The sequence below is a fragment of the Chenopodium quinoa genome, unplaced genomic scaffold, assembly GCF_001683475.1.
Source record: "Chenopodium quinoa cultivar QQ74 unplaced genomic scaffold, ASM168347v1, whole genome shotgun sequence".
NCBI lineage: Eukaryota > Viridiplantae > Streptophyta > Magnoliopsida > Caryophyllales > Amaranthaceae > Chenopodium > Chenopodium quinoa.
The window spans coordinates 2281355-2353443 of NW_018745003.1; the positions used below are offsets into that span (position 1 = coordinate 2281355).

The window sequence follows — 72089 nt, forward strand, 5'->3', positions numbered from 1 at the left end:
TCAAGTTAATTTACTTTATATATTAGTATAAGTTAAGTATTAATATCTCAAAATACAAAATCACACTTGATACTTGCAATTGATGGTGATTTACCTTCTAGAATTGATTTGAAAAGGTGTGATAATCTCTACAGATTATGATCATGATTTCGGTCCTTGATTCATTGACTCATAATATCATAGTATAAATCCCTATTAATTATGTTAAAATGATAATTTCTTTTTTGACATAATTAAATGTAATAATATAATGTAAACACGTATTACATAGCTTTTTGTCATTGGTGATTAATGTTGGAGATCTGGGAAGAGACGTAAATAAAGAACCACTGATAATAAAGTTCATTGTAACCTCATATCATTTTAAAACCAAGCCAATAAGTAATAGTAACAATATAAGAAAAGTAACCTAATTAATGTCATTGGTGATTAATGTTGAAGATATAGGGAAGAGGAGTAATACAAAAAATCATGCTTATAATAAGGTTCATTGTGAGTCTATTTGTGACGTCTTATCATTCTAAAACCAATAAGTAATAACAATATTAGAAATTAACCTAAGATTACATGCAAAGTATCATAATACTCATATATGTACATATAAATATATAATAAGCCACGTTAATGTTTAAGGTACCACACTTGTACAGATCATATCAGTCAACCAAATAATTTGACGTTGATCTACATGTAAAAAAAAAACCAAAAAAGTAAAAATAAAATAAAAATGATTGGAATCTATAGAAATTATTCTCGTATATAATATTAGTATTCTTACACAGTGTATAATATCAATTGCGTTTGTAGTCCAACGGTTAGGATAATTGCCTTCCAAGCAATAGACCCGGGTTCGACTCCCGGCAAACGCATATTTTTTCAATTTAAATTTTGTCCCACTTTTCCTTCATCCTCTCATTTTATCCTAACACTAGTGTAGGTTTTTAAGGAGGACTAGGAGGTCAATTTTTTTGGTTTTTTTTTTCCCTTACCATTTTCCTTAGTAATTTTGTAAAATAGATGCTACATTTCCATCCCTAAACCCTACTCCTAATCGCATCCATCCTGTTTCATTTCCTTTTCTCTCTAGCTTTTGATCAACTGACTAAATAACTAAATAAAATAGACCCGGGTTCGACTCCCGGCAAACGCATATTTTTTCAATTTAAATTTTGTCCCACTTTTCCTTCATCCTCTCATTTTATCCTAACACTAGTGTAGGTTTTTAAGGAGGACTAGGAGGTCAATTTTTTTGGTTTTTTTTTTTCCCTTACCATTTTCCTTAGTAATTTTGTAAAATAGATGCTACATTTCCATCCCTAAACCCTACTCCTAATCGCATCCATCCTGTTTCATTTCCTTTTCTCTCTAGCTTTTGATCAACTGACTAAATAACTAAATAAAATAAAGTTTTGAAGCAATCACTAAGACAGTGTTTTCTTCACCGTAATATCACATATCTAATACGAAGTATTATTTTAACTAGAGTCCATGTCTTACATTATCTAAACTTATCTTATACAACTATTATAATATCTTACCTTGTACATATTATCTTATCTTAATGAAATAACTAAAAAGACGAGGAGAAATAGAGCCATATGTCCCCAAAAAAAACAAAAAAAAAAAGAGAAATAGAACCTAATTCACGACCTTAATATAACAGTATTGGTTGGGCCTGCTCACTTGTGTTAAAGAAGCAGCACAAAACAATGCCAAAAAGTAGGCCTTTTACATATTGCTGGACACAGCATGTTTACACCCAAGTAGACAGCTGCAAAAGAAGATGTTGGTCATTTTGATTGGACTCTTATGTCACATAATCCAGCGCATAAGTGGGTAGCATTAAAATTGGTCATGTAATTGTGTGGGACAAGTTGACATAGCAAATTATTCGAGATTATGATGTGTATCATGCTCTTGACATTGTTACGTGTATTTAAGATAATGATTGAATATTAATTTAGGTAAAAAAAAATAAAGTAATTATGGTTAATTGGTTATACAACACTAGTTAATTTTTGTCAATTTACATATAAATTTTTGAAGAATATTCAAATATACTCTCTTCTTGTCCAGGCATCTTCAAAAATATTTAACTAACACGTTCTCATTTATTTGAAAGTATGTTAACGGTTTATTTAATGTGTGTTCGCAGACCCAGACCCGTATATAGTAATATGATGGTAGTACCCCACGTTCTCTCTTAAGTTCCCAATAAGAGCGAGAGGATTAACTAAAAAAAAAGTATTATAAAAAAAAAAACCTCCTTAATGAGAAGTAGCAAGAAACTAGACATCTCTTTAATTGGAGAGGATCTCGATCGATAAATGCATAAAGACATAGTTTGGTCATGCAATCTTTTGTCATTCTAGTCGTCTCTTGTATAGCAACTAATACAATACCCCACTTTAAAAGGCAAAGATGCCAATACTCAATTCTATGGATTTTGTGCATATGCATTATTGGATGCACGAATATAGGTATAACAAGGAAGAAGATACATCCATTATCTAAATTCTATATATATTTATTATTATTATTTTTACTTTTTTCAACATATTGGTGCTGGTGTGCTAGTGCTTTTGTCAATTTCGGTATCGAATTTAATTTCTTACAATTATTAATAATTTTTACCTTATTTTATAAATATAAAATTGTACTTCCATGCCTCTTCCTACGACAACAAATCAAAAATACTAGAATAATGTAATATACTATATGGTCAACTATATGCATTATGAATGAATTTATTTATACAATTATTTGTAACAAAATAGAGGGTTTGAAATTCCTATCTTGAATTGCAATCTAAAAATTAGCTTTAAGAAAGAATTATCTTTTGCTAAGAGGCCGACAAGAGTGATTCTGATTCTAATTCTATTCTTCTCCCCTTTTCAACTTGCTTAATTAGATGCTGTTTTTTTTTTTTGCTCTTTCTCTATTTACCTATTGTAGTTCTTTAGCAATAGTCAATCTCTAATTAGGTTATTAATTTTAAATTTATTGAGAAAATTTAATTATACTTTTTACATATACTATGTAAAGTTAATAATTTAATCAAGTTAATTTAATGGCTAATTGTTGAGATTATTCAAGTTGACAATTTTTCGAGCATATATATAAAAGATATTAAGAGGGTAAGGTTTTAAATTTGAGAGTTTATGTAATTGGAATTTAATGAAGCCCAAGAGGCAATGTGTAGAGGATCCCATAATGAGCATCAAGATAATAGGTGAAAGGTACACCAAACTAAAGATTTATTACCCTTAAATTGGTTATTATTTATGTTGGCGTATCTATACTCTATATTAGAAAGTTATTACATTTTACAAAATTCGCATCTTAAATTCTCTACCTTGATAATGTCATGTAGCCAAGTAATCCACATGCCATGACGATAAACATGGCTTGGTTATTTCTTTGTCTGGTTTACTTAACCATATAAAATAAAAAAATAAAAAAATACGGAGTAATAAATAAAAAATTGGGTAGCACTTATGTATCTCATACCCAAAAATTCTTTAAATTTCAATTTATATAAGGAATACTATCTAGTAAGCAGTCCAAGAAGACTAAGCTTTATACTTAAATTACTAAGGAAACGAGATGATAATTTTAATTTTCCTTTGATTTTTTATTTTAAGAACACAAATATGAGAACATTGATATATGATGAGTACATTCTAAAATAAATAACGTGGCCATATATTAAGGAACACATAGAGTAATTTTATACGAAGTTAGACTTCGAATATAGTAACATGTTCTAGAACAAAGTTAATTAAATTAATTTCTAAACCATCATAGTCAATCCATCAAAGAAGATCAAGTAAGACAAAAAACCTTAAAAAAAATTAATTAAAAATTAGGAAAGCATCCAATAAAAAATTCAAAACCCAACAACTAGCAATCATCAAATGAATGACCAAGTCCCTAAAAATGAACAAATTCTATCTATCTATATTGCAATATTGGGGAATTTAGTTAAACATAATTAATCAAACTTCTCATCAAATCAGTATATAATATTTTCAGTATGATTCTTGACAAAGAAGCATTATAATCCGTAAACGTAGACATCAATCCCTTTCCGCAAAATTAAAGTAAAGGCAAGAATATTTCATGTACATGCAAAAAATTAAATAAAGAACATACTTTGTATTTTCTTATTTTCAATTAAGTCACTCACTTTGAATTTAAGTTGAATGGAATTTTAAAAATATTTGATTTTCTAAGTGTTTGATATACGTACGTGATTATCCAACAAAGGGTTATGGATAAAGAGGAATAGAATCCAATACAGTAATACACTTAGGTACTTGCATTACAATTTTTTTTTGGGGGGACTTTATAGATTATTCTTAGTATCTAGGCTTTCCTTGTGTAGAATTATACGGTTGCAATGAACCATCTTTAATTTTTTTTTTTATTTTTATAAGGATTTTTTTTATAAATAGCGAAGATTGGTGAAATTCCTACATGGCACCTTGGACCTAATATAGCTAGCCAAGTTGCCTTAATAGTCACTCGATCGTTTTTATTTTTTTTCCTTGTTTCTTCTAATCACTTACTGCAGATTCGAAACTCAAGAAAAGTAAATTATGTAAGAGAAAGTGATCTAATTGGAATGAAAAGGTAGATAAATGTGAGGTAAAAAAATAAGATGATAACACGTGTTTACCGAAATAGATATGGGTAAAAAAAAAAAAAAAAAAACTACACTTAAAATAGAAAGTGGAACTAATTAATAGACAATAATAAAAATTGAAGTAGAATACAAGAAGTAATAAATAGTAATAATAATATTGAAAGTATGAAGGACAAATAACAAAGTTGGTTATAAATCTTACACCGATAATAAGATAGGTGTATTAAAAAGGGAATGTTTGGGGTATATTTTCAAAGAGAGCATGTACCTAACACGAGTTTGAAACCTATATATTTGTACTAAAATCTACAATGCTTGATTGCACTCTGTTAGAATTAGAAACCGAGAATTTGCAAGTGTAATATACATTGTACATTTAGTGTTTATGCATAACCCTATTCCTTATGACTACGTATATCAAAATCCTTAAAAAAAAAAATACTATAACAATCAAGGAAAAGGAAAGGTATAGAAGGCCGATTGAAAAAGGAAATGAATAAGAAGAAATTAATTTCTCATACAACATTTTTTTAACGAATCACACACCATCCACTAGGTAATGCTTGTATCATGGTTACATGAAAATAAATCATGTACATTGAATGAATGAAGGCATATTCTAAGTAAGAAACGACTAATAGAAGAAAATGCATTAACATTAAACTTGTAATTCATGCACCAATATTATAAGGTTAGATTCTTCTAATTTATTATTATCTAAGTACGGCCTTTTCCACTATGAACAGATTAGCATCAAATCCTTTGATAATAATGCTTATTTCTTCAAAATTTATGCATTGAAATAAAGGAAATTTTTTTTTATTTTTTTTATTTAAAGGATGGTGTTGGTGAATCCTCAAAAATAGGCTTTTCATGAAAATCATTGCGGGGTGGACTTGCAAAGAATCTATTATGCACTTCAAGTGGGGGGAAAAGACTAACAATAAAGTTAAATTCTTACTATAACTTCATTTGGACATTTTTCTTCAACATTTCCTCTTTTTGAAATTTTCATTATATCTAATCTTTAATTTCGTTCCCCTTCATACTATCTCTATTTTCTATTAAATAATACGAGTATTTGATTTTACTAGGTAAAATTAACTATCTCAACCATTAGTCAAATATTTATCAGATTATAATATGAAAATATTATTTCTAGACTTATATTTGTTTCAAAATCAAACTATTTGGCCTTTTTATAGCTTAAATAATATTTTCATAAAAAAATGAATGAAATTGATCAACATAAGGATTAACAAAATACTATAATGGCTCTCTCTCTCTCTCTCTCTCTCTCTCCAAAAAAAAGATATAATTACAATTGTATCATTTGTATGAATAAATATGTGAAGTTATAACAACTGAAATGGCCTTTTATGTATCGACCAAGTTGTATAGATGTGACAAAACTTTTATAAAACAACCAAAAGTTGGAAAATGGTAGTACTATCGTATCTGTAAATTAGTTCACTTCATAAAGTTTTTATTACAAGTACCAAGACTATAGTGATTTTTAATTTGTAATTTTAATTTTGCCCCATATCCAAAAGAAGAACTACCCCCCAGATAAAGAGCAATAGTGAATATAGAGTTAGATATGGCAAAACCATCCTATACTCGATTAATTGATTGAAATTTTACCTAAAAATTTTGAAATGTACGTAACCTAATCTAAGTAGACATGCTAATAACATTTGTTAGCTGACTAGTCACGATTGACAATAGACTAAAATATAAAACACGCAAGTATAACTCAAAATGATTCGATGTCAATAACATGTCACTTCATCCAAAATCAGCTTGAAGCGTACTCTACTTCTGCACTTGATATTTGATTCTTAGGCCACATCTATACTAATATATTAAAAGACGTTACTAAGAAAGTCTACGTGCCACGTAGACCCTTTTACTTATGCCACATCACCTATTCAACCTCTCATTATGCCACATCACCACTCAATCAACCTTAATCATTATGGCACGTCACTATTACTCGGTTTATTTTAAAACATAAGGGTAAGAAGATTCGAACACCCAACCTCTTATAGAAAAGATGGTTATTTAACCAAATAAATCAATTAGCAACCATGTTGTGAATATGAAAATAAATGCATAAATAATTGCAATTCCGGTACAAAGCTCGGACCACACACTAGTTTATTTAAAAAACATGACATAACTAGATACTACAAAACACGTTACAAGATTTAAAAATAAACTTAAGCAAGGCAAAGAGTGATAACACAAAGGGCATGTGGCTCAAGTCAAGCCATGGTCACCCTTTTGATCAATGCAGGGCAAAATTTGACTAACCCTAGACACGAGGGCTTTGCCCCGCAACCAATTATCATCTATATATAAATAGCCAGCAATCTTACTAGTCATTACCTCCAATCTTATACTTCGTAGATAGTTAAGGAAAATGACACACAAGTAACACAACGTCACAATTTCACAAGGCTTTCTTTTGAACCAACTCTTTATAAAAGTAATATATTTCGTAATATGACAATTATGGTCTAGTGAAACGAAGGGAGTACACAAAGCCGGGTAGCACTCTGTAATGGTGAAGGTGGGTAGTGTATGGACGTTTAGGAGTAAAGGACAAAGAAGAGGAGACAAAAGGGATATTCAGTGAAGGATGATATTTGGATTAAGCAGAGAATATCTCAACGCGTGTCACGAGGATAATCTTTCTTTCTTTCACTTTCTTTTTTATCATTCGTTCATTCACAACTAACCATGTAGTAGTAGTAGTACCATGCATATTATAGAAGAAAGAGGAGAGAGAAAGAATCTAGAGAATGAAAAAGGAAGATGTTGGAGGCTTGTACTAGAAGTCTGATTTTTCTGAAAGCGACAAACCTTCTCTTTCATTATTGCCACTCTTTCTCTTTCTCTTTCTCTCTTCTTCTGCTGTTAAAAGATATTCGATTCTTTCTTTCATTTTTTTTTTTCCTTTCTTTTTTCACCTCTATATGTAATCTTACCTTTTTCACTATCCCAAACCCATGCACCACCCTTCCCCTCCTTTTACTAACTTTCATGACTAACCCCACTTCTATTCTCCCTCCCCCTTATTTGCAACTAATGCCCTGTTCTTTTAGGCAGAACAGAGTAAATCAGATGTCAGCAGAGCACAACAATGCAACTTATTTATACTAAGCAAAGCAGAGCAGATTTTAGCAGACCACAACAGCTCAAAAGAACAGGACCTAATTCAATCTTCCTATCTAAAGGTGTTATGTGACATGCAACTAATTATTAACATAACACGAACTCTAATAATAGGCTCACTCGATTTACATGTGGCTCAATAACACGTCGTGTATGTGAGTTATTAATTATCTTCTAACATAAAAACGAGACATTCATAATTAGGGTATACTAGATATACTTGAACTCTTAATTAACCTCTTCATTAAATAATGAGCAGGGTACATTTATAATTTCGCATACAAATGTTGTCTAAGAAAATCCTATGCACATCACAAGTAAAAAAGAAAATGGGTTGAGATTTTATTTGAATTGATTGATTACTTTCTTATAAATATAATCATGTTTTTTTCAACCTTTGTGAAAAAAACAAAGAGAGCAATATAATGGATTAAAAAGCTAAAAAAAGGTAGAAAAGGAAGAAGGTAAAGAAACATAATAGATGACTACTTCAGGTGGCTTGTACATGAATTTTCCTAAGCATAAAACAAATTTCCAGAAAGAAGCAGAAAGGGTGCATAGTTGACTGTGTAAGTGGGCTAACTTCAAATCTTCTTGAGATTCAACACATAATATGAGCATTCCTTCATAAAATGTATGGTCCCTAAAGATGAAAGAAGAAAGATATAAATAAAATAAAATACCATACCTAGATCCAGAATGTTCATCAATTACTATACTCAAATCTTTTCCTTCAAAAAAAACAATAATAAAAAAAAATATGCTCATTAATCTTTAAACTCCATTGTCAATTAACTACTAATAACAATTATACAGTAATATCATAGCCACATCAAGGTGGAAATCGAGAGTTAGAGGCCTTCATTCAGTCCGAACCTAGGTGTGTTACAGTCCTTATAGAACCTAGGTGTGCCTTCATTCATTAATTTGTTAGGCCATGTTTTGTTTACCTTATAGCTACTTATAATAATTTTGAATAAGGCCGGGTAGACATGTTTAGGCAAGTAAGTTTAGATAAGTAAAAATCAAGAGCGTTATTATGAACAAAAATTAGCCATATGTTTAGAGAGAATCAACTTACCTTCCCACCCACTTCACTAAAGGTTTAAGTAGCAGAAGAAGATTCCCAAAACCCTCTTTTTTTCAATCTTTTGGGCTGTTTTTCCCTCCAATCTCTCTTTTTATTTAAGCTTTGTGTCCTTAATTTACAGTCGCAGAATTTTGGAACTAAGATATTCCTTCCTTACATCAAATGAAATATTTTATTCCTCTTTATATAAACAAAATAAAATAAAAATGAACGTCTCAAGTAGATTTTATATTCTCACTCTTTCTCAAATGTTGAATAATTATTTACTTTTTGAAACCAAAAAAGAAAGTTGAATGGTTGATAGATACTCGACATTAAGTATTATTTTACTTTTTTTACATGATATTAGTTAATCATTAAATTATTTAAACAGATGAAAATAGTATATGCTCTTTTAAAGCACATTTATATTTAATTTTTTTAATAAAATTTCATCTTCAAAAAATAAAAATAATAAAGATAGAATCATATAATTCATATCCATAATTCCATATAATAAGAGAGAATAATTTGTTCTGGATGTCTGACATCTGCCCTTAATTATTCTATTTTTATTTTCTTAAAAATGAAATTTAGATTTTTGGGTTTGCTGTGATTTTTTAAGCAAGTTACTTTTGGTTGGGAATTTAACATATGATCTGTAAATCATGACCATCGAATCCATCTCATCTTTAACTTTGCTTTTAAGTGAGCCCTAAACCTCTAAGTAATACGATCTTTACCTAAATGAATATATTTAAATAAAAGTTTAGAAAAAGTTTTATTCTGGATGGTTTTGATTCTCTTAAAAAATAATATAGTTTTGTTAAAAAGCTTCAAAATTTACTTGGATACCTATTTGATCCATGTTCTTGTAAAATAGGTGCAGTAAAACAAAATATAAATGTGTGGATTCTACAAAAATTTGTTTATTCAAAGTTCCAACTGTTTACAATAATTTGCATTTTCACAAACAGACATTGCACCATTTTAAATGCCCTAAGTTATAAATAAAATAGAATGAACGATACCATGTACGAAACGACAAATTATTAAGAAATATAAGAGCACATAATGTCCTAACACCGCAAAAAATGCGGGACACATGTAACGTATATGTGCCGGTGAAAGTACATATGTAATCTCTTAGTATTTTCAATTGTGCTTTATAAGCGTTATTATGTAATATTTGCTGAGGGTATTGATTTTATATTCTCGCTCTTTCTCAAATGTTAGGGCATGATCTGAAAATGAACTGGCACAAAAAGTCTTAAATTCGCACTATAGTAATATTAAACCCTAGATCTGAAAATCAAAACATCAATTTGAGAAAAGAAAATATTAGAGCATAGAAATCTTAGTTAATTGTATCATTAAAGGGCATATGAATGTACAAAGTTTAGGTTAGTAAATTTAAAATAATCTGGCCTACTGTTTAGGGATGAGGAGAAAATAGCTATGTTTTATTGTTCTTTTTTATTTCTAGAAACAACAATTTATAATACTCTTTGAAAGGCTAAGCTATATACGTAACCACAATGTCAGCCTAAAATACCAAATGAAATCGTAACCCTAGCTAAAACATAAAGCATCAATAATTATAAAAAACACGGTCATATTCTCTAAGCTCATAACAAGTTAATTTGTATCTAAAAAATATACTTGTATAAAATCAAAAGACAAAAACCATTTTCACATCTTGTCTTAAAAATATAAATAGATAATCACAAAAAAAAAAAAAAAAAAAAGGAGAATATATAAAGAGAGTTCATAGCATGGTCCTGAGCATCTGGCAAAATAAACCATGAATATACAAATGGAGCAGATTCAAGCTTATCTAGCATTTTTCTCATTCCCAAAGAAATATACTGTACAATAATAAAAGAGATATTTTTCTCATGAAAAGGGTTTTTTGATTTTAATTCTTTGATTTTAAAATAGGAGCGTAGAGATAAAAGCTGAGCAAAGAAATATACATTTTGCAAAAATCAGTATATTCAGCTCATAATAACAAATATAAAAACTATGTCAAATAACCAATAAAATAAAAGGTAAAAATGATGGTAACAAAAAGGAAAAGATAAATTGAAAAATGAGAGAAAAAGGCAACAGAGGCAGAGGAAGGAGAATCATCTTTTGAATTAGTGATTTTTTAAAATTCGGACAGTTAAAGAGGAGTGGAAGAACGTCCAAAGGTTCTAAAAATCCCTACAAAGGCTTCAGCAACCACATGACCCCCCTTTGATTCTCTTCACTCCTTACACACTTGTACGTACGTTGTATAGAAACACAAACATACGTGTAAAATAGTTATTCACTATCTCCAAAATTAACAGTTCCGTAGAAATTTAAACTCACCAGAACGTGACAACTACATCTGGACAGAGGATAGTACGAAATCTATGTTTAGACTTTAGAGCGTGTATCACAAATTCGAGCCTTTTGCCTTTGCTCTCTTTACAAGAAGTTACCATGCTGCTCCTCCTCCTCCTCCTCCACTTTAAATTTTTATCTCTCTTCTACTTTTCCTTTTCCTCTCTTTCTCTCACTCTCACCCCAAAATTCCACTTTATTCTCCCTCGAACACAACTCTAAAAGCAGTTGATCCTCCTTGTGTTCATAAACAACATCCTATCCCTTTTTCCCTCTCTCATAACCTAAAAAGGAGAAGGCCACCTTGCTTCCCTCTTTTGCTATTCACCCTCAATTCTATAAGAGCACCAACATTTGAGACCAAAAAAGTTTATTGCACAAAAATATATACATATATATCACCAAGCAACAAATAAAACCATCTTATCATATAAACTAAACATTTTGTTATAATCATAAGTGAAATGATGGCATCTCCATCAGAACTAAGCCTTGACTGTAAACCTCAAAGCTACTCTATGCTACTCAAATCATTCGGCGCTGGTGGTGATCACAATAACCCAACAGACCAAGCCACCAACAAGCTAGAAGAATACCTTAATCGCCTCGAGGAAGAGCGCCACAAGATTGATGCTTTCAAGCGTGAGCTTCCCCTCTGCATGCAGCTTCTCACCAATGGTACTATATTAGCCTTACTTTGCATATTCATGTCCCTAGTGTTCTTCCTTTTTTCTCATTCTTTTGCATGTTTTTCAACACTGCATTTTATGTACCCACCAATGAATTATTCAATGAACATAATTGAAAGTCTAACTGGCTAATACAAGAGGGGGGGTGAATTGTATTTGAGGTGAAATCTAAAAACTTTTTGCGGAATTTAACTAAATGAAATAGTGACGAGAGAAGATATAGGCTTTTCTAAATTTCCACTAAGTAATCAAACTCTTTACAAGTGAAGATTCAAACCCGTTAACAAGTTCCACAAATTAGGAACTTGTTCCCAACTCTCACAGAAGACTTCAGCAACGAAGCTTCCTTGACCTCACTTTACAAACTCACAATCCCAACCCCTAAGTACTTGAATACAATCTGTGATTACAAATACCTATTGCACTCAAGAATATATGAAGGAAAATAACTCTCTTTATGTTATTAGATGGCTACTGGAATTTTTATGCTCAAGAGTTGTGTTTTACTGAGATAGTTTGCATGAGTATTTATAGAGAAGGCTTAGTCATTAACCTCCACCATAATCACGTCCACATGTCAACAACCCACTAACAACTTGTGGAGTTATCTTGACAGATTGTGATCATGAAGAGGTTTCCTAGCCTTATCTAATTAAACCACTATCCTAACAACTTGATAACCATTAGCCGTATAAAAGATTTTCTCACAGAAAAACCACTTGCTAACTTTATCAAATATTTATTTAAAAGATTATCAAAAGTTTGTTTAAAAAGATTTTATTTGAAAAGATAAATTTATTATTTATTAAAACAACTAGATAATTATCTTCGATAAATTTATTATTTATTAAAACTTTTACAAATTATCTTTTCTTTAAGAAATTATCTTTTAAAACTAACTTTTATTCCAGTAGTCTTTAACATAAGTCATTGAGTTCCTTTCCGACTTTATATTATTGAGTGCTCACAATTAAAACTAGAACGTGAGATTTGCACGAGGCTTTTTAAAGAATGCTACTCCGCATCCAAGTTCCTACTCCGGAACGAACTTTGCTTGAATCCTTTATTCACCAAAGACTCAAAACATTCATTAGTCGAGTTTGTCAATTTGTCCATCAAAACCAAAAGGCTCAACAAATTCCCCCTTTTTGATGATGACAAACATTGACAAACTTAGGTAAATAAAATCATCCAGGCATGCAACAGAAATTTAAAGTAAGACATGAAAACAAAAAAAAATTAAAGAACTTAGAAAAATATTAAAAAGTATTTTTTTTTTTTTTTTTTTTTTTTTTATTATTATTATTTTTTTTTAAAAAAACTGAGCAAAAGAAAAATTAACAAAGACTTTAAAAACTGAACTTAGCAAAAGTTTGTACCTTCGATGTGTATTTTTGAAGTTGATATACATGCACTCATCTAATTCAATGTTGATAAAATAAAATCGTAAGTTAAGAAGTTGATATACATGCTTCTTATCTTACGTAGCAAATAAGATCTTTTTGTATTTTTGAATTCTATGAGGAATAGAAAAATTCATCATGAAAAAATAAGGAAGGAAAAAGATAAGAATAAAAAATAAGATAGAAATAAAAGATAAGAAAGAAAATAACAAGAAGAAAAATAAAAAAAAACGAAAAAGATAAATGAGAGCAGATTGATTGTAAATTATGATGATAATTTACGTGATCATGATACAGAGAGTAAAGAATGATGAAAAAGGAACTTGAAACAACATGGCTCAATACTTTTAACATATTAAAAGTATGTATAAGTGACTTTTCAATACTTCACAAATCTTTCCCCTGGGTAATTTCAGCTGTGTTATTCACACAAGATTGAGCGTAGCATTGTTAGTTACATCCGATTTTACCTTAGGGGTTCCAAACAAAAATCACTTGAGCCGTAGCATCCCCAATTCCACACGCATCTTTTCAAACTTGTCTCTGCTTAAAGGCTTAGTTAAAATGTCAGCAATTTGAAATTCAGTAGAAATAAAATCTAGCTTAATTAAGCCCTTTTCAACATTATCTTTCAAAAAGTGATGCCTTATATGTATATGCTTAACTTTAGAGTGTTGTACTGGATCTTTAGAAATGCAAATGGCACTTGTGTTATCACAATGAATAGGAACGCACTCTAAAATAATGCCATAGTCACGCAACTGTTGTTTTATCCATAGCAATTGAGAGCAACATGCAGCAGCAGCCACATATTCTGCTTCGGCAGTGGATAGAGCAACAGTGTTTTGTTTCTTGGAACTCCAAGAAACCATGCAAGAGCCTAAGAATTGGACTATACCTGATGTGCTTTTACGATTGACCAAATCTCCTGCATAGTCAGCATCAGCATATCCTTTTAGGTCAAACGAGTCACTTTTTGGATAAAACAGACACAAGTCTTCCGTCCCTTTCAAGTATCGTAGAATTCTTTTGACGGCTGTTAGATGCGATTCCTTTGGATCCGATTGAAATCTAGCACAAAGACCTACACTAAACGAAATGTCAGGTCTGCTGGCAGTTAAATATAACAAGGAACCAATCATACCTCTGTATTTTGTTTGATCCACACGAGTTCCCTTGGGGTCTTGGTCCAACCTTGTGGTTGTTCCCATGGGAGTGTGGTTTATCTTTGTGCTTTCCATACCGTATTTTTTTAATAACTCCTTCACATATTTCTGCTGATGGATCATTATTCCTTCGTTAGTTTGCTTAATTTGGAGCCCAAGGAAGAAGTTGAGTTCCCCCATCATGCTCATCTCAAACTCACTTCCTGCTGATTGTAGCCTTTAACAACTAATCTTGCCTTGTTCCTTACAATTGTGCCATGTTCATCTAGCTTATTCCTGTATACCCATTTGAGACCAATAACCTTTTGATTTGTTGGTTTGGGTTCAAGGTGCCACACTTTGTTTCTTTCGAATTCATTTAATTCCTCTTGCATGGCAACAATCCAATCAACATCTTCCAAGGCTTCTTTGTGATTTCGAGGTTCCAGTGTTGATAAGAAGGCGTTGAATGCACAGAAGTTTCTCAGTTGGGATCTCGTCTGAGTTCCCTTGCTTAGGTCACTTATAATTTTATCCAGGGGGTGTGACCTTTGATGTTTCCATGGCTTTGGTTGGAATGATTGAGCTGGTATAAAAGTGTTATTTTGAGTTGCTCTTTCTTCCATTTCTTCATGGTGTTCTGCTTCTGCATTTGCTTCGCCTTCTGTATTTTCTGTTTCTTCTGTATTTTGATCAGAGGCTTCAGTATTATTTGGAACTTCAGTAGGTTCCTTATTAGTATTTTCAGTAATTCGAACATGCTGCTTTCTGGGAATTAATTCTTCATCTTGGTCTGTTGAACGAGTGAGACCAATTTCAAAATCTCCATCTTCATATTCCTGTATACAACCATAATTATTAGTTTCATCAAAAATCACATGTATACTTTCTTCTACACACATAGTCCTCTTATTGTAAACTCTATAAGCTTTACTATTAGATGCATATCCTAAAAAGACTGCTTCATCACTCCTTTCATCAAATTTTCCAAGATTTCTTTTATCATTATTGTGAACAAAACATTTGCATCCAAAAGCTCTTAAATGAGCAATATTAGGTTTTCTCCCTTTTAACAGTTCATAAGGTGTCTTGTCCAACATTGGTCTGAGCATGGCTCGGTTGACGATATAGCATGCTGTGTTGACGGCTTCTGCCCAAAAATTTCTTGGAAGCCCACTTGCTATTAGCATTGTTCTTGCCATGTCTTCCAATGTTCGGTTCTTCCTCTCAACCACACCATTTTGTTGTGGTGTTCTTGGCGCTGAGAAATTGTGACTTATTCCCTGTTCTCTGCAAAATTCATCAAACTTGGAATTTTCGAATTCCGTACCATGGTCAGTTCTCATATGAATAAGTTGATTACCTATTGATTTTTGTGTCTTTTTCAAGAAAGTCATAAACATATCAAAAGTTTCATCTTTACTATGTAAGAATATGACCCATGTAAATCTAGAATAATCATCCACAAGAACTAAGACATATCTTTTTCCACTTCTACTTTGAATTCTAACGGGGCCACACAAATCCATATGAATGAGTTCCAATGGTTTTGTGGTGCTTACCATTTTCTTTGATTTAAATGATGATCGAACATGCTTTCCTTTGATGCAGGCTTCACAAATTTTGTCATTTAGGAATTTGATAGAAGGTAATCCGATTACCAAGTCCTTTGACCTTAATTTGTCAAGCAATGAAAGACTAGCATGTCCAAAACGTTTATGCCATAGAAGTGGATCATCCTCAATAACACTTAAACAAGATAGATTGTATTTTGGAACTTTGTTAAGGTCCACGGTATATGTGTTCCCTTTACGAGTTCCTTCCAAAACGATTTTACCAGTGTTATTGTTGATGATTTTGCATTTTTCAGAAGAAAAGCTTACAAAGTTTCCTTTATCACAAAACTGAGAAATACTGAGTAGATTATGCTTCAAACCCTCGACTAAAAATACATTGTCAATTGCATGGGAACTTGACCTTCCTACTTTGCCAACAGCAACAATGTTGCCTTTCTTATTGTCTCCAAAGGTCACTGTTCCCCCTGTATAGGCCGTCAGTGAGAGAAATCTGGATTCATCTCCTGTCATGTGCTTAGAACAACCGCTATCGAGGTACCACTGGTTGTTCCCCCTCACTTCGACCTGCAAAAGAAATTAAGAGTTAGTAGTAGGAACCCTTTCATTCATGGGTTCCTGTGTTGACACATTTAAATCAGATTTCTTCTGCCAAACATAATTCACATTCTTATTGTACAGATTTGCTTTCTTAGTACATTCTTCACTGCGATGTTCCTTTTTACCACAGAAAGAACAAACGGTCTCACTAGGTAAGTTCACATATTTCTTTTTCTTTCCAGTGGACTTCTTCTTATGAACATAGCCTAGACCTTCTGTTCTTTTTGTCTGAGCTTCCTTTACCCACTTGGGAACACCCGTGCTTGCTGTATTTTTACTTTTTCTTGCAATTTCTAGGTCCTTTTCTAGTTTCTCATTTTTATCATTGGTTTCCTTTATCTCTTTCTTAACATGCTCTAGTTCATTATTAAACATGATTAAAGGAACTTCAGTAGACCTGCAAGAATCAATGTTAGTACACAACATTTTATATTGAGTCAATTCAATATTCAGCATGATATTCTCACTCTTGACTCTTTCAAGGGATTCTTTTAGCATAATATTTTTATCTAACAATTCAAAGAATCTGCCTTGAACATCATTTCTTAAGCTATTCAGATACTTAACATGATCTCTACAAATTCCAGTTGCCTTTTCGGCTTGCCTTAGTTTTGCACATAATTCTTTATATTCATCTAAGGTTTCTAACAATAAAGAGATTAATTTATCCTTTGAGAGAGATTTCAAATAATTAGGTTGAATGACTACCTCATCATCATGCTTTGCCATTAGACAGAGATTGGCTACTTCATCGTCTGTGTGTTCCTGTTCCTCTTCTTCGGAACTTGATTCTCCCCACGTGGAAATCATTGCTTTCCTGAAATTTGTTTTAGAAAAGTTAGGCTTGGAATTTCTGCTTTGATCAGCTTCTTTTCCCTTGCCTTTCTCAGATTCCCATAATGGACACTCTTTGATGAAGTGGTTGGTGCTTCCACATTTGTGACAAGAAGACTTGGCTTTGGGTTCCTGATTTCTTTTACTGTATCCTTTCTTCTTGTCTAAAAACTTGTTGTTACGGTAGAATTTTTTCAGCCTTCTCACCAACATTGCAGCTTCTTCTTCATCGATGTCAGACTTCTCTTCGGATTCTTCATTAGCTCTTAATGCTAGCCCTTGACTTTTGACAGTCTCCTGAGTCCGATTGTTCGACTGGATCTCGTGAGTAATGAGGGAACCCGCAAGATGTTCCAGATTGAACTTGGTGAAGTCTTTTGATTCCTGCACCGCTGCAACCTTTGCTCTCCATCTGTCATTGTCTGGAAGACTTCTTAAGACTTTTCTGACCTGCTCATCTATAGGAATTATCTTGCCAAGACACGTTAGTTCGTTAGTAATACCTTTAAATCGAGTAAACATGTCTTTAATGGATTCTTTGTTTCCCATTTCAAAGCGCTCATACTGAGACAAAAGAATGTCTATTTTGGAACGTTTAACATCTGACGTTCCTTCATGTGTAACTTCCAGAAGATCCCAAATTTCCTTTGCGGACTTGCACCCTTTGACACGAGTATGTTCATCGGGTCCAAGTCCCCAAATTAAAAACTTTTTGGCAGTAGCATTCATTTCAAGTTTTTCAAGATCAGTTTTTTCATACTCATCCATAGGTTTAGGGATTACCTCATTATTAGCATTCGTTTTCGTAATTTCGTAATCTCCTACTTGTATAATTCGCCATACCTGATAATTCTCTGCTTGGATAAAGATTTCCATCTTATCCTTCCAATAAGGATAAAATTTGCCGTTGAAGTATGGAGGCCTTTGAATGGATGTACTCCCGAATTCCTTTTCCTCTGTGTAAGCCATTTTCCAGGAACTTACTCAACAGGGTTGCCTGCGTGTTCTGAGTTCCTGCTCTGATACCAACTGAAAGTCTAACTGGCTAATACAAGAGGGGGGGTGAATTGTATTTGAGGTGAAATCTAAAAACTTTTTGCGGAATTTAACTAAATGAAATAGTGACGAGAGAAGATATAGGCTTTTCTAAATTTCCACTAAGTAATCAAACTCTTTACAAGTGAAGATTCAAACCCGTTAACAAGTTCCACAAATTAGGAACTTGTTCCCAACTCTCACAGAAGACTTCAGCAACGAAGCTTCCTTGACCTCACTTTACAAACTCACAATCCCAACCCCTAAGTACTTGAATACAATCTGTGATTACAAATACCTATTGCACTCAAGAATATATGAAGGAAAATAACTCTCTTTATGTTATTAGATGGCTACTGGAATTTTTATGCTCAAGAGTTGTGTTTTACTGAGATAGTTTGCATGAGTATTTATAGAGAAGGCTTAGTCATTAACCTCCACCATAATCACGTCCACATGTCAACAACCCACTAACAACTTGTGGAGTTATCTTGACAGATTGTGATCATGAAGAGGTTTCCTAGCCTTATCTAATTAAACCACTATCCTAACAACTTGATAACCATTAGCCGTATAAAAGATTTTCTCACAGAAAAACCACTTGCTAACTTTATCAAATATTTATTTAAAAGATTATCAAAAGTTTGTTTAAAAAGATTTTATTTGAAAAGATAAATTTATTATTTATTAAAACAACTAGATAATTATCTTCGATAATTATCTTTATTAAAACTTTTACAAATTATCTTTTCTTTAAGAAATTATCTTTTAAAACTAACTTTTATTCCAGTAGTCTTTAACATAAGTCATTGAGTTCCTTTCCGACTTTATATTATTGAGTGCTCACAATTAAAACTAGAACGTGAGATTTGCACGAGGCTTTTTAAAGAATGCTACTCCGCATCTAAGTTCCTACTCCGGAACGAACTTTGCTTGAATCCTTTATTCACCAAAGACTCAAAACATTCATTAGTCGAGTTTGTCAATTTGTCCATCAAAACCAAAAGGCTCAACAATAATCAAATCAGTATGTTATTTAAACCAAGCAATATAATACTTTTGATGAATACAGTTTTACTCTTTGTGGATTTATTGTGAAATACTTTTGATCTTTTTTTCCTCTAATTCACAAATAAAGATGAGGATAATAAGGCTTTTTTTTTGCATGCAACTTTTATTTTAGGCTTTTAGTTTTCACTCAAAATCTACAAACAAATTCCAAACAAAGATAACACTAGAAAGTAACATAATCAGACAAAGTAATAAATTGAATCAGACAGTAAAATAAAAATAAAAACCAAGATTTGCTTCTTTCTAGGGTTGATTTTTTATTTATTTTTTTCGTACAAAAAAGTCTCATAATTTATAACTTTATTTTACTCATCAGCCATGGAAGCATCAAGGCAGCAGTTACAATCTTTCAGAGTAAATAATCAAGGTGCAAGGCCGGTTCTTGAAGAATTTATGCCACTCAAACATTCCAACTTAGAAGGGTCTGACCAAAAGACAGCAAACATTTCTGACAAGGCCAATTGGATGGTATCTGCACAGCTATGGAGCCCTGCAGGTGACGCGAACAAGCAACAGTCCTCGACGACATTGCCTAAATCTGAAGCTGATACTGGCTTCAGTGTCAGCAGTCCTAAACTAGCATTAGACACCAAACAGAGAAATGGAGGAGCTTTTCTTCCATTCGCAAAAGAACGAAACTCGGTTCCTAACAATTCAAACATAAGGCCACTACCAGATTTGGCCCTAGCATCAAGTGACAGAGAGGTAGATGACAAGAGTGAAAATGGATTGAGTGGATCAAGGAGTGATAATTCTAGCAAAGGAGGAAATGCAATAGTTGGCATGGCCTCCACAGATAGTCAAGCACCTATCGCGACAACCACCACCACTACCACAACCCAGACAAACAGGAAAGCAAGGCGGTGTTGGTCACCAGACTTGCACCGACGATTTGTCAATGCCCTTCAGATGCTTGGTGGTTCACAAGGTAATTATTATTATCTTTTCAACATTATTATGACATAATTATATGGTATTTCATTCATTCCTTTTTATGATAATTTGATCATCATCACATACAAACAACCTAGAATGCAGGTTGTGTAGAAGTGCTTTTAAATATGTCTAAAACTGATCATGTCACTATCATTAGCTTTTAAAAACAAGGATAATTAACTGACTATTGGTTGCTTATCTTTGTAAACAGTAGCTACCCCTAAACAAATTAGGGAGCTAATGAAGGTTGATGGCTTAACCAATGATGAAGTGAAAAGTCACCTCCAGGTAACAATCTTTCTCTGAACATGCAATCATGACATACACATTGATAATGTACTATATAGTGCAGAGCATATACTAATTGTCTCTACTCTTTTGGTCTTTAACTTTTCTTTATGTTTTTTACAGTTTGTGGTAACTTTTTTTGTATTTTTTTTTTTTTTTTACCAACATGCAGAAATATAGACTTCACACCAGGAGACCTAGCCCAAGTCCTCAAGCAGTAGGAGGCCAAGCACCACAGCTGGTTGTCTTAGGAGGAATATGGGTCCCACCCGAATACGCCACCGCGGCTGCTGCTGCACATGGTGGTGCACCCACCATTTACAGTGCTCACCCAAGTACTCAAGTCTCATCACACTATTGCTCACCTACAGTCCCACCAGACTATTATCCACAACCAGTAGCACCCCCACAAGCACTGCACCATCCAGCCCTACAACACCACCACCATCACCAGCTTCATGTGTACAAGACTACCTCTCACACACAGACTCATAGCTCCCCGGAATCTGATGCTCAACGAGCCGGTGACCGGTCCGAGAGCATCGAAGATGGGAAGTCAGATTGCAGTAGCTGGAAAGGCGAAAGCGGGGAGAATGGAGGAGAAGGAAGGAAGCTGGCAGCATTAAGAGATGATGGTGAGGAGAGTAATGGAAGCCAGATTACATTAAAATTCTAGTTAATTACTGTTTGTAGGGTTAGAATTAGGGTTTTCTAAGTTTTGTTCTAATTCTTGTGTGAATTAATATGTGTAGAGAGGGAGCATAAAGAGAAAGTGAGTGTTCATTTTATTAACTTACATATTGTTCTTAGATTTCCTATTCAGTAATCACTATCTTGTGATAAAATTCATGTATAGAGTTACATGAAGCCAATAACTTTTGGTTGTATTGACAGTTTTGCCCTTGAATATATGTTAACTACTGTAAAAAGGACAAGGTAAACTGACCCCAAGTTCGTAAGAACAGTAAATACTCAATCCCAGAAATTAGGAGAATGATGAATATGTAAGGGAAAAAAAAAAAGGGTTATAGGAGGAATTTCATGCTTTTAAGGCTAGAAAGTATAAACTCATATGGTAAAAAAGTTGGGTCATGCAGCATGTAGTTGTGACTTTTTCCGGATCCCATGTTGTGTCATCCTAGCCTAACCTTGTATTGTGTCGACTGTTGACAAATACATGGCTTGAGCCCGTATGGGGCCGAACCAAGACCAAGTTAGGTCATGTAATGCCTTGGACAGGGCTGGCCAATGCGAACCATAGCCCTACATCCCTGCTCCCTAATATAAAAATTTTAACTTAAAAGAACTCAGGCTCATGCAAGAACAAAGATTCAAAAATCATACAAATAAAGAAAGAACATTATCCAGGAGATAAGATGAAAAAAGAAATGCTAAAGAGGAAAAAAAGGGGGAAAAGGAAAAGTAAAAGTCTAAAGAGAAAGGAAAGAGGGAAGCATAATTTTTTTTGCCAAAGATAACAACCTAACATAATACACTAGTTAATGTATACTCATGTTAATCATACATGAGCTCTACTTTCTATGAATACAAAAACTGCACATTCCAACTAAACTCCATGTAACAATTTTGGATCATTTCCTAAAACTTAATGGCACCTGAAGAGATGTTATATACTTTCTCCGTTTCTTTTTAGTTGACACGTTTCTTTAGTCACGTTTGTCAATGCATAAATTCAATCATTAATATCTTTAATTACCGATAATCAAAAATTATAAAAAGTTGATAATTTGAAAATATACATTGTGACGAATTTAACAAGATTGCACTTGCACTATATTTTTCTTCACATATAAATCACAAAACATGATCAAAGGGAGGTGTGTAAATAGTTCTAAAGTCAAAATGTGTCAACTGATAAAAAACGGAGGTAGTATATACAACTAAAGAAATTACAATCTTATGGTTCTATGTGCTAGCCATTTTCATTAAATATACAGAGTAAGGTACTAATAAAGCTCCTGCTTCTCTATACCACAAGGATACTAGACAAACCACCCAAAAGCCATCAATAGCTTGCCAGAGAGTAGGACACGCTAGGGGTTATAACAAGCCCTCTTACTTGCAAGCTACTTGAGCTCAATTTAGAGAATCCTGAGTTGAGCATAGCTATGCTTAACTTATACAACTCATAAACAGGCTTGAAATTTATAATACTATTTTATCAATAGTTACAGAAATCAAATTGTAATTTGAGTACTAACAAATTGAACATTACTAATGAGGATCTTAACAAAATATAGCTAAACTGCCAAAGCTTAACTATAAAAACATTGCAGAATTCTTTAGAAGTATATAAATTTTGTAACAATTTTCACACTCGAACTAATTTTTTAGATAGGCCGAGCTTGAAAATAAGGGCTCAAAACAAAATTAAGACTCGGCTAATTTGAGTGAAAGTGCAATGATCCAAATCGATGAACTCCAGCTTCAGCTTGTTATCATCCCAAACATGCCCAAATTAGGCAAAGAGCATTCCTTGCTAACCATAATATTCACAGGATAGGCAGGAAAGTAAATAATACACAATGGCACCCTCCCGTTGTTTCTGAATTCTGACCATTCATATATATTGCAGCGCATAAAAATTTCTCTGTTGGTATACAAGTAATTAGATAAAATAGCACCAAAAATGGCGAAGAAGATTACAAGTTATAACAAATGGGAAACAAAGTGTGAGTAAATTACTGTCCCAAAGAAAGGTAAGCAAGAACTCTTTGCCAAATATATCTACCAAGTGAGAACATTTTAAAACATTTTGCATTATCAAATCCTGATAATTGATTATGTACAGCTTATGCTGTCTCGATTACATGAATGGATAGGAAAGCCAGGTAATTGGTGTTAGACACACATATGTGGCTATGCATCCAAAAATCACACTCAACTATTCCATGAAAATTTTAAAGTGTTTAGTCTAAAACGAAGTGTCATATGTACATACCCAATTACACATTTGACACGGCTCTGCTCACTAATACATTCTTGAAACTTGATACAGCACTGTGTACATAACCATTGACTTGCTTGGTGAAAGAACTATTTATTGAAAATGCCAGTGGGATCTGCATTCTTTAGAATCCAGGGGTGCTCCAATATCTTCTGAAGAGAGAGCCTCTTTGATGTGTCTTTTACCAGAAGCTGCAAGATGTCAAAATTACATGCTCAGAAACTCCAAAAAAGATTTAAGAGGTCCATTGATTTCCAAGGAAAATTCTGTGAAGCAAATTCTTACTCGGGTAATAAGATCCTTGGCTTCAGACGAAACTTGGGGTGTATCCGGAAAGTTCAAATCAACCTTCATAATCCTACAAAGGGAAAAGACTTGTTAAGTAGCAGGCTGCCAGGCTCTCAACCTATATACTCTTTTTTTAGAAGAAAAAAGAAAACATTTATGCATTTTTCTTACCTCCGGAAAGTATCGCGTTGGCTCTCAGCCTCAAATGGAGGTACCCCATACAAGAATTCATAACAAAGCACACCCAAAGTCCAGTTGTCAACTGCATAATCATGGGCCTTGTTTTCCACCATTTCAGGTGCCAGATAGTCAAGAGTTCCACACATGGTGTGCCTCTTGTTTCTTGATTGTACAGACCAACCAAAATCTGCAATCTTCAGACGACCCTAAAATGAAATAGAATTCAACACTATTCATCTTCATCCAAGAAACCCATCACTTAGCTAATAACCAAGCTAAATATAGCAAAAAACTATGTACAGATGTTTGTAAGTTGTAACAGATTGCAGCGATTGATTAATGAAGGCAGTCTGTACTCTCTATGCCTTTTTTTGTAACACCCTCATAGAAATGGGCTACAGATTAAAGCAATGAAAACTGATTATTGAGACTGAGAAATGTGTGTTCAGATAATTCTACCAGATCAATGACTCACAATATACACCAACCCAATCACAAGGAAAAACATACATGTATTAGTACATCAAACAATAAAGTACTCTAAATTGCATACATTAGTAAAATAGTATAGTCCACTCCCAATAAAACCAAATAGAAAGCACAGCTAGCTAGTAACTCAGAAGTCATAAAAATACCTCATGATCAAGCAACAAATTCTCGGGTTTGATGTCCCTGTGGATGACATTCTTGTCATGACAATAGGCCAATGCTTCCGTTAGACTCGCAATGTACTGTCTCAATAAAAAAAAATCACAATAAATCCCCCATAAATAAAAAAGAAGCAACCTAAGCTCAGCCAAACTGAAAATTAAAATTCTATTAATGCGAAAAATAAAAGAAATTCCAAATATCATCATCGTACTTTTTCACTCACCAAATCAGAACTAATACTGAACTTCCATGTCATTGAAGCTTAATCCAGTATCGAAAACCCTCATTCGCAATCAAACTATTTAATTTCTCTAAATTTATGATTCCATCAACATACATTAGCCAATCTCAAAATTAGAACACTAAATGAGCAACTAAATCATCATTTCGACAGCAAAAAAACTCGAAATTCCTCATAAACTCAACAGAATTAAACATCAACATTCTCACACAATTCAGAAAAAACTAAACAGAATATCGAAATTATACCGTGGCGGCTTGCTCCTCAGGAAGATGACCTGATCTCTGAAGTTCCTTATAAAGTTCACCCCTAAAAGCATACTCAAGGATCAAAAAAATCCTTTCTTCATCATGAAACCATCCATAAAGCCTTAGAACATTCGGGTGGCGTAAACTCATTTGAATCTCCATCTCTCTCCTCAATTGGTGATGTAGTCTATACTTCTCAATTTGCTCCTTAAATATCACCTTCAACGCCACTATATACTTACTCTGCTCCATCGAAATCGAAAACAAATTCAGTACAATTGAATAATTGAATTAAGAAACAATTACTACTGCAAAAATTGGGGGGAAAACCTTGACTTCGCGAGCAAGGTAGACCCTTCCGAATTTTCCCTTCCCCAAGGGTTTTCCGATCTCAAAATCGGCAATTGACCAATTTCGCTTGATGCTAGGGTTTTGCGGTTGCTGCTGCTTCGTAGAATTTGGAATTGGTTTGGGTTTATTCGGACGTTTTAGGGGTTTTTGCGGAGGTTTAGGGATTTGGGGCGCCATTGATAATGCTTCAGTAAGGAGAGAGAACGAAGGAGCAGTGAGAAGTTGGAGAAAGGGGGAAAGGAGGGAAAGTGCTGTGGATTGCAATTTGAATTCGTGAGAGTCGATGATGATTTGAATTTGTGAGGGGTACTATTGGAACTTGGAAGGCTCCAATAACTTTTTTTTGACGAGATTGAAAATTCCAACTGACATGAGACTACAGTTAACATCGAAATAGAGTTTTTTAACTCTTTTAATCATACTAACACATGATCTAAACCAGGGTTTGGGAGTACAACATTAGTTGAATGATAACTAATATAGTGATATTGTGAAATAAGCTTTATCTTAATTTAGTAAAGAGTAATCCTTTTGTTCTACTAAATACGAGTAATTTTCTTAATGTAAATAGATTTACAGAGTACTATGTGATCATATAATAAGTAAAGTAATGTAAGTTGGTACATGTAATCATATGATAAATAAAGTAATGTAAGTTGGTAAGTGTGATCATATGATAAATAAAGTAATGTAAGTTGGTACATATGATCATATGATAAATAAAGTAATGTAAGTTGGTACATATGATCATATGATAAATAAAGTAATGTAAGCTGGTATATGTGAATATTTCTAAAACAAAAGTGAAAAGGATTTCTTGTAACAAAGTGGGTACATTGAGTGAGCTTCTAGATTTTACACACAATGATACCTTAAACAATGAAAATTTACAGAAATGTTATACCAATACTTTGTATGTTTTTAATAGGTAGTATAATGAAAGATAGTCATAGTATTTGACCTTTATACCTCAAAAATGACCTCAAGCTAATGTGTCAAATTGATTTAAACACAAGGTGATATAACACTAATGGAGTAATGGTACATCTTTTTAATTTTTCAAAAAACATTTCTCAGCTTATCTCGACAAATTACGAGGCAGGACGGCTAAGATCTCAATTTGTGGTATTTTGTGGCATTACTCATGGGATAGCCCATGTCTTCTATCACAGAGTTGATGATTTCGGCACCGTATGAGAGTGTACAAATAGCATCCCAGAATTCATCACTTGTGTGCTTGTTTATGGTCTCAAATTGACAAATATCTTGACAGTAGAGGTGACTGTAGATAATTTCCCATTATAATTTAAGCGTTCAATAAAACAGCGCAACATAGAGAGCAGGAAGTTGCTATATACAGGTTTCAAAATCCAGCACAATGACAATGCCAATAATTTACAGGTTCCATTGCCTGGAGAGCTGCTCTCTACAAGGCTGCCTGAATTTCAAGATCGATAGGTACAAAAAGAAAGAAAAGTTTCTACTGTATATACATAACAAGAAACATACAGCAAAAGAGCTGTTGTTTTACAAGGTAAAAAGACATTTAGAGAGGCTTCTCAAAGTTTGCTGTTTGTGAGGTTGACATCCTTCGCTCCAAGATCACCAGCAGCACCAGCATCAATTTCCATGCTCACTGAATCTACAAGTTTCTGCACATAGCAAAGGACATATATATAGTAAGAGCATTATTGCATGGATCCTGGAAAAGTCTAGTCTATAAGAACAACTCGTCTCCTAAAAGGCTGTTCATTGCTACGTGATCAAACATTAAACCACAGTAAATTATTTTTCTTGCATCCAAACATCATACACTCCATATAGAGCTTCCCCTACGATCAGAGCAATGCTGAATCCAGGTCACAGGATGTCAGAATGTCCTCATGTCTTTTAGATTGCAGGTTCCCAAACCCCTAGTAGCTACTCCATAACAAAAACCATTATGAAACAAAAGGTCATCACTTAATTGTGATTCACACAGAAGACCAGGAAAAATTTATCCACTCACAATGTTTCAAGTTCATACAAAATCCACAAGTATCTCCATAACTCTGTTCCCTATACTGTTCCCTATACACAGAGTACTGAGATTGAGAACACGAGTGACAGAATTTGACAAATATGCTTTGATTTGTTGCATGAGGAGGGAGGTGCAGCTCATTTGGATAAAGGAGAGAACCCCAGAATGTTATGCTACATGACTCAAAACTAAATAAAAATTCAAGCAAAAACAGAAATTATTCAGAGTATACTTCCTCATGAAGTAAGCACATGCTACACAACTCTCTATTAGTCAGATTATTAGGTATGCTTTAGTACAAAAAGGTATGAAAATGTGTCTTAGTAGTAATATGGTGAAAAGACTAGGAAAATTGACCTGGAGTTTCTCTTCGGAACTTTTCAGTTTTTCTCCGCACTCCTTTACTTCCTGGAAACCTTTATGTAACTGCAAGTAATCCATGACACAATGAGTAAACCAATTGACTTCAAATGCCCAATTTAATACTCAATAATGTGCTATTTATCCAGGCAAATACCTTAGTCAACCGCATTTGACGCACTGAGGATTGTTTTTTTGCAGAGGTCAACAAATCTTCCAATTTCTGTTATCACCATCAAGTTCCAGGTTAATACATCAAATATTAACTATCTGATTATGCTAAGCAACAGAAAGAGAGAATTTTAACACCTGGGATCTTTTCTCCAAATCAGCAATGAGTTGTTTCTTCTCTTCTAAACTCTGCTCCATGTCAGATTTCTGATAAAAGTTATAGATTACTCTCTTGTTGGTTTTGACATTAGTATTCATTGAAAACATGTAAGAAACGGCATGATTCAGTCTACCAGTAATTAATTAGCAACGCAAAAGGATCCAAGATGATAGTCAGAATGCACTTCGGAATTGTGAGGCTAAATAGCAATATATAATATAGGGATAACTATATACTGCCATACTGGTAATAAGTCTAACTAAGAGTAGAAAGATGAACAAGAGCTCAAATTAAAAATAAAAAAAATAATAAAAAAAACTGCAGGAAGCAGTCCATGTGACTTTTTAGACTAAATATCAGCCCCATGCATTTTCAAAATACAAACATCAGCTGGGTACATATCAAGGGCCATGAGGGTGTCATTAGCTTTTCCCCAAGGTTTTGAACTTTTGATCATTATTAATTAGAGTTTTATTAGAATAAAAAACCAAACTGTTATTAAAGCATCAAAATTTTCTCTCTTTCTTCCTATTTTTTATTTCTTTTTTTTTTTTTTTTTTGGCTCATTGGTGGTACAGAATTACTTAGCACGGCTGTCAAGACCATAAATCATATAAACATTGGAACTCAATTGAGCAAAATATAAAGGTTGTTCATGGCCACTCTAGTACAGTGGAAAGTACTCAAATATGGAGTCTAATAAATTATATATATAGACTAGAAGATGATTTAACACACAGTGGACACTGGACAGTCACTAGCACACAATTTTGGACTCAGAAAGGTCCAAAATATGCTGACAACTAGTCCAACAAGCTCTTGATGAGTTTTGTAATGTACACAGTTATTAACCTTTATCAAAAAAAGTAAAGTAATTAGCCATTAGCAGAAATGATTATCTGAATATACAAGAAGTGTGGTCAGCAGAAGGTTAACTTAAAGCAGATCCGCAGGTTAGAGAAAAGCTGAAGCTCTTTTGATACTAATTCTCCGTCTATATGTTTAACCTTATTTGGGCGATAATGATCTTGTTTCTCAAATACCCTCCAACCCCAATTAAACGTAAATGACTTAATGACCTACAAGTATATAATGCCATATGATACTCCACACTCCACCACCCCCCCCCCCCTCCCCTCCCAGGGAGTGGAAACAAATAGGAGACATTATGGGAATTCCCACAATTTTATCACTTTGCTTTCTTCACAGGCCAAGCACTGAACAAGGAAGAATTTGAGACCTTTAGCAGTCAGCTTATACCTTCTAACACTGCTAGTGCTAAATGCCTCAAATGCAAATAAGAGTGATAAGTAGTCCTAATCCTAAGCACTAGCAACATGAAAATTTAAAGGTGTTATGTTGTATTGAAAATGTCACAAGAGTCTAGTCTGAACACAGACCTCCTTCTGAAGTTCTTCTCGTCTTTTAATCAACATATCCAGCTGCTCTTCCATCTAATAATAGAGAAGAGAGAAGCACAATGTTGATACGATGACATCTTCTAGCCAAAATTAATGAATTGTATTCATGAATAGTCTACCCTTAAGAAATAAGCTCACCTGGTACTGATAATCACTTGATTCTGATGACAAATCTCTACTATGTCGGTCATGACTACTGGAGCTGTTTAGCAGGGGAGAAAAAAAAATGTAAAGAACAGAGAGATGTTGTCAACTAAGGCTTTTTTATTCTTTCACAACATCTGGGATGCTTAAAGGACTGCAACATATAGAGCACAGCATATAAACATCACAAACAAATTTAACCACATACTAAGGCCCTGTTTGTTTGAGTATAGGTAAGTCACTATGGATTATAAAATCACCCAAACTTTACTTGATGTTAGGTCGATGAATTTCAGGAAACCCTGGGATATGAGCAATGTATAAATAAAAAGGCTAAAACGCATAAAGGTGATAAGGATCCTTAAGAGCCTTTTAGCAGTATGGTGCAATTAACGGAAAATCAAAACATGCAACTCAGTGTGCCTTAGAGCAACTCAGCATTCCTTGGATGCGACTCAATGAAATGGCCTTGCCTAGGACTCTAGAAGCACCTTTTCTATACACTAGAAATGGGTTTCTCACAACCATGAGGAAAGGAGGGTTTGCCCCAAACCCCTACTCTAGAATCAAGAGCAGTAACTACTTTTGCGGTTTTGCCGCAGTGCTGATACAACTTCTGCTCTGAGCAAGGTAAGGGAACCCAAGAATAAAGAGAGAAACAAAAAGGAGCAGCCTCTACACTAACACATGCACCAACACAACTGAAATCCCACCATTACCCTGTTCCTTCCCCTACAGTCCCTGCTCTTCCAGCCCTGATGCAATTACCACTTACTCAACAGCACAATCATTATGTTCAATCCCATAACATGATGTTCATTTGGCATTAAAGTGTTTCTTTGGACACCAATGTCCCAAATCTAGAACTTAAGTGGGAGAATCAACCATAAAACTTTCCACAGTACCAACTTATAGTAGATCGTAAACGAGAAAGAAAGGATATAGTGAAGCAAAAGGAAGAGGGGAAGAGCAACGTGTACGTTGTAGCTTTCTAAATAAACTAACATCTACAGAATGCATCCAGAAAATAAAAAAACAAAAACAAAAAAAGATAAATAAATTGTAGTACAGAGTATAGCATACAGATTACACTTAATGATGAACAACAACATATTGGTCCAAAAAGTGAGGTACAAGGTATGAAAGCATCTATCATATCAGATATAGGTGACAAGGGGCAGCAAATACTGCATATCTGTTAATGTGGAAGGAGAAAGGGAGAGAAATGAGAAACTTAAAGGTATATGAGAAATAACTATAATGTGTTCTCACTTAATATTCTTTTTATAAGATTTGCCTAATTATTTTTAAACATTTTCTCGCTCATTTAATTTGAACTACATACATGCTATTTTGTTTCTTGTATTTTATGTCATGATTATAGATAATATATGTTCTTTAATCATACGGGTTTTTTTTTTTTTTTTTTTTTTTTTATAGTATGTAATTTTCAGGAGTCAGGTGCATGATAAGAATGTTTGCGCTAGCAATCATCCATTATAAGCCAATGTTCAAAAAAGAAGGTATGGTCGTGATCACAATAGCCGTCACAATGTAGCAAAAACACCAGTCACAAACCAGGTCACCGTCATTGTGGTGTCAAATTGGTTTAAAAGTCCTTTAAGGTAATTTTGAGCTTGGACCCAAAAAAATTCATCAGTACAAGATTTTTATTAGTCTCAATATTGTACTTGTTTTCAAATGGCTTTACTTGAAATGTAAGAAAAGACCTGAAACAAACTTTTAGCACTGATAATGTAGCAGCAGCAGAGAGGTAGCAAAGTATATAATCTTTTACCTGTTCTTTCTCTTTGTATGTAGGGCTCTGCTCTTGTCAACCCTTTTATCGTGATCAGTGACTACTCGATCAAGCTCCCTATCTTGAGTAGAATTCAAATCCTTATCATTTTCCAATTTTCGATCACAATTTCTGCTATGTACCCGTCCCCGATCCCGTTCCCAATCTATCAAATCCCTGCTTTGACCTCGACCTCTTCCTTGGAAATAATCTCTAGACTGATCACGATCACGAAAATTATCATGCCTTCTTTCCCTTTCTCCATCATGCTCTAGGGAATTATCATGTTGCCTATCCTTATTAAAGTTATTCTCCCTTTCTCTACCTCTGCCCCTGTCATAATCCAAGACACTTTCCCTCTGATCACGTCGTAAGCTATCATGACCAAAGTTGGATCTTGAACCAGCACCTCTTGCCCTTACTCCATTAACCCGTACAACTCGACCACCAATAGTCTGAAGGAATGAGATTAATTAAAAGGAAATTAAAAGCAAAGAGTGAATACGGAAAACTGCTCCTTGAATTTTACTCAATTAAAATATGATTAATATAAAGAAAGGACACATACATGCCCATCCATCTCATCAATGGCCTCAATCGCCGATCGAGGATTTTTGAAAGTAACAAAGCCATAACATTTTCCTCCAACACCTCGATCATTGATTATCTATTTGTCAAAAGTCAAAACATGCAAAAAATTAATAATCATAAAAAATAAAGAGAAAAAAAAAAAAAAAAAGAGGGTATTCTAAAGATGATGCATTGATGCCCAGAAAAAAGCCAAGCATGTGGAGAGGCTATAAACCGTGAAGACTATGGTCACATAAAAACCTTAGTAAGCTTCGTTTTTAGATAATAAAAAAAAATCAAGTGACATTGACACACTTTATCCTCTCAATATTGATGATAGAGAATTTCAAGTTCCTCCTTAATCCTTCCTAGAATTCAAGGGAAGCCCATTCTTTTTCCCAGGCACTTGAAGAACTTAATCCCATGCAAAGTAAAAGAGGCAGAATTATATGGCTTATAGGGGAAGCAAAGGAACAAATACTTAATATATGTTCCCACAGGCAGTGATTAGCCAATTAGTTCCTTGAGAGTGAGTATGAAACCCAAGCATATCAGTTGATTTGGTAATATGTATGGCAATTGAAAGGTAGTAAATTGAATATATATGAAACATCCTAAATATAAAAATTTAGATTATCACTTAAACCCACACCCACATCATTCCTTGGTAATAAATCCTTTTTAATAACCCCAAAATGTTAAGCAAGGCTCCCTTCAAGGGTTACACGTAAGTTATCTTATCCATAGATGACTAACAAACTATATCAAATTTCCCAAGCAAAAAAAACTATGCTATTTCAATTATCCATTATATTTTAAGTTGGTAACTATAAGGAAAGTGTTTCGATGTCCAACTTTAAGGAAATTTGCTGATAGTGTTGTAAGACACTAAGATATTTATATCTGTCAAACACTCATACTCCATGTAATGGAAAGATGATAACATAAGCAAATGATAATTTACCAAAATCATTTGGTTGAGACCGTGGTAATCTTCATTCAAATATGGCCGTTTCCAATTACCTTAAAATGTTACTTTTAAACTGTTACGATGAGCAAAATTATACTAGCTTTGTTTAACATTTAACTTTTCAGCATTTCTCATCAATCACTATGACATAATCAAGGGTTACCACACCTAAATCAAAAAGTAGACTGCAAACTGCCTCTCTATACATCGACCAAGTACCGAGCATGGACAAAATTCTCATAACACAAACTTAAATTAACATGATTCTCTAGACAATACTGCCCATTTCCAAGCATAAACTCATACCACACTAGCTTATTCATCCCGTTTTCACCTACCATATGGCCCGCTTTCCCTTTTTTGGTTTTTTATCTTTACCTGGAACAAGAACAGCTAATTTCACAAAATGCTGATTCTTCAAACAAAATCAAATATGCTCCAATCCAAAAATTGCAACATTCTCAGACTCTCAGTCACAAAAATTTGGCAATCAAACAATATAATTTGATTCCACGATTTCACAAATAAACTTTCTCAATACCACACTAGCAATTAATCCAATTTCTCCAACCGTTCAAAATCACTGACTTCATTACACTATTTACGCACCGAATATTCATTTCATTCTAAAAACAAGATCATAAAATCTCCAAAATTACAACTCTCAACAAATTTCGCGAATTCAACAAATACAACAAATTCAAGGATTCGCATAACATTTTATACAAAAAGTTAAAAAAAAAAAATAAAATAAAAAAAAAAAAAAAAAAATTGAGGTAACAATGCTGTAAAATGAACCCTAGAAAAAAAAAATTGATTGAAAAGAGGAGAGAGAAAAACCTTAACAGCGATAATGGAGCCGTACAAATCAAATGCACGACGAAGTTGGGATTCCGAGCAATCGTACGGAAGTCCTCCGACGTAAACGGATTTGTTATCGTCTATTGTCATTTTTTGAGAACTTCTGCTAATTTGGCTCCATCAAAATCAGATTGTGTTTCATTCAAAAAAAATTAACAAATTTGGGGAGGGGGAAAATTGGGCTGAATGCTTTATTAAAGAAATTGTTGGGTTGGGCCTTATTTTGAAGGTTTGTTATGTAAAGGACTTGAGAAACTATGTTGTTCAAGTATCAAGTGTATGTCGAACGGATTCAAATCTTCTGTCTCGCAATTTGTGTAAAACTTGTGTGTTGATGTGTTGGGGTTATTCTTAAAAATTAAACTTGTGAGTGAACCAAAAAAACGTGAGTGTTATACACTAGTATAAATTAATTGATCTTGGCCCAAGGTTGAACGAAGCTGATTTGTATATAAAAGGAAGGTTATGAGATGGTTATTCAAGCTCGGTAGGTGCTCAGAATTGAACTTCTATATTGTTATGGTCAATCTATGTTAAACAGCTTGGTTACACCGATCGCACGAAATGGAACTTGAAATTTTCACATGTGGAACAAATTAATATACTCGGCGCACTATTTCAAAATCGGAGAAGTATGAGTTTTGATAACCTATTTTCATGAATAGGTTGGGTTATGTTAGGAATGATATAACTCATTTCTTGGGAGGGAGGAGATCTGAATTTATAAATTTCTTGCTTGTTATTGTGGATACAGATATAAACTCAATTTAACATGCTATGTGCCGCCAAAATTATTACCATTCTCTTATGTCCCCATTCATAGCTTGAAAGTAAAGATAGCTTAAGAAAGCCTCTTCCATAAGACTGCAATATGTCTTTCTTAGTACTGTATCTTCCAATGTCTAACCTAATTTATAAATAAGACACTCGACAATTTGCTTGGATTGGTTACTCTGATTGCTTGGATGTTTGTTTTGTTTAACCGAGTTTGTTTTTGTTTGTCATCATCAAAAAGGGGGAATATTGTTGAATTGACTACCTTAATATTTTGATGATTGACTTACGTAAAACAAACTCTGACTAATGATGTTTATGAGTCTTGGTTGAACAGAAAGATTCAGGTACACAAATACATGTTCCGGAGTAGGAACAACAGAGTTTGGAAGACTTGGTGATGAATGCAAGCTTTCAAGATGTCCTCACAACTCTATATACTTAGTTACTCAGTGTACGAGCTTAAGAAACAAAAGTGTTGGAAGGAATGGAAGGAATTAAGAAGAAACTCGAAGTTCCTGAAGGAACCTGAAGTTCCCGAAGGAACTTGACGATTGACTCATAAAGTTTTAAACGAAAGTTTTAAAACAGTTTTCATATCCCTTAATTTAAGGAAGTGATAAAAATCAGTTTTGAAAAAGATTTAAAAAGATTTTATAAATAAATAAATAATTCATTAATTTAAAAAGATAAGTTTTAAATTAATTAATTATTTATCTTTTAATTAATAAATAAATAATTATCTTTTTTATTAAATAATTATCTTTTGAATAAGTCTTTAACTGATTTTTAACTTGGTAAATATTGGCTGCTTAAATTAAGGAGCACGTTGAATTTAGGAGTCAAGCTAGGGAAATCATGTTCCTAAATTTCCTCTGCCTACATCCCAACTTCTCAGTCAAAGAGAACGTGGGATTAAGGGGGAAGTGGGAACTTGATGGAAGCTTGGTTTAACTCCTTATAAAAACAGATCAACGTTAAGTTTTGAAAGTGTGGAAAAACAATCTTAAGTATTCTGAGCATAGAGTTTCAAAGTGTTTAAAAGAGAAGTTCCTTCCATCCTTAGTCTCTTAAGTTCTTTAGGAAATACTTGTAATCATTGTGTAATTGGGTTTGGGTTGTGAGAGTTGTAAAGTGTGAGACTTGAGAGAGTTGTTTACACTGTACAAGTGATTCGGAGTAGAATCACAAAGTGTGAGAAACTGTGATTGAGGGATCACAGTTGGGTAACTTGAGTTCCTCACGGAACTTGAGTCTAGGCAACGTATTAGTGATTGTAAATCATTTTTACATAGTGAATTTATTCATTGCCTATCTCAGTGTCTTTTCTCTTAATAGTAGATTTAATTCCGCAAAATTTACCATAGTCTACATATACTACAATTCACCCCCCTCTTGTAGTATACATTGTTCTATCAATTGGTATCAGAGCAAGGAACTCGGAAAAGCAGGAAGCCCTGTCGAGTCAAGTTTCTGGAGGAACAATGTCGAAGGACGAGAGACTAGCTGAAGGTTATTCTACACAAAGACCTCCACTCTTCAATGGGAAGTACTACGCCTATTGGAAGACGAGGATGGAGATGTTCATACAGTCCGAGAATTATCAAGTCTGGCGAGCTATCGAGGTAGGAGATTACGAGGTAACAAAGGCCAATGCAGAAAACGAGGTAATTCCTAAACCTATTTCTGAATACGATAGAAGCGACTTTGAGAAGAAAGAGATTAATGCTACTGCTAAAAAACTCCTAGTTTGGGGTTTAGGGCCAGATGAACACACTCGTGTTATGGGATGTAAAACAGCAAAAGAAATATGGGATTTACTAGAAATAACCCACGAAGGAACTCATGAAGTTAAACGTTCTAAAATTGATATACTGCTTTCTAAATATGAACGTTTTGAAATGGGTTCAAAAGAAACTATTCAAGAAATGTTTACTCGTTTTAAAAATATTACTAATGAATTAGTTTCTCTTGGTAGAGTTATTCCTATGGATGAACAGGTACGCAAAATTCTAAGGAGTCTTCCTGAAGATGAACGGTGGAGATCCAAAGTGGCAGCTTTGCAGGAATCAAAGGACTTTACAATTTTCAACCTTGAACAACTTGCAGGTTCCTTAATAACTCATGAGCTTCACCTATCAAACAAAAGCCAAGAAAGTTCAAAGAGCCGAGGAATTGCTCTAAAGTTTGTCCAACCAAGTGAAGAGAATTCCGAATCTGGAAAGGAAGAAGCTGCCATGCTAGTCAGGAAGCTAAAAAAGTTGTACCGCAACAAAAGGTTTGGTGACCAAAAGAAAAGGAACTTCAAGAAAAACCAATATTCCAAGGAAACTGGAGGATGCCACAAATGTGGGAACACAGATCACTTCATCAAGGAATGTCCTCTCTGGGAATCAGAAAAAGGAAAAGGCAAAATGAAGGAACACGGAAAATCTAATACTCCAAACTTTTCAAAATCTGATTACAGGAAAGCCATGATAGCTGCGTGGGGAGACACAAGTTCCGAGGATGAAGAAGAATCCACGGAAGAAGAGACGACAAACCTGTGTTTGATGGCTAAACATAGTGAGTCTGCTTAAAAGTCAGAGGAGGTAAATCTCGAACCTAAATTTCTGAAATCCCTGTCAAAAGACAAATTAATTTCTTTGCTCATAGAAACTTTGGATGAATATAAAGAAATATGTCTTAAACTTGGACAAAATGAAAAAGCTCTAGAAATTTATAAGGATCATATGAAATATTTGAATAGTTCAAGAACAGATGTTCAGGGAAGATTCTTTGATTTGCTAGATAGAAACACTATGCTTAAAGAAACACTGGAAAGAGTCAAAAATGAAAATATCATGTTAAATGTTTAATTGACTCAGTATAAATTGTTATGCACTAACATTGATTCTAATAGTGCTCTTCAATTGCCTTTAGTAACCTTGAATGATGATTTTGAAAATTTGAAAAAAGAATTGCAGGTTACTAAAGACAAAAATGAATCCCTTGAAAAGGATTTAGAAAGAGCTAGAAACAACAAAAGTGCAATCCACATGGGAGTTCCAAGGTGGATATCCGAAGCTCAAACCAGAAGGACAGAGGGTTTGGGTTTCAACCACAAAAAGAAGAATAGTGGTAAAAAGAAAAAGTACGTGGAACTCCCTAGTGAGACTGTGTGTTCCTTCTGTGGCAAGTCAGGACACAAAGATACTGATTGCAAAAGAAAGGAACTTAAGTCCACTAAAAATATAGCTTATGTATGGCAAAAGAAAAATGAGTTTGCTGTATCAACAAAGGAACCCATGAAAGATGGGGTTCCTGAATCTAACCCTTAGTTTCTTTTGCAGGTCGTAGTGAGGGGGAACAACCAATGGTACCTCGATAGTAGTTGTTCCAAGCACATGACAGGAGTTAAATTAAGATTTCTCTCACTGACGGCCTATACAGGAGGAACAGTGACCTTTGGTGATAACAAGAAAGGCAGCATTGTTGCCGTAGGAAAAGTTGGAAGGTCAAGTTCCCAAGCTATTGATAATGTTTTTTAGTCGAGGGCCTCAAACACAGCTTATTAAGCATATCACAATTTTGTGATAAAGGAAACTCTGTAAGTTTTGATTCTGAAAAATGTAGCATCATTCAGAATAACACTGGGAAAGTTTTGCTGGAAGGAACTCGGAAAGGAAACACTTATACAGTGGATCTCAATACAGTTCCGAGGAAACTCTTAACTTGCCTCAGTGTCATTGAGGATGATCCTTTACTGTGGCATAAACGTTTTGGTCATGCAAGTTTCTCTTTGATTGATAAGTTAAAAACAAGGAACTTGGTAGAGGGACTTCCTTCAATCAAGTTCCTATGTGACAAAATTTGTGACGCTTGTGTGAAAGGAAAGCAGGTCAGGACATCCTTTAAATCCAAGAAGATGGTGAGTTCCACGAAACCCTTAGAGTTAATTCATATGGATTTATGTGGTCCTATGAGAATTCAAAGTAGAAGTGGAAAGAAGTACGCTTAGTAATTGTTGATGATTATTCTAGATTTACATGGGTTATTTTTATGTCTAGTAAGGATGAGACTTTTGACGAGTTTGTTACATTTTCCAGGAGAATTCAAAAGTCCACAGGTCATCAACTGATACACCTTAGATCCGATCATGGCACTGAATTTGAGAATTTTAAATTTGATGATTTATGCAGGGAACAAGGCTTAAGTCATAATTTCTCAGCTCCAAGAACTCCACAGAAAAATGGAGTTGTGGAAAGGAAGAACAGAACCTTAGAAGACATGGCTCGAACCATGTTAATAGCCAGCGATCTTCCAAGAAACTTCTGGGCAGAAGCCGTGAATACAGCCTGTTATATTATAAATCGTGTCATGCTAAGGCCTACATTAAATAAGACACCCTATGAACTGATGAAAGGCAGAAAACCGAACATATCTCATCTTAGAGCATTCGGTTGTAAATGCTTTGTACATAATAATGGTAAAAGAAACATAGGGAAATTCGATGAAAGGAGTGATGAAGCCGTATTTCTTGGATATGCTACTAACAGTAAAGCGTATAGAGTTTACAATAAACGTACTATGTGTGTTGAGGAAAGTGTGCATGTTATATTTGATGAAACTAATCCACTTCCATGTACACAGGAACATGAGGACTATGACTTTGAAATTGGTCTAGTAAGTTCTCAAGAACAAGAAGAAGATGCAATAATTCCAAATAAGCAGCCAACTCGAGTAAATGAAAATCATGAAAATCCGGAGAAGGAACTCGACATACTGACTGAAGTTCCTTCGACAGAACAGCCTCAGATTGAAGAACCTGCCGAGGAACCAATAACACAAGAGGAAATCACTGAAGAAGAAGCAACTGGCTCAGAAAATAAGAATAGTCGAGTTACTATCCAAACCTTCCAGCCCAAACCTTGGAAGCACCAAAAGTCACACCCACTGGACAAAATTATTAGTGACTTATGCAAAGGAACTCAGACTAGATCGCAAATGAGGAACTTCTGTGCCTTCAATGCTTTTCTATCTACTTTGGAACCTCGCAACCTTAAAGAAGCCTTAGAAGACCCTGACTGGATTATAGCCATGCAAGAGGAAGTTAATGAATTCAAAAGAAATCAGGTATGGCATCTTGAACCTAAGCCACTAGATAAAAAGGTCATAGATTTAAAATGGGTCTTTCGAAACAAACTTGATGAATATGGTACAATTGTAAAAAATAAGGCTAGGTTGGTTGTAAAGGGATATAACCAACAGGAAGGTATTGATTTTGAGGAAACATTTGCTCCTGTTGCTAGACTTGAGGCTATTAGAATTTTAATATCTTTTGCTGCTTTTATGGGTTTTAAACTGTATCAGATGGACGTAAAGTGTGCGTTTTTGAATGGTTTATTAAAAGAAACAGTTTACGTCGATCAACCCCCTGGATTCGAGAATCCAAACTTTCCAAACCATGTTTTTGAACTTGATAAGGCTCTCTACGGGCTAAAACAGGCTCCAAGAGCATGGTACGAAAGACTGTCCAAGTTCCTTTTGGAAAATGATTTTAAACGAGGAAAAATTGATAAAACTTTGTTTTTAAAATCTAAAGGAACTCATCTCTTAGTTGTGCAGATCTATGTTGATGATATTATATTTGGTGCAACTAACGAATCTTTGTGCAAGTACTTTGCTGACTTGATGTGCAGTGAGTTCCAAATGAGCATGATGGGGGAACTCAATTTCTTTTTAGGACTGCAGATCAAACAAACAGAATCAGGAATATTTATACATTAGCAAAAATATGTCAAGGAACTCCTGAAAAAGTATAACCTTGACAGCGCAAAGACTAACCACACTCTTATGGGAACTAACTCTAGGTTAGACGAAGATCCCTCAGGAACTTGTGTGGACCAGACAAAGTATAGAGGTATGATTGGTTCCTTACTATACTTAACTGCAAGTAGACCTGACATTTCTTTTAGTGTTGGTCTGTGTGCTAGGTTCCAATCAAACCCCAAAGAATCGCATCTAACAGCCTGATAGAACAATGTATACTACAAGAGGGGGGGTGAATTGTAGTGTATGTAGACTATGGTAAATTTTGCGGAATTAAATCTACTACTAAGAGAAAAGACACTGAGATAGGCAATGAATAAATTCACTATGTAAAAATGATTTACAATCACTAATACGTTGCCTAGACTCAAGTTCCGTGAGGAACTCAAGTTACCCAACTGTGATCCCTCAATCACAGTTTCTCACACTTTGTGATTCTACTCCGAATCACTTGTACAGTGTAAACAACTCTCTCAAATCTCACACTTTACAACTCTCACAACCCAAACCCAATTACACAATGATTACAAGTATTTTCTAAAGAACTTAAGAGACTAAGGATGGAAGGAACTTCTCTTTTAAACACTTTGAAACTCTATGCTCAGAATACTTAAGATTGTTTTTCCACACTTTCAAAACTTAACGTTGATCTGTTTTTATAGGGAGATTATCCAAGCTTCCATCATGTTCCTACTTCCCCCTCAATCCCACGTTCACCTATACTGGGAAGTTGGGATGTAAGTGGAGGAAGTTGAGAACCATGATTTCACTAACTTGACTCCCAAATCCAACGTGCATCCTGTTTTTAAGCAAACAGAATTTTACCAAGTCAAAAATCAGTTTAAAAGAACATTTATTAAAAAGATAAATATTTATTTATTAAAAAGATATTTAAACAATTAATTAATTTAAAATAAATTTATCTTTTAAATTAAAGAATTATTTAGATTTTATTTATTTATAAAATAAATCTTTTCAACTGATTTTATCCCAATATTTTCAAACTGATTTTATCTCTTCCTTAAATTAAGGATTTTGAAAACTGTTAAAAACTTTTCTGAGTCATCCGTTAATCGTCAAGTTCCTTCAGGAACTTCAGGTTCCTTCAGGAACTTCATGTTTCTTCTTAGTTCCTTCCAACACTTTTGTTTCTTAAGTTCATACACTGAGTAACTAAGTATATAGAGATATGAGGACATCTTGAAAGCTTGCATTCATCATCAAGTCTTCCAAACTTTGTTGTTCCTACTCCGGAACATATTACTTCAAACCTGAATCTTCTGCTTAACCAAGACTCTTTTAAACATCATTAGTCGGAGTTTGTTTTACGTAAGTCAATCATCAAAATATAAGGTAGTCAATTCAACAATATTCACCCTTTTTGATGATGACAAACAAAAACAAACTCGGTTAAAACAAAATAATCATCCAGGCAAATTTCGGAACTATTAACAGTAAACTAATTATATAAACAAAACAGAAAAAAATAAACTAAGTATTAAGAAGTCTGCATCATTCTACAAATTAATAAATTATGAGATTTATACCTTTGCTTAAACGATGAAGACTTGAAGGGAATCGGTTTGAGTCCAGCTTTCTGAGTTTGTTCTTCTCTTCCCCCTTTTGACATTATCAAAATGATAGAAAGAGCATGCTATATATAGTACTAAACTACGGAGGGAGTAGTAAATCTGAATTCATGAACGATTAAGCATGCGCACACAGCTCATATGCAACCAGAATGAGAATATCAAATTAAAAAACAAATCAAGCCAATTGATTTCAAACCGAATCAAAACAAAATCTATAAAACAAACCAAAAAAGATCCAAAATTAACAAAAGAAAAACTGAACAGAAGAACATTGTTCATAAATCACAAGAGACAGTGGGGTAGGTATGTTTGGCAGAGAGTGGAAGTGGTAGGAGCTTCATGGTAAAGGAACATCTTTGATTGCCTTGAGAATGGTCTTGTAGCACTGTTCCTTCACCGTAGCTTTGACTTCCTGGGATGAGGAGTCCATATGAGCATTGATTTTATTTTCCAGAGAAATCATCTGAGTTTGCAGCCCCTCAACTGTAGTAGCCAAGTGATCCACTTTAGAGGTAAGGGTAGTTATACTCTGTGTAAGTGTAGTGGACAAATGCTGAAGTTCCTCCTGGATTTGCAAGAGACTTGGACCAGAGCTAAAAGCGCTGAATCCGAAACCAGAAGTACAAGGCTGGGAAGCAAGGGGAGAAGGTATGGTGTGGTGAGCAGGGGATGGAATTTGAGGTGGTGATGGAGTTCCCTCTGGAACAGAAGAGGAGGGGCCCGGAGGAATTTGGGTGGAAGTTCCTTCAGAAACTTTAGTTGATTCTTCATCCAACTCAACAATGACAAGCTCAGAATGCAGGGGTTTGGGTTTGGATGAAGCAAATCTGACACTCCTCCTTCGTCTGCCTGGTATAGGGGTGTGTTTGACAGAACCCCCAACTTCCTGAAGTAACTCTTGCAGTAATGCCTCCTGAGCATCCTCTTCCTCCTTCTCATTCTCTTGATCATCCTCTTCCTCCTCCTCATTTGCACTCTCTACTACCCCATCACTCTTAACTTCTTCTACCTCTTTTTCACAATCCTTCTCTGGTTCTTTCTCTCCAATTGCATTTTTATTTTCCTCACGATTTTCCTCTTTCTTGTCTCCTTCCCCCTCACTGTGTTCCCCCTCGGAATCACTTTGCACATTAGATGCAAAACAAACATTCCCATTCACCACTTTTAATTTCAGCTTTAACAATGATTTTTCTTGAAGGATGTGTTCAGGTTTGAGAATGTATGTCTCGGTTTGTGGCAAAGGAACTTTCAAATCCTGAAACACCACTGTCAAAAGGGAACCATAGGGTATGTGTAGGTCGGGAATGCAGTGGTCTAGGTGGGCTATCATTAAGGCAGGAAAGTTAATGCTAACTTTCTTTGCTAGACAGAAGATAAGGGATGCATCTAACAGGGTTACAGTGCTGCGTTTTTGGGAACGAGGAAGAATTCCTCTCCAAATGATGTTGAACAATAGTTTATGCAAAGGAGTTAAGGCATTGTGGTTAGTTGTAGTAACTTTCGGGTTTCCACCAATAAATGTGACAATTTCGGTTTCATTGTGGCCATCTACGGTGTTTTTGGATTTGTTTTTGACATAGGTTCTATATCCAATATTTGGGGTTTTAAACAATTTGGCCAAATAACCTGCATCAAACTCAATATTCACACCACCAACCGTAGCACTACATACACCATCAACGCAAACAAAAGAGGAGCAAAATTCATCCATTAATGTAGGATAAATTGGAAACTTTGAACATACATCCAACAAATATATCCAATTTTGATAATCCAACAACTCTAAAATTTCGGAAAACTTACAATCCGTGCACCATGAGTGATCAATTGCATACCCAAGTAAGAATTTGTCGTTTCGGGTTTGCCAGGCTTTGGTGCGACGGGCCTTAGTTTTTTCTGGTTTTTCCTTGGGTTGAGTAGCCTTGCGTTTTGGTGCGTGAGAGGAGGAAGGGATTATCATAGTTGGAGGGACGGGTTTTGATGGTGAGTTCCGTCCGGATCGTCGTTCTAAGGGGTTGGAATTTATGTTGGTTTTCATGGTTGGGTGAATTTTGAGAAAGTAGGAGAAGTGTATAAATGGAGGTTGGTGGGAACGTGAAGGTGAGGAGGGGTTTGTGGGGAGTGACGGGTGATGATAGGTGATGAAGTTGAAGGGTTTGTAAAAAGTGACGGTTTAAGGGGTGTGGTGAAGTGACGGTTTAGGTGAAGTGAATGTGGGAGTGAATGTGGGAAAGCGTGTTAGTGGGGAGGTTGAAAGGTTGTGTGATTTATTTACAATAAAAAGAAAAATAAAAATAAGATAAAATCTAATTGAGAAAAAAAATCTTTTTGTTGTTTTGGAATTTATAAGATGAAAAAAAGATAAAATTAAAAATTTAAAGATAAATAAAAATGCCAGTAAGTTACTTCAGAGTAAAATACTGGTTGACCTGTACAGAGCTTTTAAAAAAAAACTTGGAAAATAATATGGCTTAATTTGTCTTCTTTATTGACATAATCACATGATCACACACTCATTAGAATTACATGCTTGTTCATTGCAAGATTCGAGATTATGTTTTTCACACCAAGGTTATATATAGCAATGCTCAGTCGTTTCACTAAGACATACCTTGGGGTTCCAAGAAGAACTGCTCAATTCAGCTTTATCATTCCGAGTTCCAATCGCATCTTTTCGAATTTTTCTCTACTCAAAGGCTTTGTTAGAATGTCAGCAATTTGATATTCAGTTTGTACAAATTCTAATTTAATAGAGCCTTTTTCCACATTGTCTTTTAGAAAGTGATGCCTAACATGAATATGCTTTACACGTGAATGATGTACTGGATCTTTTGAGATGCAAATAGCACTAGTATTATCACAGTATATAGGAACACATTCTAAAATTATGCCAAAATCACGCAACTGTTGCTTTATCCATATTAATTGGGAGCAACATGCAGCAGCAGCTACATATTCTGCTTCAGCAGTGGATAGAGCAACAGTGTTTTGTTTCTTGGAACTCCAAGAAACTGGACAAGAGCCTAAGAATTGAACCATACCTGACGTGCTCTTGCGATTTACTAAGTCTCCGGCATAATCTGCATCAGCAAATCCTTTGAGATCGAATGTATCACTTAGTGGGTAGAATAAACTCAAGTCTGCCGTTCCTTTAAGATATCTCAGTATTCTTTTTACGGCAGTTAGATGCGACTCTTTTGGATTTGATTGGAACCTAGCACAAAGACCAACACTAAAAGAAATGTCAGGTCTACTTGCAGTTAAATATAATAAGGAACCAATCATACCTCTGTACATTGTCTGGTCCACACAAGTTCCTGAGGGATCTTCGTCTAATCTAGAGTTAGTTCCCATAGGAGTGTGGTTAGTCTTTGCGTTGTCAAGGTTATACTTTTTCAGGAGTTCCTTGACATATTTTTGCTGATGTATAAATATTCCTGATTCTGTTTGTTTGATCTGCAGTCCTAAAAAGAAATTGAGTTCCCCCATCATGCTCATTTGGAACTCACTACACATCAAGTCAGCAAAGTACTTGCACAAAGATTCGTTAGTTGCACCAAATATAATATCATCAACATAGATCTGTACAACTAAAAGATGAGTTCCTTTAGATTTTAAAAACAAAGTTTTATCAATTTTTCCTCGTTTAAAATCATTTTCCAAAAGGAACTTAGACAATCTTTCATACCATGCTCTTGGAGCTTGTTTTAGTCCGTAGAGAGCCTTATCAAGTTTAAAAACATGGTTTGGAAAATTTGGATTCTCGAATCCAGGGGGTTGATCGACGTAAACTGTTTTTTTTAATAAACCATTCAAAAACGCACACTTTACGTCCATCTGATACAGTTTAAAACCCATAAAAGCAGCAAAAGATATTAAAATTCTAATAGCCTCAAGTCTAGAAACAGGAGCAAATGTTTCCTCAAAATCAATACCCTCCTGTTGGTTATATCCCTTTACAACCAACCTAGCCTTATTTCGTACAATTGTACCATATTCATCAAGTTTGTTTTGAAAGACCCATTTTAAGCCTATGACCTTTTTATCTAGTGGCTTAGGTTCAGGATGCCATACCTAATTTCTTTCGAATTCATTGAGTTCCTCTTGCATGGATATAATCCAGTCAGGGTCTTCTAAGGCTTCTTTATGGTTGCGAGGTTCCAAAGTAGATAGAAAAGCATTGAAGGCACAGAAGTTCCTCATTTGCGATCTAGTCTGAGTTCCTTTGCATAAGTCACTGATAATTTTGTCCAGTGGGTGTGACTTTTGGTGCTTCCAAGGTTTGGGCTGGAAGGTTTGGATAGGAACTCGACTATTCTGATTTCCTGAGCCTGTTGCTTCTTCTTCAGTGATTTCCTCTTGTGTTATTGGTTCCTCGGCAGGTTCTTCATTCTGAGGCTGTTCTCTCGAAGGAACTTCAGTCTGTATGTCGAGTTCCTTCTCTGGATTTTCATGATTTTCATTTAATCGAGTTGGCTGCTTATTTGGAATTACTGCATCTTCTTCTTGTTCTTGAGGACGTACTAGACCAATTTCAAAGTCATAGTCCTCATGTTCCTGTGTACATGGAAGTGGATTAGTTTCATCAAATATAACATGCACACTTTCCTCAACACACATAGTGCGTTTATTGTAAACTCTATACGCTTTACTGTTAGTAGCATATCCGAGAAATACGGCTTCATCACTTCTTTCATCGAATTTCCCTATGTTCCTTTTACCATTATTATGCACAAAACATTTACAACCAAATGCTCTCAGATGAGATATATTCGGTTTTCTGCCTTTCATAAGTTCATAGGGTGTCTTATTTAATATAGGCCTTAGCATGACACGATTTATAATATAACAGGCTGTATTCACGGCTTCTGCCCAGAAGTTCCTTGGAAGATCGCTGGCTATTAACATGGTTCGAGCCATGTCTTCTAAGGTTCTGTTCTTCCTTTCCACAACTCCATTTTGCTGTGGAGTTCTTGGAGCTGAGAAATTATGACTTAAGCCTTGTTCCCTGCATAAATCATCAAATTTAAAATTCTCAAATTCAGTGCCATGATCAGATCTAAGGTGTATCAGTTGATGTCCGGTGGACTTTTGAATTCTCCTGAAAAATGTGACAAACTCATCAAAAGTCTCATCTTTGCTAGACATAAAAATTACCCATGTGAATCTAGAATAATCATCAACAATTACTAAGACATACTTCTTTCCACTTCTACTTTGAATCCTCATAGGACCACACAAATCCATATGAATTAACTCTAAAGGTTTCGTGGAACTCACCATTTTCTTGGATTTAAAGGATGATCTGACCTGTTTTCCTTTCACACAAGCATCACAAATTTTGTCACATAGGAACTTGATTGAAGGAAGTCCCTCTACCAAGTTCCTTGTTCTTAATTTATCAATCAAAGAGAAACTTGCATGACCAAAACGTTTATGCCACAGTAAAGGATCATCCTCAATGACACTGAGGCAAGTTAAGTTGTTCCTCGGAACTGTATTGAGATCCACTGTATAAGTGTTCCCTTTCCGAGTTCCTTCCAGCAAAACTTTCCCAGTGTCATTCTGAATGATGCTACATTTTTCAGAATCAAAACTTACTGAGTTTCCTTTATCACAAAATTGTGATATGCTTAATAAGCTGTGTTTGAGGCCCTCGACTAAAAAAACGTTATCAATAGCTTGGGAACTTGACCTTCCAACTTTTCCTACGGCAACAATGCTGCCTTTCTTATTATCACCAAAGGTCACAGTTCCTCCTGTATAGGCCGTCAGTGAGAGAAATCTTGATTCATCTCCTGTCATGTGCTTGGAACAACCACTATCGAGGTACCATTGGTTGTTCCCCCTCACTACGACCTCCTTTGACCTTTCACTGTGTTTAGCCATCAAACACAGGTTTGCAGTTTCTTCTTCCGTGGATTCTTCTTCATCCTCAGAACTTGTGTCTCCCCACGCAGCTATCATGGCTTTCCTGTAATCAGATTTTGAAAAGTTAGGAGTATTAGATTTTCCGTGTTCCTTCATTTTGCCTTTTCCTTTTTCTGATTCCCAGAGAGGGCATTCCTTGATGAAGTGATCTGTGTTCCCACATTTGTGGCAACCTCCTGTTTCCTTGGAGTATTGGTTCTTCTTGAAGTTCCTTTTCTTTTGGTCACCAAACCTTTTGTTGCGGTACAGCTTTTTTAACTTCCTGACTAGCATGGCAGCTTCTTCCTCTCCAGATTCGGAATCCTCATCACTTGGTTGGGCAACTTTTAAAGCGATTCCTCGGCTTTTTGAGCTTTCTTGACTTTTGTTTGATAGGTGAAGCTCATGAGTTATCAAGGAACCTGCAAGTTGTTCAAGGTTAAAGGTTGTAAAGTCCTTTGATTCCTGCAAAGCAGCCACTTTGGCTCTCCACCGTTCATCTTCAGGAAGGCTTCTTAGAATTTTGCGTACCTGTTCATCCATAGGAACAACTCTACCAAGAGAAACTAATTCATTAGTAATATTTTTAAAACGAGTAAACATTTCTTGAATAGTTTCTTTTGAACCCATTTCAAAACGTTCATATTTAGAAAGCAGTATATCAATTTTAGAACGTTTGACTTCATGAGTTCCTTCGTGGGTTATTTCTAGTAAATCCCATATTTCTTTTGCTGTTTTACATCCCATAACACGAGTGTGTTCATCTGGCCCTAAACCCCAAACTAGGAGTTTTTTAGCAGTAGCATTAATCTCTTTCTTCTCAAAGTCATTTCTATCATATTCAGAGATAGGTTTAGGAATTACCTCATTTTCTGCATTGGTCTTGGTTACCTCGTAATCTCCTACTTCGATAGCTCGCCAGACTTGATAATTCTCGGACTGTATGAACATCTCCATCCTTGTCTTCCAATAGGCATAGTACTTCCCATTGAAGAGTGGTGGTCTTTGTGTAGAGTAACCTTCAGCTAGTCTCTCGTCCTTTGACATTGTTCCTCCAGGAACTTGACTCGACAGGGCTTCCTGCTTTTCCGAGTTCCTTACTCTGATACCAATTGATAGAACAATGTATACTACAAGAGGGGGGGTGAATTGTAGTGTATGTAGACTATGGTAAATTTTGCGGAATTAAATCTACTACTAAGAGAAAAGACACTGAGATAGGCAATGAATAAATTCACTATGTAAAAATGATTTACAATCACTAATACGTTGCCTAGACTCAAGTTCCGTGAGGAACTCAAGTTACCCAACTGTGATCCCTCAATCACAGTTTCTCACACTTTGTGATTCTACTCCGAATCACTTGTACAGTGTAAACAACTCTCTCAAATCTCACACTTTACAACTCTCACAACCCAAACCCAATTACACAATGATTACAAGTATTTTCTAAAGAACTTAAGAGACTAAGGATGGAAGGAACTTCTCTTTTAAACACTTTGAAACTCTATGCTCAGAATACTTAAGATTGTTTTTCCACACTTTCAAAACTTAACGTTGATCTGTTTTTATAGGGAGATTATCCAAGCTTCCATCATGTTCCTACTTCCCCCTCAATCCCACGTTCACCTATACTGGGAAGTTGGGATGTAAGTGGAGGAAGTTGAGAACCATGATTTCACTAACTTGACTCCCAAATCCAACGTGCATCCTGTTTTTAAGCAAACAGAATTTTACCAAGTCAAAAATCAGTTTAAAAGAACATTTATTAAAAAGATAAATATTTATTTATTAAAAAGATATTTAAACAATTAATTAATTTAAAATAAATTTATCTTTTAAATTAAAGAATTATTTAGATTTTATTTATTTATAAAATAAATCTTTTCAACTGATTTTATCCCAATATTTTCAAACTGATTTTATCTCTTCCTTAAATTAAGGATTTTGAAAACTGTTAAAAACTTTTCTGAGTCATCCGTTAATCGTCAAGTTCCTTCAGGAACTTCAGGTTCCTTCAGGAACTTCATGTTTCTTCTTAGTTCCTTCCAACACTTTTGTTTCTTAAGTTCATACACTGAGTAACTAAGTATATAGAGATATGAGGACATCTTGAAAGCTTGCATTCATCATCAAGTCTTCCAAACTTTGTTGTTCCTACTCCGGAACATATTACTTCAAACCTGAATCTTCTGCTTAACCAAGACTCTTTTAAACATCATTAGTCGGAGTTTGTTTTACGTAAGTCAATCATCAAAATATAAGGTAGTCAATTCAACACAGCCGTCAAGAGAATACTGAGATATCTCAAAGGAACTGACGACTTGAGTTTATTCTACCCAAGAAGTGACACATATGATCATACTGGATTTGCCGATGCCGACTATGCTGGGGATTTGGTGAATAGAAAAAGTACATCAAGTATGGTCCAATTCCTAGGATCTTGTTTAGTTTCTTGGAGTTCCAAGAAACAGAATACAGTTGCTCTATCCACAGCAGAAGCAGAATACGTAGCAGCTGCTGCATGTTGCTCACAACTGTTGTGGATAAAACAACAATTACGTGATTTTGGCATAGTTCTTGAATGTGTTCCAATATACTGTGATAATACAAGTGCTATTTGCATATCAAAAGATCCAGTACATCATTCATGTGTAAAGCATATTCATGTTAGGCATCATTTTCTAAAAGACAATGTGGAAAAAGGCTCTATTAAACTAGAATTTGTACAAACTGAATATCAAATTGCTGACATTCTAACAAAGCCTTTGAGTAGAGATAAATTCGAAAAGATGCGATTGGAACTCGGAATGATAAAGCTGAATTGAGCAGTTCTTCTTAGAACCCCAAGGTATGTCTTAGTGAAACGACTGAGCATTGCTATATATAACCTTGGTGTGAAAAACATAATCTTGAATCTTGCAATGAAAGAGTGTGCAATTCTATTTTGTGTGTGATCATATGATTATGTCGATGAAAAAGACAAATTGAGCCATGTTGTTTCCAAGTTCCTTTTGCTAAAGTTACAAACCTCTGTACATGTCAACTAGTAGATCACCTCACGTAATTTACTGGAAATTTTCTTTCGTTATTTTCCATTTTTATTTATCTTTTTATTTTTGTAATTTTCTTATTGTTATCTTTTTCTATTTTTTTATTATTATTCTTCCTATTCAAAAATACAAAAATATTTGTTCTTATCTTATTTTTTCTTTATCTTATTTTCATCTTCATTATCTTTATTAATCCTTTAATTTTTTTTTATCCTTGTTTAATTTTTTTATTTTTGTTAAGTTATTGTTTGATATGATTGCAAAATAAATTATCACCCACAATTTACCCAAACCCACTTCTCCATAAACCTAAACCGTCACATCACATCAATACCACTACTCCATAATTCCCTCTCTTCCCATACACTCAACCAATCCTGGGCACCGTGCCGTGCCGGGCCGCCGCGACCGTGCCTGGCGGGCCGCGGGCTGGTTCGTGCCGTGCCGGTCGTGCCGGCGGGCCCAGGATTTCGTGCCGGCCATTTTCACAGGCCAGCCCACGGCACGGCACGACCCTCGTGCCTGGCGGGCTCGTGCCGTGCCGGCCACGTGCCGGGCTGCGGGCTGGTGCAGTTTTCATTTTTTTTTTTTTTTTTTTTTAATGAAAACATTATTAATTAATAAGTTTATAATGTATATAAGTTATAAAATTATAATTATAAGTTTTATAAGGTAACTTATAAGTTTATAACTTATAAGTTATAAGTTATTAAGTTATGAATTTTATAATTATAAGTTGAATATTTATGTTTTATAATTTGTATATTCAATATTTATATTTATATATTTACTTTATACTATTACTTTAAAATTTAATGTTTATGATTTATTAGTAATTGGTATAATTTTATTTTTTTTTAATATGAATTTACAAATTGTAACAAAACGGGGAAAAAAAGGCAAATTGGACTTTGGATGTGAATAATGCGTACTTTATATTATTATTACTTGAGTTGAGAAAATTGTACAATGATAACAATGATAAAAATCATACAATGATGGTATTAAACAAAAATTGGAAAATGATAAAATTGATATTTTTAAAATCGTACAATATACAATAATTGTCTATTCTTCTTCTCCTTCTTCTTGCTCGTCTTCGTCTTCGTCTTCGTCTTCGCCTTCGCCTTCAAGGTCATCGGCTAGTTGCATAGATTGGGAACTAGCCGAACCCGAACCGGAAGCGGAGGTTCCTTCTTCGTTGTCGTTGTGGTCGTAAGAACGGTCTTGTGAGCGATTTTCCGCATCCAACCAATCTTTGAAACACACGCACATTTCTAGTGTTTCGGGTTTTAGACTTGTTCTTCTATCGTCTAAAACCCTTCCGGATGCGCTGAAAGCTCGTTCGGAGGCGACGGAGGAAACTTGGATAGCAAGAATGTCTCGTGCCATTGCCGCCAAAGTTGGATGCTTCGAGCTTTGTTGTTTCCACCATGCAAGGAGGTCGAGGCTGTTTATCTCATCGTCGTCCATGCCTTTGGTGAAGTCGTAACTCAGGTACATCTGCAACTCCGAGACGTCGCTTTGCGTTCTCCTGATTGATGAATCACCTGAAAACCTTGAAATCAAGTTAGTAGCTTGTGAAAATAAATGTTTGGCCTTCTTACTTACGTTTTTGGATGGTTGGGAAGGCCCTGAGCGAGGAACGGTGCCATATTTGGCTTCATAGACTCTATATAAAGCAAAAAACTTATCCTTCACATTAGTCTTATAGTTTTCTACATCATCGTCAAGAAACATGCATTGAAAGTAAATGTCAACTAACATAAATGTGTTTTCATACTTTTGCCTAGGATCTAATATGGAAGCAAAAATATAAATCAAAGGAATCTCACTATAATATTTACGCCACTTTTTTTCCATTGCTGGAAGATACTGATCATAATCACTTTGATCGCGATGATCAGCGAAAAGTTGGGCGAGTAAGCATGCATTAGAAAGAAAGTTTTGAGCACAAGGATTGTAAACAGTAGAAAAACAATACGTCATGTTATATAATAACTGTAAAAATTGCATATATCTTTCACAGTTATTCCAATCATCATCATACAAAGCATTTTGTGGAAATTTTTGGTTGTAAAATAATTTTAACGGGCCCTTGTACTCAATTGCCTTTGTTAACATGTCATAGGTGGAATTCCACCTAGTTGGGCAATCGGTTCTAATTTTTATTACCCTTATCTTTTGTTGTTTTAGAAAACTCTTCCATTCTTGGTATCTCATGTTAGAGCTATTAATAGACATAATAGCATCTCTGATTTTGCTGTAGTATGGGCCAATTGCCCGAACTCCATCCTGTACACATAAGTTAAGTACATGGAAAACACATCTAGTATGAAGAGCTTCACCGTCTAATAGTACATCGGTTAAGTTTTGTTTGATAAGATTAGCTGTGTATGTCATAGAGGTTGCATTATCAAAAGTCATAGACATCATTTTATCTCGAAGGTTGTATTCGTCTATTGCTTGCATTAAATGGTGAGCAATGTTAATGCCGGTGTGTGGGTATTCCAGCATTTTGAAATGTATTATTCTTTTTTGTAACATCCATTGATCATCTACCCAATGGCAAGTCACACATAAATAGTGATATTTATAACCACTATCCCAAGAATCGGCTGTTAAAGATACTCTACAGTTAAGGTTACTCAATTCGGCTTGTAACCGGACTTTGTACTCTAGGAAATTTTTCATTGCGGCGGAACGAACGGTTTTCCTAGAGATTCTTTTATGTTGGGGTTGTAGTGCTTTGTTAATGTAGGTGTTGAATGCGTCACTTTCCGAGAAAAGAAAAGGTTGTTCGGCGTGTACTATCATTTTTCCTAGTTCATCCCTATCCCTCTCATAGTTGTATGTAAAGCCGTATGGATGGAATTGGGAAATTTTGGGCTGGGTTGGATCACTAGCTGGTTTTGCACAAGCTTTCATGTGTCTAGATAAGTGTCCCGTCCCGTTTTTGGTAACTGCCGTGAATACACTATTACATGTTTTACATTTTGCCCATTGTTCACCATCTTTACTTAGGACAAAATAACGCCATACCTCACTCCTTCGGTTTTTCAAAAGTAGCATCTCAGTTTCGGTTAACCATTCATGATGTGTGTGATGGTTAGTAGGGGGACTAGTGGGAGTGGCAGTAGAAGGGGTAGAACCGGAGGGAATTCGGGTACTTTCTTGGCTACCTTGGCTAGAACAATAGTTTTGTTGATTACCGATATAATTAGGTGGAAATTGGTATGGTGGTAGTGGAAATTGGTTTAGTGGTGGTGCTGGAAATCCCGACGTATTATATGGCTCATAGCCCGGGGGGAAGTAAATGGGGTCATTGGTTTGACTCGTAATTTGGGGGTTCGTTGTATTTGGTGGTTCCCTAGAACTACTACTACGGATAAGTCGGCCTTTCCCCCTAGACCTAGATGATGGGTTGTTCGATGCCATAATTAACAATTAATTTTTTAATAAAAAGTGGTTAACTATAATAATAATAATTAATAACAACAATTTTAACAATAAAAATATCAATAATAATAATTAATAACAACAACTATAACAATAACAATAACAACAAAAATAAATAATAACAACAATTGTAACAATAATAATAATTAATAACAACAATTATAACAACAACAATAACAATTAACAACAATAATAATTAAACAAGATTATTCTAATAATAACAATAAAACAATAATAAATTTAAGATTAGTTTAGATCTTACAACCGTGCTTCAACGCTCCACTAATTACGATTACGAACTTTTTAATTTTTTCCGATATTAGGAAAATAATTAGAGAATTTAAGAGAATAATTAGAGAATTTAAGAAAATAAGGATTATTAGAGATTTAGAGAATATAAGAGATAAGAAGAAGAGATTGTGATTTTGTGATTTGGGAATGAAATGGAGGTGAGTATTTATAGATTTTTTGGCAAAAAACTAGCCGTTTATAGCCGTTTTATAGCCGTTGGCCCGCGGGCCGTGCCTGCGGGCCAGCACGGCGGGCCATGCCCGTGCTCGTGCCGGGCCGTGCCTGGGAATTCTCCACCGTGTCCGTGGCACGGCCCGTGGCACGGAAGTCGAACTTCGTGCCGTGCCGTGCTTGACTTCGGGCCGTGCCGGGCTGCTCCGAACGGCGGGCCGTGCCGGGCGGCACGCGGGCCAACCCGGCCCGTGCCCAGGTTTGCACTCAACCCACATTCACTCCACCTAAATTCAAGTCACCTAAAACCATCAGTTCACCAAAACCATCCACCTTCACCTCTTCAAATTACCACCAAACCTCCATAAAAACCCCACCGTAACAACCCAATCAAAACCCACCTTCAATTATCTTCTTCTTAGCCAATACAATGCAAATTAATTTCCCTGCATTAATGATCATCCACCTTGAGTCATAAAGTAGAAAATGGTGTAACATTTTTTGTTAAAAACCCGAGGGAACAAACTGAGGGGGAATCAAATATTGTTGAAGAAGATGAGGCCAAAAGTGGGGCTGATCTTTGTGAGGGAGAAGATGAGTTGGAAGAGGCAGTTGATGGTGTATCAAAGAAAAAAAAAAGCGAAATACAAAGGTAGTAATGAGGGAAAAAGTTTAAGGAGATTGAGGAATAAAAGGAGACAAAGGATATGATGGCGAAGAAGGGATGAAGTTCACATACACTTAATTCATCAATCTGACTCAGAGGACAAAAATCCCAATGAAATTCTTAACCACCATGTTCCTTTTTCAAAAGAAACATCCCCAAGTTCCTTATCCTGACCTACTTAGTTTCTCTCCATTTGGCTTTACTGCATTTCGTGAATATCTACCCTCGCCCAAACCTAAACAACCTCCACAACACCCTCAGCCTAACCTTACATCACTTAGCCTCTTTTGCAATTTATATTGAACAGTGATGTTTTGTTTTAATTTTTATTTTCTGTTTTATCTAGCACAATTTTTTTTCTTTCGGCTTGTACTAATGGAACTGGCTCAGTTTTCTCTTTGGAATTGACATTCTCATTTTGGTTGCATATAAACTGTGTGCGCATGCTTAATCGTTCATGAATTCAGATTTACTACTCCCTCCGTAGTTTAGTACTATATATAGCATGCTCTTTCTATCATTTTGATAATGTCAAAAGGGGGAAGAGAAGAACAAACTCAGAAAGCTGGACTCAAACTGATTCCCTTCAAGTCTTCATCATTTAAGTAAAGGTATAAATTTCACAATTTATTAATTTCATGAATGATGCAGACTTCTTTATCCTTAGTTTATTTTATTGCTTTAAATAATTTAATTGTTTTATTTAAGTATTGGTTACTCTGATTGCTTGGATGTTTGTTTTTGTTTGTCATCATCAAAAAGGGGGAATATTGTTGAATTGACTACCTTAATATTTTGATGATTGACTTACGTAAAACAAACTCTGACTAATGATGTTTATGAGTCTTGGTTGAACAGAAAGATTCAGGTACACAAATACATGTTCCGGAGTAGGAACAACAGAGTTTGGAAGACTTGGTGATGAATGCAAGCTTTCAAGATGTCCTCACAACTCTATATACTTAGTTACTCAGTGTACGAGCTTAAGAAACAAAAGTGTTGGAAGGAATGGAAGGAATTAAGAAGAAACTCGAAGTTCCTGAAGGAACCTGAAGTTCCCGAAGGAACTTGACGATTGACTCATAAAGTTTTAAACGAAAGTTTTAAAACAGTTTTCATATCCCTTAATTTAAGGAAGTGATAAAAATCAGTTTTGAAAAAGATTTAAAAAGATTTTATAAATAAATAAATAATTCATTAATTTAAAAAGATAAGTTTTAAATTAATTAATTATTTATCTTTTAATTAATAAATAAATAATTATCTTTTTTATTAAATAATTATCTTTTGAATAAGTCTTTAACTGATTTTTAACTTGGTAAATATTGGCTGCTTAAATTAAGGAGCACGTTGAATTTAGGAGTCAAGCTAGGGAAATCATGTTCCTAAATTTCCTCTGCCTACATCCCAACTTCTCAGTCAAAGAGAACGTGGGATTAAGGGGGAAGTGGGAACTTGATGGAAGCTTGGTTTAACTCCTTATAAAAACAGATCAACGTTAAGTTTTGAAAGTGTGGAAAAACAATCTTAAGTATTCTGAGCATAGAGTTTCAAAGTGTTTAAAAGAGAAGTTCCTTCCATCCTTAGTCTCTTAAGTTCTTTAGGAAATACTTGTAATCATTGTGTAATTGGGTTTGGGTTGTGAGAGTTGTAAAGTGTGAGACTTGAGAGAGTTGTTTACACTGTACAAGTGATTCGGAGTAGAATCACAAAGTGTGAGAAACTGTGATTGAGGGATCACAGTTGGGTAACTTGAGTTCCTCACGGAACTTGAGTCTAGGCAACGTATTAGTGATTGTAAATCATTTTTACATAGTGAATTTATTCATTGCCTATCTCAGTGTCTTTTCTCTTAATAGTAGATTTAATTCCGCAAAATTTACCATAGTCTACATATACTACAATTCACCCCCCTCTTATAGTATACATTGTTCTATCACCTATCATAGTTACTTCTTTATGCTCTGTGAGTACATCAAAATTTCCTTATGATCATTTTATTATTTACCCCACCTTAGCTGTCTCTAGTTTTACATCAAACTTTCACTTGAAGGCTAGTTAGTCTTAAAGTCATTTCACGTACATTTTCATCAACTTTCATCCGAGACAAAAAGACATGCTTTTCATATAATTATACTTGCTTTGAACTATAATTGAACGGGTAAACCGTTAACCTCAATCTGCTCAGGCAAAAACAAAACTTAAAAGACTAACATACAATTTAATCAACAGTTGAGTTGGTTTCATGATTAGTTCCTTATTGTTATTGATTATATAGATAGGTTAACATGTTAATTTTTATATTGTATTAGGTAATATATGTTTGTAAGGTTGTATCTCGCTTAACTTGTAATCTTGTGTAGTGTCGCCTTTTATTATATGATAAGGTCATTATTATTTATACTTTATTCATCCTCCGCTCTATAAATGAAAACAATAATTTTAATTCTGATTATTAGAGACAGCGGGAGTACTACGATAAATGCATGGTCCTTAACCTGGCATATAGTGAAAAGATCAATGCATGTATGCACAAGTCATGCATCATCATAGCTCATAATTATATCTTGAATATTCAGATATACTATATAATGATAATAGAGGCATTGTTCATGCATAAGCAATCATATATTATTATCTGGGATTTATTGTGGATGAGAGATATGATGGTGGGATCGAAAAAAATGATCGAAGAGATAGATGATGAATAAATGGATCTATCCACTAAACAATGCTTTTACCTTTACAGCAAACACTATATATGAAAAGGAGTGAGTTTGTGTCTTTGTTCTGGAACTTTTAACTTCCACTATATGTAATGTTTACCCTTAAAACTGTTTTTTCAGTTCTCTTTGCATTATAAAAGCAATCATCTGCATATATCATTTTCTTTATCTATGTGTTTGCTTTCTTATTATTTTTGTGGAATTGTATGTTTGGTACGTCGTAGTTTATCAACTTTGTGTATGTACTATCTAGCATAAAGAAAAAGATGATGAATAGATTGATCTTGACCACTTTTTGACATGAGTAAGTAGTATATATACTTAGGTTCAGGTTCGCTTACCATCATTTAATAAATGATGTAATAAGTTGTACATGATCGTGTGGCCAAGGCGAGTTGAGCAACTCGTCTAACTTATAAGGTGATGATTTTTATTTTTTTTTCTTTTCCTTTTTCTCTTTATCTAATAAAGAATTCACATGTGCATAATATAAGAGTTTCATTCTGAATTAAAGATGTTAGATTACATATTAAAACTTGAGCTGAAATTAGAGGAGACTGAATCCTTCCAATCATTGTTCTTGGTGTTTGAGATATTACCACATTTAAAAGTTGTTTTTAATTCATCATATATATGATCGTTATGTACACTATGTGTGTTGTCCAAAAAAAAAAAAAATGTACACTATGTGTTGATTGTAAGTTTTATACTTTTATGTTAGTTACAATTCATAAAATTTCAATGCAATGGATTGTTGTATAATGAGTACTATTTACTTATTGTTAATTGTAACTCTATGTTAATCATGTACTCTGTACTTTATTAATTTAAGTATGTCATCTTTTAAACTCGCTTTTCTCATTTTAATTAATTAACTTGTAGTCCCGACAAAATGGATTAGAATGATATATAGGGTCAAATCAGCTATTCTAGGCACAACTTAAACAGTGAGTACGAGTATTGGCTATTTTTATTGCACTTTGTAATGATGCAAAGGACATTGGTAGTATAGTTTTCTTCATGAATTGTCATCATTCAACTATATACCTTATTCAAATATGCTATGATCGAATTCATCTCCACCATTTATCAATCTCCTTTATGCCTTTATATTTAAATAATTAATTTGTATAATGTAATGTACTTGAAAAAAAAAATTCCTTTTGTTCATCATTTGATCTTCACACCACAACTTTTCATCTCACAAGAATGTCTTGAACTGATTTCCACCATGTGAGATCTTCGATTAAGTAGGCCAGTCCACTAGTAGCTAGTAGAAGCAAATAATAATATTGGTTATTATCTAGGGAGTAATCGTGACATAGTAGTTGTAAACACTTAACTTGTTTGACTAACTGAAAAGACAAAAGTCAAAAAACTAAAGCTCGTACAAGTATACATAGAGTATATGTATGTGTTTGGAAAAGTGCAAACAAATTACGTTCATTATATACCAGATTATAAGTGTATACTTCATCAGTCAAAATCAATCAAATGTATGTAGCTTAATTTCTTAATAGTAACTTGTTGACTGATTCACTTGACTTGGCTTGTTTGACCAGTTGATAATATTCATTATTTTTTCACTAAATAAATAAACAAAAGTTGGGCCAAAAATATATATATATGGCAAGATAAAGACAAGTCGATTACTTTCATAGTTTGTACACATTCGATCATCCATCAATAAACGATCAAATTTAGCTTTTTCAACACTAATTAAATTGTTGACTGATTCACTTAACTGGTTTAACCACACATACCAATGGATAATATCCGCTACTTCTTCACTAAGCTAGATAAATAAAAAAAGGCTAAAAGCCAAAAACTGACTTACATGATAGGTAAAATAAAGGGCAAAAGGCAAACAAATTACTTTCATTACCATAATTAATTAAGGATGTTAATCCTTAATTACTCAATAAAAGGAGAGGGAAGAGGGTAGTAGCCTCGAAGGCAACGCCAGCCTCCACGCCTTTATCAAAGAGGTCTCACGTCTACTTTCGAGCAGTTCCCCTTGTTTGGCTTTAATCTTTCACTTAGCTTATTATTAATACAACATTACAACATCAACAAACAATTTCATCATCTCTATTAAATTGTTTCTCTATATATATTCTCATCTCCCAAACATTCTCTCTCTTCTCTTGATCTTCGTGCTCTCTTCTTTTACCATCAATTAATTATATTAGCCTCACATTATTCCCATCAAAATAAATTATTAATTGTCGTACTTACTAAACAATGTTACTAGTGGTAATGTAGTTATAATTTAGTTAAGTTAATTGCCTTCAGATCACCGACCTAGCCCACGAACCTTAACCACGTTATTATACTCTACGTACTACTCGAATATATGAGTGCACTACTAGTCTACACTTTTACTAGTGAAGTAGTGAGCACTCATCAACAGCTTGGAGACGCACCCATATCCTTCTAAAAGGCAAATCTTGATTAATTGTGTATTCTACATGTATGTCACTTTGATCATTTAAAATCTCAAACTTGGTAAATTATTATCATTTATATAATCAATATTGGCACACTTTGTATTTGCGTACTTTGGCAAACCTTCCACCGGGAGCAGTGATAGACTGATAGCCTCACACAGTCACACTTAATACTTTCTCCGTTAACGGTTAGTTGCAACATATACTATAAATAGGTGCTACCTATTAGTTGCAACAATTTTTTTTCCTTTTTAAGTAACTTTTTTATTGATAAAGTTACCATCGTACCCTTATTAAAATTTGATTATATACTAACCTCTTTTGTTATTGTAATCAAAAACCCTATTATCCAAAGATCTAACCTAATGATTCCCACCAAAACCACCCTCATCTAGATCTTTCTTCCCAGTCATTCATCACACCCTCTTTTCATCTTCTCATAAACGCTCACTGTGTTCGTCCTTTCACCTACCTCCATTAATGAGGCTCTTCAAACCCTCATCAATTACAGATTTCACTTCTTTAACTTTGTTGTCTTCTTTGGTTCTGGTGCACCTCAGTCAATTGATCTCTCAACTACCTCCATTAATGAGGTTGTTCTCTGATTTAAATCTGGAAGTCATTCCAGATGGCAACACTCTCTCTCTTCTCTTGTTTAGATCTGTTTTACCACACACTCTCTATTTTCCTCTGTCTTTCTGGTTCACCTCACTCCCTCTCTTCGTTCAAACCCTAATTCATCCAGATCTGGTTTACCCAGTTTCTTCTCTGAAAAAACCATAAAAATGAGTCCCCCAAATGAGAAGAAGCCAGATGACGATGTTATTGCGACCTACAAATGCCAGCGTCGTACTGGGAAAATGAGGTTGTTTTGGAACCCGTAGGGCAACCTACCTGGATATACGCCGTATGTATGGTGTGGGGGTGAAGCTTGCTCCTTACCACTCTGATGAGGAAGGTGAGGGGTCTAAGGGTGCAGATCTGCGCAACAACGGTGAGGGTTCGAAGAAGAAGGGTCCTTCTGTTGATGTGGTGAGCAGTGAGGTTGCTGAAAGTCTTTCGTTAGCCCCTAAGCCGGAAAATGAAGTAGATCTTGCTAGATCTGGGCCTGCTGGAGTGGTCTCTGGCAAGAAAAGGGCTAGATCTGGGTCCCCTGTTGACGAGGCTGTTAATGGTGCTGTGAATGACAACCCTTCTAACTAATCACGCAGCATAACTCTTTTCTGACCCTTTATATTTTTGGATTTATTGCGTTCAATGATGTTGATTCTGTGAATTGGTTGTTGGTTGTGAAAGATAGCCCCTTTTTGCTATTTCGTGTTTATTGGAAGTAATTTGTGCATGATTTTGGTAATTTCTGGTTTATGAGTACTAAATTTTGGGTTGTTGTTGTTAATTGTGGGCGTAATTGTTAGTAATTTGTGCATGATTATGGTAATTTCTGGCTTATGATTACTAAATTTTGGGTTGTTGTTGTTAATTGTGGGCGTTGTTGTTAGTAATTTGTGCATGATTTTGGCAAATTCGGGCTTATGAGTCCTCTATTCTGACACCCCCTGTTGTTATAATAGTTGTGGTTTATTTGTTTTGCTGGTGGAGTGTCTTCTGAGGGTTAGGATTTAGTTGGATATTTGTGAAAATTTTTGTCACAATTTGATTAATTCTGATTGTTAGCAATATGTTGGCTTGTGTTTGGGAATTAGTCTGTTGTCTCAGCTCCTGTTGGGTGCTTCTGTTAGGTATCCTGTGCCTTGTTATTGGTAATCTCTGCATGATGTTGGCAATTTTAGGGCCTCAGTTGTAGCCACTTGCTTCTGTATGTGAGCTAGGTTCCTTCAGGTTGTACCTAATTGGCAGTAATGGCTTTGGGGTTTGTGATGTGATGAATGATGATGAATATGTAGCCTACTTCACAGAACATGTGTGCATGCATATAAGTCCCTTGCTGTTGAGTCCCTTCTGTTTTGTGCATTCAGAGAACATTGTAGCCTAAATGTGTGGTCGTACCTTATCTAGGAGTCCCTTGATCTAGTGTTATTAGGTGGGAAAAATCCAAGTGATAAAGGGACTCAGTTTGAAAAAAAAAAATTGCATGATTGGAATTGCTCCAACAACTTTAAGTTGAAGTTGTTGTTGAGGTAACCATTTATGCATTTTATGTGAAAAAACAACACCCATCTGATGGATTTAAACTATTGTTTCTGCCTTTGTTTCACAGTTTAATACATACTGTAATTGCTTCTTGTACATAAAAATATCACAATTCATATCATATGGTTTTTCAAAAGTTTACACATGTTGAACATAAGCTAGTCAAGACTGCCTTACCAAATTGACCTTCAATGTAAACAAAATACACATAACTAATGCAACACAAAAAGTTGTCAAAAAAAAACAATAAACACTACCTAGTGGCTTCCTTGATCTTCATTAGTTATGTGTGGCATTCTCACTGTTACCTTGCTCATTTGTCTATGCTGTGTTTAGTCTGCATCAACTTCCATTCCTTCATCATTTTCATTGCCTTCACCTATTTGTATGAACATATTGTTGAGGTGATCAACAGCCTGTTGAACCACAGTCCTGTCCACATGTAGTACTTCTGGCAGCAAGCCTAGTCTTTCCAGCCTTTTCTTCCCTTTGTGTGGTGGGGTAAAATGATTCCCCCCAAAATGATTGAGTATTTTTTCCATGCAACATTGCAATGTTATCCAACAATGCTTGTTTAAAACTGGATTAAACAAGTCATAAGCCTCTTTCACATTCTCAATGAGTTCCATTAAGTTCTTAGGAAATGATTGGTATTGTATGGATTGTATGACATTGAACAACCCCAAATCTAGCACATTTAGGTCAGGGGACTGAGCTGGCTGGTAAATGAATTGGATATTGAAACCATCTGACTGACAGGCTGCATTAAATTCCTCATCCCTGGGAATTTGATAAGGTCTTGCATTATCCCACTGAATCCATATGTCCTTGGACAGATGGGATGGCCATTTATCTTTGATGCCAGGAATCACATTTTCCAGCAACATTGCCCTGATTGCCTCTTTGTTCACATTTTGTATTGCCTTTATTTCCACAACACCAGCCTTCCTGTTTTTGCTTTTTTTTTCTTTGTTGTGCTTTCATACACAAATGGAAAAATTCCATATTTTCCATCATGTAATACTACTCCTTGGGGGTTAAAATTGGCTTCCCAATGGCAGCCATGAACATGCCTTTTACCTTAAACCTTTTGGACTGTTCGCACATGTATGGATTAGGTTCATTGGGCAGGAGGTAGAATCTCCTGGTGTCTGGGTTCAAGTAGAACCATTTTTCATCAATATGCACTACTTGCTGCATATCCACAAACCGAGGGTCCCTATTATCTTCAGCTGACAGTAGATGACTTAACACCCATTTCAGTCTTGCTATCTTGTGGTTGGATGTCAGTGCAGTGTGATTTATGCTTGTATGTGTTATGAGTCTCCCTTTTTTCTTTAACTTGTGGATGGTGACATGTGATATTTTGAGAGCTGCTCTATAGCTTCTCTCAGTTGTCCTCTTGTACAATGAGACTGATTGCAGGAAGTCATCTGTGTACTCTGTTGGTTTGGGTTCAGTTTTGCCCAGCTTCTTGCTTCTGACATCTATCACATTCCCCACTGCCATTTGTGACTTAATGTCTTTGAATAATATGTGAATAGTTGACCTATGTACATGGAACTTGAGTGCTTGCTTTGTTATAAACCCTCTTGGTAATTCCCCACCCTCTTGTTGTGATAAAAAAGCATCAACAATTTATCTTTTCTGGGAAACAGTCAGCTCTTTCTTGGCTCTGGGATTATTTGTTGTTTCTTCATGTTGTTGACTGTGTTGACTGTTGTGAGTTCCTTCATTGCTTGAATATTGGTCTTTCATGTTGCCGTCATCGTTGAGCATTTGGTCAATGCTGAAAAAAGCATCATTGAACATGTCTGTCATGCTTGATAATCTAATGACCCTGAGTTCCACAGATTTTGGAACTGGTAATGAAGTTGGTGGCTGTTTTTTTTTTTTGGGTTGTGCTGTGCTAAACCAGAACAAGTCTAAGGATGGAAGATGCTGCTTCTAACGTAGGGCTAATTAGTCGTAGGATGGTAGCCTGATTTTGTAAACAATGGTTGTAATGAGGATTTGACCTTTGGTTTGTAATTTTGTACTTGTACTTGAGATTTATGGCAGGTTGTATGTTAAATACCCTCCCTTGATTGAAAAAGTCAAGTGGGGGGAAAAATTTGGTGTTTCATAACACTTTAGTATTCTGCTGGCTGGAACTATAAATACTCTTCCATGACTGAAAATTTGAAATGGAGGGAAAAATATTGGGGTAAAAAAAAGAGTGAAATATTTGGAGGGAAAAATTTAGATGCGAAAAGAGAGTGGGAAAAGTTTGGTGGGAAAAAAAGGAGGTGAACAAAAAGTGGGAAAATTTTTACCCCAAATATTTTGACCCCACACATTTTTTCAAATTCTCTCTCCTCTTTTAAATAAATCCGGGCCCCCCACTTTCATTTTCAGATTCTCCCTCCTTTTTTATTCCACTAATCACATGACCCTCCATACAATAACAAAGTATTAAACACTCCCTAAAAGTTTTGCTTTGGTTTCCACAACAAGTACATTTGTTGCAATTAACCATTAACGGAGGAAGTAATTTTTTTGGACTAATTACTCCGTATATTTTATACTTATACTCGTTTATGATAGATTATGAAAATAATCATTTTATGAAAATAATCCTATGTACATTTTCTCTGTTTTTTAATAGTTGTAACTTGTAATACACATTTTTTTTCACGGTATTTAAGAAAACTGGGGGCTTACATGGTTTAATATTACTTTAAAATGGGGTGAGAAGTTATAAGTATAATTTAGTGGGCCAATTACTTTAAGTAGGGGAATTACTCGTAGTACAACTTTTCCTTAAAATAACTTTCCAATTATAACGTGTTGTAAATTTTGTGACATTTCCATTTTTGAGAAGTGTTGCAACTATTAAAAAGCGAAGGAAGTAGTTTGTATTTCCTTGTTTAACCTTAGTTTAACCTTAGCTTAAGCTTTTAGTTGTGATGGTCAGTTAACATGGTATCAGAGTTAACGTAACAAGAAGGTCACGGGTTCAATTCTCATCCACCTCTTCTTTCAAGTGAAATATTTCCCTCTGGGTATGAAGAGGCCCATGATGCATCGATCTACATTTCAAGCTCAAAGATCTCTCATTTTAGGAGATGTGATAGAGTATATAAATCGATTATAAGCTTCAGTTATCAGCTTAAACTTTTGGTTGATTTAGTCATTTAACAATTTATATCCCGGATAAATGATTAGAGGTTCAAATTTGACCTCCTCCCAAAAATATACTCCGTAAGTTATTTTTTTAATTGGTAAGGTGAACACTACCTTGAGAGGGGGGAATAAGGGAAATCCTCCCAAGGTGAGTTGGATGAGAATCGAACCCAGGTCTCTCACCTGGAATTCGCTCGAGAGACTTGGCCAACTGAGCCTGTAATATCCCGTATTTTTATACATATTTTAACTTAAATAAGTATTTCTTAAAGTATTTAAATAATTCGAAATGAATTGTTTATGGTGTTTCATTAATTTAAAAATAATTATTTTAATTAAAAGTTTATTTTTAATTATTTAACAATCTTGAAAATATTTTATTTCATGATTTAGAAATTTTGGGGCATATTATTTATAAAAGGAAATTTTAAAGTCAACGAGTTTTTAAAGAAAGTCAAAATACTAGTTTGAATAGAAGAAGTGATCATTAAGGGTAGAAAGGGGAATTTAAGTAGGAGGGTTTAGACAGGGGTATAAATACCCATCACATGGGCAAATTGAACCTTGCCCAAGGTGGAGAATACCCAAAACTAACTCTTTCTCTCTCCTCTTATTTTCTCTCTTTTTCTCATATTTTCCCTTCCCCTTATTTTCTTCAAATCTTCTTTTTGATTTTTAATTAAATCCACCCTTAATCTAATTATTGTTTTTGAGTTTTGTGATGATTTTTATGATATTTGATTTTAAGTATGATGTATATAAATTTTCAGATTTGATTTTGAATTAAAAAGCCCCAAATTATAAACCCTAGGTTTCTAAGTTTATGTATATTGATGGAAATTGTTTATGGGTGATTTAAATTATTGAAATAAGTGTTTTAAAATACAATTACAACAATTTTAGATGATTTAATAAAGCTGGAATTTTTATATATAAGTTATAATTATGTTTCTTGAAAGGATTTTTAATTGCCCATTAATTGGGAATAAAAGTAAGGGTTTTTAATTAAATGTTAGCTTGTTTTAAAGGATTTCTGATTGATTTATGGAGTGTATATGTTGCTGGAAATTTATATTGAATAGGTAATAATGCCTCTTTGTAATTTTGATTTGTAGAAGATTTCCAAGTGAGTGATTTTATTTAGTCGTGGCGATTTTGAGATCATATTCAAGGTACTTTCGCGTACTTGGTAATTATTTGAATATATAGAAGCATGCTAGGCTTTGATAAATTAATTCCAAGTAGTATCATGATAGGTGTTGGTTGGAATTTGTTGAATGGATTGATGTTCGTAAATGATTTGTGAGGTATGAATTATTTATGATGAATTGGTGATTGGAATTAAATATGTTGGCATGTTGGATATGAACCACACTTTTATTATTATCATGATGGAAGGCATGTTTAATTTGGTTTAGAATATGAAAAGGAAATTTTATTATGGTTCTTATAATTTTTATTGATATTATAAGCATGAGGAAGGAGCTATTTAAGTATCTACGTACACGAGGATTAAATTATATTTTGGTGCCTAAGTGCACTTAACGTGTTCTAAACATCGACGGATAGGATTTGTGGTGCTTCATGCGTTTGAGGTGTTATTTAACACCGAGGTAGTTTAAAAAGAATTCAACATTATATTTATGTGGTCACTAATTATTCAAGAATTAAATTGGTATGTTTGATTGCTTGAATGAATTATAATGTTTGATTGTGTTATGGTTTGAGAGTCATCACCAAGTATAATAATATACAAAGCAACGTAAAAAGAAAGAGATTACGCACCAAAACTCTTGGAACGTATATACCTTAAGTATGAACATATGGGGGAGTTATGCGACTTTATATTTGAGCATAATTTCTACTGGGAGTATAGGACGCTGTATATTCCTTTTTATTATGCGCAGGAATTTCGCCACTTACGAGTGGTTCTTTTATACTGTCACGGTTAGCTTCCGTGTTAGTACCCTTTTATTGGGGCAGGTTAGGGGGAAACCCATTCGATGTGTAATCAAATTAAATGGACATTGGTATTTGTCTAGTTAAGTGTTGAATGTCTTGTATGCTTGTTTACAAGTACAACAAGGTAAGTTATGTGATGATAGGATGAAAGCATGATAATGCGTTTTATTACGCTTATGTACTCAGCATTGCTGATTGTGTATTGTATGTTTGTTTGGCCTTTTCTTTACCTTGACCCTACGACGACCCAATTCTAATGGCGAGTAGTGGGGACAAGTAGAGAGAAGTTTTTCAGGTGATGAAACATTTTCATGATGGGCATGAGTGAAGAGCGAATCATGCTTAGTTTCTATAGGAATATGATGTGTTTTGTTTGCTTTGAATATTCTTTATTTTATTATGCTCATGAGACTAACGTAGGTTGACTTTGTTTGACTTTACTTTCGTTTGGTTTGACTTTTAAGTTGAGTTGTTTTGAATGGTTTTAAAGAAAGTCTTCCGCTGGGTGTCTTTGATATTTGCCTTAGCCGTTTTCACGGTGGCGGTAATGTCTTAGATTTTCATATTTCAAAAAGGGCAAAACAGGTATTTTATAGGAAAGAAATTTCTAGAGTGTTACAGAGCCAAGAATCCTTCTTGACTCATACTCCATAAGTATTAATTAATATTATGACGGTGAAATATGAAGTACGAAGTATTATATTTTTCTTTTCTAAAACTACATTCTACTATTTACCAAGCAAAGCTTGGTTTAGTTGGTAAGTTTGAGTCTCACAACCAAAAGGTTGTGGAAACCCCACTAGAGGCACTTTGGGGTGGGGATCCTCTTACCTTTCTCCCCTTCCTCCCCCCCCCCACTTTCAAAGTGCCTAGCCCACTAACTCGGGTCGGGAGGACTTATGAGAGGTTCCGGTCCGATAGAGCTCTTCTTCTTACCAATCCAAAGAAGAAAAAAAAACATTATAGTATTTTGCCATAATAATACGAGTACAAATTAATAGAGATTAGATGAAACCCGTGCGATGCACGGTTTGTTTGTATTTTTAAAATAAATTATTTTACTAAATGTATATTTATGTAATAAACTTTGTGATATTTGCTTGCTTACTACTTGAACTTTTTTTATTATAAAATAAATTATTGATTTTGTTTTTCATATTTAGATAAAATTCATAAGACAAAAAAATAATATTTTATTTCACAAAGTTTCATATGTGGTTGGTCACACCGTGTGGTCGGGATTACTTGATCGGGAGTTACTTGGTCGATCAAGGGTTACTCAATTGATCAGGGGTTATTCGGTTAGTGTTTGGATGTGTCTCATCTAGCCACACGATATGACCAGTCACACAAAAAACGCGCTGATTTTATTTTTATAATTAATATAAAAATTTTGATCAAAAATAAATTGCAATTATTTTTTTTCATTGACTAAAATATAATATTTTCCTATGTGATGCTCTAAAATTAATCTTACATGGCATAATCCTATTGTAGCGTTTTAAAGTTATTAATCCTACGTGACGCTCTTTTATTATAATCCTACATAGCGCTTAAAAAAAACTAATCTTACGTGGCATAATCTGATTGTAGCGTTTTAAAAATATTAATCCTAAGTGACGTTCTAATAATTTTTTTAAAAATAAAATTCTAAGTGGAGCTCTAAAAATTCGGGAAAAAACTCCTCTTTATATATATACTAGTTTTGTGCCCTGGGCAATGCGCAGGTTGTTTATTGAATTTTAGGATAAACCTTTTGGCTTGAATGTTAAATACGGTTATATAATCACTTTTGATAATGCAGGATATTTAGACATGCGATGTCATACTTAAATTATTTTTATTAAACTGAAATTATTTTTACCGATTAAAACTTATTTTTACTAATTCTCTATTATTTTAAATATATTATAAATGATCTTATTGTAAAGAACTTTTAAAAACGAATTTTATGATGGAAATAAAACCGAGTTATTAGATTTTTATTAAAAGTTATGATTCATTTTATATATATGAAATATTAGAAGTATATCGACAATAAAACTCTGTACAACTAATTTATCTTAAAAAATCTGTCCAAAATTCGCTTACTTAGCATTATATGTGTTACAATAATACCTAGTTTTTGCCTACGTGGCTCGACACTTGGCGAAAAACTGGAATGTCAAGTATCGCTGTCTCGTGTCTGGCTGCATGACCGACTTTATTTATTAGTGATATGATATTAGATAGTTTGGTGCCTGGGCGATGCCCATATGGTATATAGGATTTAGGATAAACTTTTGGCGTGAATGTGAAATACGGTCATATAATCCCTTTTGATAGTTTATATAGTAGTGTACTTTTGTAGTTTTGTTAGTTAATAGATATCTATGTTATTATTGACTTGAAATTATTTTTATTGAACTAAAATTATTTTTATTGATTATAACTTATTTTTACATATTCTCTATTTTTTAAAAAAAAATAAATTAAATATATCTATTTTATTATTAACTTAAAATTATTTTTATTGAACTTAAATTACTTTTACTGAGGTGAAAGTATTTTTTCCCAATATTCACTATTATTTTCTAAAATTTGCATAAAAAACCTATTATTTTCTAAAATAAATTAATATATTATAAATGAGTCTTATTTTAAAGAACTCTATAAAACGAATTTTACGATGGAAATAGAAACGAGTCATAAGATATTTATTAAAAATTATGATTAATTTTGTATATATGAAATATTAGAAGTATATCAATAATAAAACACTATGCAATAATTTTATCTTAAAAAATATATTCAAAATTCGCTTACTTAGCATCATATGTGTCAAAGTAATTCCTAGTTTTCGCCTACGTGGCGTGACACTTGGCAAATTCCTAATTTTATCTTGAATGCCTAGTGTCGTTGTCTTGTGGCTTGGTTGCGAGATTGACCTTATTTATTAGTGACTAGTGATTAGGGGATTTTTATCCACCAATCACCGTCTGACAAGTGGACCAACCAGGTTCCGCCACGTGTCCTTCACGTAGGCCAATAGGAGCCTGCCACGTGTCAATCACAGATGCGTCCTCTACGGACCAATCGAGGCACGCCACGTGTCCACCCATGCCAGATGGGAAAACCGGCCAACAAGGCCCAATCCTGTCTAGAGGCCCGGTCAGCCCTAGGTTTACCCTAAACCTAGAGAGTGGCACGCTTCTCAAGACTATAAATACTTAATTAATCCTCATTAAAGGGGATCAGGAAAAACATCAAGCAATTGAGAGGCAATTGATCAAGCAACTAATCTCACCTGAAGAACGGAACAGAACAGAAACATTGCGGAACACTAATAACCGGCTAATCTCGCTAACAAAGCAGATTACCAACATTAAACACTCTCACCTAGAGAGGTCTTATTACTTTAATTTCCGTATTAATTACTCCTTAATCAGGTACTAACTTGACCGTTGGAGGCGGAGCTCTCAGGAGTCTCCGTTATTTTGCAGGTACAGGCGTCCGGTTCCAGTCTCGGAATAGTAACTCTCCCGCAGGACATCAGAAAACCCCGAAACATTTGGCGCCGTCTGTGGGGAGAGTACTTCAGAGATGGCATCCAAGTCTGTACCGACTCCTGAAGAGAGGCGTCCCCTAAACGACCCTCAAGTTCAGTCGGACCATGACACC

The 72089-nt window shown here is 34.6% G+C and overlaps 5 protein-coding genes and 1 non-coding gene across 9 annotated transcripts; 3 read left to right on the forward strand and 3 right to left on the reverse strand.

Moving 5' to 3' along the window:
* Positions 1-797: 797 nt before the first annotated feature.
* TRNAG-UCC lies at positions 798-869 on the forward strand. The gene has a single exon. It is a non-coding gene; the product is annotated as a tRNA-Gly (tRNA).
* A 9999-nt stretch (positions 870-10868) lies between these two features.
* LOC110707860 (myb family transcription factor EFM-like) lies at positions 10869-21732 on the forward strand. Of its 2 annotated transcripts, none has more exons than XM_021885923.1 (4): positions 10869-11948; positions 19938-20549; positions 20772-20845; positions 21018-21732. In XM_021885923.1, exons 1-4 carry the CDS (start codon positions 11735-11737, stop codon positions 21519-21521), a joined length of 1404 nt encoding a protein of 467 aa, XP_021741615.1. In that variant the 5' UTR covers positions 10869-11734; the 3' UTR covers positions 21522-21732. The 2 variants fall into 2 exon arrangements, with proteins under 2 accessions (XP_021741615.1, XP_021741613.1); XM_021885921.1 differs by having other exon boundaries at positions 10871-11948; positions 20769-20845.
* A 1395-nt stretch (positions 21733-23127) lies between these two features.
* Positions 23128-26124, reverse strand: LOC110707861 (serine/threonine-protein kinase Aurora-3-like). 3 transcript variants are annotated; one of them, XR_002508599.1, is made up of 7 exons: positions 25752-26121; positions 25422-25664; positions 24917-25012; positions 24273-24487; positions 24099-24171; positions 23808-24004; positions 23128-23456 (listed from the first exon to the last, which is right to left on the reverse strand). XR_002508599.1 is itself a non-coding variant. In XM_021885925.1 (6 exons), exons 1-6 carry the CDS (start codon positions 25947-25949, stop codon positions 23903-23905), a joined length of 915 nt encoding a protein of 304 aa, XP_021741617.1. In that variant the 5' UTR covers positions 25950-26124; the 3' UTR covers positions 23591-23902. The 3 variants fall into 3 exon arrangements, 2 of the variants coding, with proteins under 2 accessions (XP_021741617.1, XP_021741616.1); XM_021885925.1 differs by lacking the exon at positions 23128-23456 and having other exon boundaries at positions 23591-24004; positions 24273-24475; positions 25752-26124; XM_021885924.1 differs by lacking the exon at positions 23128-23456 and having other exon boundaries at positions 23591-24004.
* A 927-nt stretch (positions 26125-27051) lies between these two features.
* LOC110707862 (zinc finger CCCH domain-containing protein 25-like) lies at positions 27052-34952 on the reverse strand. The gene is made up of 9 exons (XM_021885926.1): positions 34227-34952; positions 32415-32513; positions 31847-32301; positions 30043-30106; positions 29884-29937; positions 28462-28530; positions 28310-28375; positions 28150-28218; positions 27052-27424 (listed from the first exon to the last, which is right to left on the reverse strand). The coding sequence occupies exons 1-9, from the start codon at positions 34335-34337 to the stop codon at positions 27332-27334; spliced, it is 1080 nt and encodes a 359-aa protein (XP_021741618.1). The 5' UTR covers positions 34338-34952; the 3' UTR covers positions 27052-27331.
* A 1553-nt stretch (positions 34953-36505) lies between these two features.
* LOC110708121 lies at positions 36506-41036 on the forward strand. Its single transcript, XM_021886230.1, has 5 exons — positions 36506-37586; positions 37944-38340; positions 38637-39011; positions 39203-40522; positions 40997-41036. Exons 1-5 carry the CDS (start codon positions 36506-36508, stop codon positions 41034-41036), a joined length of 3213 nt encoding a protein of 1070 aa, XP_021741922.1.
* A 22598-nt stretch (positions 41037-63634) lies between these two features.
* LOC110708123 lies at positions 63635-64811 on the reverse strand. Its single transcript, XM_021886231.1, has 2 exons — positions 64383-64811; positions 63635-64279 (listed from the first exon to the last, which is right to left on the reverse strand). Exons 1-2 carry the CDS (start codon positions 64809-64811, stop codon positions 63635-63637), a joined length of 1074 nt encoding a protein of 357 aa, XP_021741923.1.
* Between the last annotated feature and the right edge of the window lie 7278 nt (positions 64812-72089).

Bases quoted from the DNA above. Each gene is read 5' to 3' on its own strand.
- LOC110707862 (XM_021885926.1), bottom strand. From the start codon at position 34,337: ATGACAATAGACGATAACAAATCCGTTTACGTCGGAGGACTTCCGTAC. The intron at 30,107-31,846 runs GTAAAAGATTAT...CCTGCTAAACAG, and splicing joins CATACAAAGAGAAAGAACAG to CTCCAGTAGTCATGACCGAC. The intron at 29,938-30,042 runs GTGAGCTTATTT...CTCTATTATTAG, and splicing joins CAAGTGATTATCAGTACCAG to ATGGAAGAGCAGCTGGATAT.
- LOC110707861 (XM_021885924.1), bottom strand. From the start codon at position 25,949: ATGGCGCCCCAAATCCCTAAACCTCCGCAAAAACCCCTAAAACGTCCG. The intron at 25,013-25,421 runs GTATAATTTCGA...TTATTGAGACAG, and splicing joins CTGAGGAGCAAGCCGCCACG to TACATTGCGAGTCTAACGGA. The intron at 24,488-24,916 runs GTATTTTTATGA...ATTTCATTTTAG, and splicing joins ATTTGTTGCTTGATCATGAG to GGTCGTCTGAAGATTGCAGA.
- LOC110708123 (XM_021886231.1), bottom strand. From the start codon at position 64,811: ATGGCAGTGGGGAATGTGATAGATGTCAGAAGCAAGAAGCTGGGCAAA. The intron at 64,280-64,382 runs GTAAAAGGCATG...TGTGTATGAAAG, and splicing joins AACAGTCCAAAAGGTTTAAG to CACAACAAAGAAAAAAAAAG.
- LOC110708121 (XM_021886230.1), top strand. From the start codon at position 36,506: ATGTCGAAGGACGAGAGACTAGCTGAAGGTTATTCTACACAAAGACCT. The intron at 39,012-39,202 runs GTACGCTTAGTA...TGATTTATGCAG, and splicing joins CAAAGTAGAAGTGGAAAGAA to GGAACAAGGCTTAAGTCATA. The intron at 40,523-40,996 runs GTACGAAAGACT...TCTGTGTGCTAG, and splicing joins AAACAGGCTCCAAGAGCATG to GTTCCAATCAAACCCCAAAG.
- LOC110707860 (XM_021885921.1), top strand. From the start codon at position 11,735: ATGATGGCATCTCCATCAGAACTAAGCCTTGACTGTAAACCTCAAAGC. The intron at 11,949-19,937 runs GTACTATATTAG...TTTACTCATCAG, and splicing joins CATGCAGCTTCTCACCAATG to CCATGGAAGCATCAAGGCAG. The intron at 20,846-21,017 runs GTAACAATCTTT...ACCAACATGCAG, and splicing joins AAGTGAAAAGTCACCTCCAG to AAATATAGACTTCACACCAG.